Here is a 50735-nt window from a genome sequence, read left to right on the forward strand (position 1 = left end):
CACAGAGCAAACCAACAAAGACCCACTAGTAGAAACATCAGCAAGAAGAAGAAAAAGAAGAAAGAAAAGTAGAATCTAAGACATATCAGTCATTTCTGTAACCAAAATGGAGGAGACTCCCAAATCACCACTCCTCTTCCTCTGCCTTTTCTATACCAGTAATTTTTTTTCTCTTTTTTGCTTTTTTTTTGGGTGGGGCGGGGGGGGGGGGGGGGGGGGGGGGTGTGTGTTGGGGGAGGTGTTTCTTAAACTTTCATGAGAGAGAGAAAAAGGAGGGACATAATCAGAGCCAGAGAGCTCCAGCTTCTTTGAGAAGAGGAACAAGAGTGCCATTGATATGGGAAGCCATGACTCTATCCATAGCACCCACAAGTTCCCACCAATGAACACAACAGGAACAGCAGAAGAGCTTCTGAGAAGCCTCATCAAAGCCCTCTCCATGTCTTTCCCTCTGGGATCTTCATCGAGCTCGTACACAGTCGGGTTGACTCCCATGCCGCAGAACAGCCTCTTAATGGCATGGCACATGCAGCAAGTACTAATACTGAAGATAACCACCGCATTCCTTGAAGCCACCTCTCTATCCTCTCCAGCGGGTCCCCAACGCTCCTGTGGACGTTGGCATGTAAGATCCCCATGACCTGTCTGGCAATGCATATTCCAAGTAAAGCTAGAAACAAAGAAGAAACTGCGTTGGGATTTTGGGTTAGGTGAGTGTGGGAGAACTTTGAGCTTGCTGGTGAGAAATGATGGAGGTTTGGCTGGTATTTATAGAGAGAAGAGAATCCAAAACATGGGCTGTATTTTGGGTCATGTTTTTTCTTTTCTATTTTCAAACGCGAAAGGGATAGTTTTATAATAATATAATAAAGTTGGTCCCTTCGGTCTTCACCATTGCAATCGTCACTCGTCAGCGCAATAAGGTCTGACAGTTAGAGAATTAGTGTAAAAAGGTCGATTTTTTAGGATTATGAATCTTTCAAATCAAATTTCTTGGATTTATATTCCAAATATCAAATGCATAATCTCACTTCATAAATATGTCAAAATTAACAAATTTAGGAAGCTTTCAAAATAAATATTTATGTTTAAAGATTTCGAGACCAAATATATTGATTCATTCAAAGTGTATAAAATTATTTACTGACAATGCATTAAATGTAAAATATATAAATTTAAATTTTTTATATATTTTATATTAAATTTTTTAAAATAAAATAAAAAAGGGGAAGAGAATATAAAAAAAGGGATTCCATAAATTATGTTAATTAATTTTTAATCTCATTAATTACACTTTTAGATTATTATATAATCATATGAAAAGAATCTGCACTAACTAAGAAGGAAAGATATTTTGTCAAGTTATTTTTCCTCGTCAGCATGAAATTAATTAAGATTTTTGGACATTCTCACATGATACTTTCTATTTTTTTATTAATATCTTATGGATATATTTTATTTTAATTAATATTCGTGGATAACACAAAGAATTAAACTGTTAATTTTTATCTAATGAAATTAAAAAGAATACACTTAAATATGATTAAACAAATTAATTTTTGATTTTAAAATATTTTAATAATTTTACTAGATAAAATTACCACTCTAACCTCATGTGAAAACAAAAGTCATTCATAAGGTACTAATTAAAAAAAATCACATGATGTGAAAAAATATTAAAATCATAAAAAACGTAGATGGAATTTATCGGATAAAAAACCTCATACCGTGAATGGTAAAATCAAAATATATATTATTAGCAAGTAAGGGTATGTATTTACAACTTTCATTATCATTATTTAAAATTGTACTAGTAAAGTACTAAGCTTATATCTATAGAAAGATATATTTTTTAAATGGTTATACGGGGAAAGAATTAAATAAAGAAGTAGTACTATAGTGATTATGCAATGAGCAAGGTTGGCGGCCATCACCTTTCAATTTTTATTTTTTTAATTATTATATGTATAAAATAGTAAATGTATAACTTTGTCACTTTAAAACAAATTACATATATTAGTTTAAAATAATAGTAATTTTTTTAACTAAATTTTAAATGGCCTAAGTTCAATCCCTTATAAGCTCGAGTTTTAGAATTATTATTTTTTTATTATTAGAATTATTTTTTTTTTGGGATTTAAAACTTATTAAAGATTACTAACACCATTGACATGAATTTAATTTTTTTAATTTAAAATTTATATTTAAATTATTAATAAAATTTATATTATAATTTAATTTTTTATAAAAATAATTAATTTTTTTATTTCGAATCAAATTGCTAACTCGATCTATGACCTTAATTACTCTTCAATCACCCATACAAAACGCGTCAGGACGTGAAAGAGGAGGCTTGAGGAGGGGAAGGAGTTGTTGGCTAGTAGATGGCTGAGCCCATCCTTGCTGTTGGCGCTGCGCCATGATCGTGTACGAAGCAGAGGAACGTGGCCATCACAAACACTTGTTCCCTTTTTATTTGACGTGGACCTTCGTGGGCATTTTCAGCTTAATTCTTCTCTTGGAATCTTTTACCCTAACCTACTTACAATATACATACATATAATATATATATATATATAGATAGATGTAGCTCATTTAACACAAGCCCTAAATCCCTCATTAATTTCACTCTGTTTACTCTAGCTCTAGGATAGGAATTCCGATTTATTAGACCCTTGTCTCGAAATTTCATTATATATAATTTTTTTTGTTAAAATATAAGAATTCTCATCTATATTTCGAGCATAGTTTTAAAGTAACACTAGTTTCTTAATAAAACAGGTATTGTTAAAACATGGATCAATTGCATTAGGAACTAGTTTTTAATAATAAATTACGGTTGCTTTTCTTAAAAAATAAGCAAAAAACAATTAACTTAGGAAAAGCTAGAGGCATGATAAAAATTAGTGCAATAGATAGGCTTTTTCCCTTATTAATTAATATGATTAAGTGGTGGAGATATATATTGATGATCTCGAATGTGAATATTCTCGACGGCTCTGATTTTATAAATGCTGTAAGTTTATCTTGGATTTGGGCGGTTTCTTTTATTTTTCTTTTCTTTTCTAGAGAAAATCTTAAAGGAAAGAAAGAAGGAATATGGTCGACAAACATAGAATTATACATAGTAATTGGATTGCTACATCTGCTACATGTGAGACTCATATTCAAAGTTATCTGTTTAGCATCTTTTAAGATAGCTGAACTAAGGAAGAATTGATCTTTATTCATTTTAGACTAATTAATTGCCTATATATATTCACCTAGGAGATACCGATGCCCTAATATCTACAAATATTCATAAAGCTTGATATTGTGTATATCTACCCTTCTCATGAAAAGTCTACTTTCGAGTTATTTAATTTGAAATTCAAATACAAGAATGGCAACTTCGAATTTTTCAAATCATTTCTCTTTATCCTTAGAATTTCACGTATAAAAAATACTTTATACGATTTGGGTTTTGCTCAGATTTTATCCTCCCCACTTATTTGATGAATTTTCCACCAGTGAGCGCATGCAACGTTGCTCCCATGACTCACAGTCTATGCAGTCTTATCCGATGAATTAAGCAGTTAAAATAGGAATGGGCGAATGGGTAAAACCAGTGAAAAAGTTCAAAAAAAAGCAAAAATTTTGTAGGTTAAAGGATAGAGGAGGATGTCCGTACACATGATGTTGAGTAAAAAAACAAAGTTAATAAGGGTTTTGGTGTGTGTGTGGGGGGCCAATGGATTGGAGGATGAGAAGGGAAAAGGGCAGAGGGCCAAAGATAATATTGCATGTACTAGCTAGCTAGTAGCTACCACTCTTTCTTTTCGGCCTTTTCAAAAGATTGATGGTTGAAATGCCATGACATTCAAGTAGCTTCAAACCCAGGCAACCTTTTTTCTTATCAGAGTTCAAAAAGAGTCAAAAGTTATCAGAGTTTGGAAGGATCATAGCCGTTTGATAGGTCGACATAAGTTGATCAGGTGGTGAGGGTTCTGAGAAAATGTACTACGACTAACAAGGTTTGCTTGTTGTTTGAGTTCAAAAAAATAAGAACAAGAATGTACTTGACTTAGCCTGGCTGCTGCAGCATTGCAGAAGCTTTGCTGATAGAAAATACGAGGCGTGATCGCATTGCTCAGCTTTTTCTATCTATTTTTGTATTCAATTCAACGTTTATCACTTTGCCTCCCCCTTCTCTTATCTTTTACAGTGAAACAATGCTGACAGGGATTTCAAGAGTGGAAAAGGAATAAAAGAAATTTAGGAACAACCATTCCCAAAGCTTCACCTCATCACTTATTCTCCTAAAAAGTATTTGGCCAATTTTTTTTTTGGATTTCAAACATTGATTATGACATGATTAATACAAAGTTGATTCAAATGATAAGTTTATTCTTCTCAATTTATATGATTATGGGTTTCAATTTTATGAATGATCCTTTTATTGATGTTAATTTTGAATGTGAAATCTTTGTAACGTAGGACGAATCTCATCTAAATTTAAATAATTGATCGATTTTTTTATTTTGATGTTAATTTTGAATGTAAAATTTTTATAAAAGTGAATTTTGAGTTATAATTTTATTTCTTACAACGTTAATTTTGAATATAAAACTTGTGTGGGATACAACATATCTTACCAAACTCAAAAGATCGAGTAACTCTTTATCTTGAGAATAATTTTATAAGAAGAATACATTAATATATTACATGGATGAACGTGAGTGTTGTGAATGAAATGGTAAAATAAAGGCATGAAAGGGAAGGGAAGTTGAAGGGAGGGATAATGGTGTTAGAGAAAGGTAAAAAAAAAAGAAAAAGGAAAAACATGTCGCGGTGAAAAGCCGGTGACGCTGTTGTGATATGCTCACAACAACCGTTAAAAAATAAATTTATTTTAAAAAAAGAATTCCCCCAATGCATTGGATTGTCGGCCGTTAATTTGTTTATTGCTTACTTTGGGCTTTGAATTTGCTCAAACATTGCCATGAGAATTGTGTTAAAAGGAAAAATGAGTGCAAATGTTTTGTTTCTCTTTCTTTTTTAACTGTGACCTGATTTAGTTGTTCTCGTTCGGTAATTAATGGCAGACATTTTGTTCTTTGAGGGGGAGACCAATGGTTTTTCGACATTCACATTGGTTTTCACCAATTATAATAATTGGTTTCTCATGTTTTTTTAATAAGGTCGGTGTTTTATGATGTTAGCCAGTTTAATTTAAAAAATAAAATTCCATTGTACATGGTGGTAACAATTAATACACATGAAATGAGCTACATATCAAGATTGGCTATGTAATGCATTAGTAGCTCTTCGGTCCACTTATTTGGCAGAATTATTTAGTTTAGTTCGATTAAAATTGAAATCAAATTATCTGAATTATAATTTTTAGTTAATTGATTTTTATGATTAGAGAGATTAGGAAAGTAAGGGTAGAGTAGCCATTTTTTGATCTTAGGGATGATGATGGATATTTAATCTTTTCGTATATTCAAAATTATTTGACTTGATTATATAGGGTTTGAGTATCTTACATTCAAATTTGAGACAGAGTTTCAGTAAAAGATTTATTACCTTTTTCAAGTTCAAATAGGATACGAAGATCATCCTTTGGATACTTAATAATCAAATCCAATTATCTTTATATTTAGGTACTATCAAGTACTCGTATACTTAGCTAGATATTTAAGTTGAGATTTATATTTGATACAGTAATATTGAATAATTTATATCCACGGTTAGCGAATTAAATGATGCCACCACATTAATAAATAAAGTTAAATCTTTAAGTGATTTAAAAATAAATATTATTATTTTTAAAAAAGAAAATAAAAACAATTTTCTTTCTCCCTCTCTTGCTCCCTTTCCTATTCTTCTTCTCTTATTCTTCTCTTATCGCAAAGTTTGCTTGGGCAATGAATATGCAGCTCGATTTCAGGTTCTGATCAATCCAAAATGAACCTTGATAACAATAGAAAAAATCAACCCCTCTTCTTCAATTATCATCTATTTTTCTGCCAAAGTAATTTAGAATTTTTTCTTTTATTTTTGGATTTATTGTTGTTAAGGAAAAGAGAGGAAGAGATTGACTAAGTGAGAGTTGGAGAGAAAAAAAATTATATTTTTTTAAAAAATTAATAATATTTATTTTTAAATCAAGTGTATTTTTTTAATAAAGTAACATTATCTGATACTCTGATAATATATAGAAACTATATACTATCAATGTATCAAGTATAAACCCTTTTAAGTCATTGTTTGTTATATTTTGAAATTTATTTATCATTAATTACGAGTGAACTTGAAATTCAATTTTAATATTTGTTTGATTTTATATCTTTAATTATTATTAAACTACATATATTAGATGTGAAATAATTTCCCTCATTTTCAGATTCAAGTTCGGATCAATTAATAACTACCCATGAATTAAAGAAATTTGAAAAATTAGATAATAATATTTAAATATTAATTAAGTATTTATAAAATAAATAATAAGATTTGCAAATAAGAATCTAAAAAAATAAAGAAGACCCACCCATTCTTCCCCTTGGACCCCTTGCTTAACTTTTGTCCGGGCATGCTGCCCTCAAATTTGGTTACCAATTACTAACGTACCAAGTTACGACGTGGCAGTAGTAGGATACTATTTTAGCAAACATGATAGATTTATTTAATTCATATACTTTATTTGTTTTTTATTTATCACAAAAGCAAAGCCTGACGCAAACACGCCATTTCGAAATCGGAGCAATGCCTACTTTCCTTTGAGCCGTTAAAGCAACACGACATGACGGCTTTTTCGCAGCTTTTGTCCCTCACTTCGCTGTCTCAACTTCGACCGGCTGACGTTTGCCCAACGTTGACTGCTTTCCTTGTTCTATTTTATTTTATTTTTATTGTTTTAGAGTTTCGCAAAGCTCTGATTGATGTATTGGTGTTGGGATCTGACGGTGCCTCTGTCCTCAGTCTTCAGTCTTGTCTTTGTGTTTCCACGGGCTTTGTCTTTAGGGGAATGTCTGTTTTCTTGTTGGGCTTGAGTGATTTTCTTTTTCTCATAGCTTTTTTGGTTTGATTTTATTTTAGTTTATTCATTTTTTTAAAATAAAAATCAAGTCAAATAAAATTTTCAAAATCTTTTAAAAAATAATTTAAAAAAAACTTAAAGAGAAGTTTTAAAAAAAGCTTTTTTCCTTCTTTTTAAAAACTATCAATTTTTAAAAAAATACTCTTTCTTTTGCAAATCAATATTTTTCAACGTAAAATTCTGATAAACCATCTCCTCTATCTCTCTCAAAATCTAAATGTTTTTTATTTTTACAAAAATTAAAAAAAAAATCTAAAATTTAAAGTTGCATTAAGTACTATTTAAAAATTTTCTCTTTTCTGCACAAAAAATCTAATACTATTACTACTATATAAATTTTAAAATTATTTTATTTTTTTATGATTTTTTTAATTTAATATTTAAAATTGTATATAAATTCAAAATAAACTTATTCTATTTTAATTTATTAAAGATTAAAGATAGATGAATACCCTTTATAGTAATTTTAACTAAAATTAAAACTTATATAATTTATTTTATCAAATAACTTACTAAATAGTTTTATCTTAACTTTAAAAATTATTATTTTCTATAAAAACTTTATAATAGCTTTACCTAAAGTACTCCATAGTTACTGCATGTACCTCTTTTATGCCAAATATCTACACCCCTTCCTCGATACTCCTGCATATAGTTCTTTTGTGCTCTAGCTTTCGTTTTATACTAAAACTAGAAATGTATCCGTGCCTTGAACATGGATATAATAATACATGTTATAATAATTGTATTTATCATTTTTTTATTTTATTAAATTTTTGTAAGTGAGGACAAAAGCAAATCTATGTATTAAAAATTACATATAAAAAATATTATAGTCAGTAGTAGAAAGTTTTAGAATATTATAACATAGGATCATAATATAATGTATAGATATATAGATATCAGTACACAACGTAAAGTAATATTACAACAATTTATAATTTTACACTATCATTATTAGATTTGGTACAAAAGATAATGCCTGTAAATAGAAATTAGGATAAAAGTTTTACGAAGTTTCACAAAAAATATCATTGTTGTTATTACAAAATATATGTCATTGGGTAAACTAGTATTTTGATATTCAGCTAGCATTCAAAGCATATACAAAAAAGATATAATTATTGTGTATAATATTACATGTCACCTCGAACAAAAGAATAAAATATCTTCATTATGTAGTTGACAATTAAATGTTGAGATTTCATATTAGCTATAGATAAATAAAAAGTTTCATCAATGTTGCTGCGTTTCCCTTGTTGAGATGAAAAGTTTATTATGTATTCCTTCGGTAGACATTTTTTGTCAATATTTTTATAGCAATACACGCCCAGCTCTAAAAAAAAAAGAAAGAAAGAAAGTCATTGTTGTTGGGTTGATGTAAACTTTTAACCATGGGAAAATGAAGACTTCGAAAATCTGGGCTTTGAAATGTTGTTCTAGTTGTAATACTGAGTTTGTATTGTCCACTGTTGAGGTAAAGGGTTTATTATATTTTTTTCTTCTGGTATACATTTTTGGTCAATATTTTTATAGCAATACACACCTAGCTTAAAAAAAAAAAATGAAAGAAAGACATTGTTGTTGGGTTGATGTAAAGTTTTAATCGTGGAAAAATGAAGACTTTGAAAATCTGGGTTTCGGTTTTTGAAAAGTGGGATTAAAAGTTTGGGTTAGGGAATTTGTTTCTTTCATTCAATTGTTTTATTGTTTTAATTCTTTTTGGTTCTTTTAGGTTTGATTTGTATGTTGATTGAGGTTGCATCAAATTGTTTATGTGATTTTGATTTAATAATAATTCTGGTAGAAGGATGAATACCCAGCTGTGTCTTCAAAGTCTTCATTTTCAAAGTCACTGAACCCAGATTTTCAAAGTCTTCATTTTCCTATGGTTAAAACTTTACATCAACCCAACAACAATGTCTTTCTTTCATTTTTTTTTTTTAAAGTTGGGTGTGTATTGCTATAAAAATATTGGCCGAAAATTTCTACTGGAAGAAAGAAATATAATAAACTCTTCACCTCAGCAGTGGACAATACAAACTCAGTATTACAACTAGAGCAACATTTCAAAACCCAGATTTTCGAAGTCTTCATTATTCCATGGTTAAAACTTTACACCAACTCAACAACAATGACTTTCTTTTTTTAAAAAAAAAGCTGGGCGTGTATTGCTATAAAATAGTGACAAAAAATGTCTACCGAAAGAAAGATACATAATAAACTCTTCATCTCAACAAGGGAAACACAACATTGATGAAACTTTTTGTTTATCTATAGCTAATATGAAATCTTAACATTTAATTGTCAACTACGTATGAAGATGCTTTATTCTTTTGATCGAGGTGACATGTAGTATTACACACTATAATTATATCTTTTTTGTATATATTTCGAATGCTAGCTTAATATCAAAACACTAGTTTACTCAATTATATATATTTTGTAATAACAATAATGACATTTTTTGTGAAGCTTCGTAAAACCTTTATCTTAATTTCTACTTATTGGCACTATCTTTTGTACCTAATCTAATAATGATGGTATGAAATTATAAACTGTTGTAATATTACTTTACGTTTTGTAATGATATTTATATATTTATGCATTATATTATGACCCTAAGTTATAATATTTTAAAATTTACTATTACTAATTATAATATTTTTTATATGTAATTTTTAATACATGAATTTACTTTTGTCTTCATCTACAAAAATTTAATAAAATAAAAAATATAATAAACATAATTATTACAATATTTATTATTATATTCATGTGCAAGCTACAAGTACATTTCTTGTTTTAGTATAAAACGAAAAGCTAGAGCACAAAAGAACTATATGCAGGAGTATCGAGGAATGGGGTGTTGATATTGATATAAAAGAGGTAAGTGTTAATGATGGGGGTTCGTGCTGCCTGCTGCAGCCCATGTTTGAGTGACGAGGTGGTAAGACGTTAGACAAATGCTGTGAGCTCTGTCGTCTCTTCTTTTTCCTCATTCTTTTATCTCACGTCACCTGTCTGTCCCGAAAGCCAGACATGTTACATGGTTCTTGTTTATAACCCTACGTAACACGTCATCCTCACGTGATGTTTTCATCACCACCATCCTCTCTTCTTCTCCTTCTTCCATTTTCCAATAGGACAATGACGTACCAACATGGCTACTTTACCATGTGTCTGTGTTTCTATGTGTTTGCAAATTGCAATACTTGTTGGGTTATAGGTTATGGATAAGCCTTACTCTCATTAGATTCGAAAGAATAATACTATAAAAAACCATGCACGTTACATTAATTAAGAGTGAGCAAAGGACCACTCACGAATTGATGAGTTTGAATCTATTCTAGAGTGATCTTGTGATTTAACCAATATTTTTTTATGAATGATTAATAATTTAAAATTTTTAAAATTAATATTTTTAATATTTGAGCAATTTTTAAATTTTTTTAATGACTTTTCTCTGATTTTTCATTGTCCAAACAAGTCAATTGAGTATTTTATACACAATATTATTAAGCACCCAGATTTCATAAAAAATCTGGAAGAACTAAACATATTATATATATATATATATATTTGTACAAGTATCACGAATTTCTTATTAATAAAAAGAATTAATATATAAATATAAAATTTTTTTACTTAATAAATATATATTTTGAATTAAAAAAATGAACCTATGATACAATACCGTGTTAATACTAGTGGTTTGTAATAGCTCAAGTACTACTTCAACTGCTAAGGGGTCAAGAAGTGTGAACTTCCCACAACCTGAAGGACCCAATATTACCAGGAGCTCTCCAGGACGGGCATAGCCAGTCAGGCCGCAGAGGATTGATCTGCCACCATTTTTTCCACATAGGATGGAACTGTAACCCAGAAATCCTCCCAAGTCAAGGAAACACCATCGTCAATAAACATTACATTCATCATTCATTAATGTTTTCATGTCAAGAAAATATCATGGTTCAAAATTTTAAAATTTTGTAATTTCTTTTGTTTTTTTAAAATATTATAATTTTATTTTTATTTTTAAATTTTTTTTATAATTTTATCTTTACAAATATTGAATGTTTAGCATGATTATTTTATAGACATTGATTTCGTCTTGACTCCACCGCTGTCATCATCAGTAAATATTGCATTCATTAACGTTGTCATTGTCGCAGTGTATCCTTACAATGCGAAAAATGTGGCATTTAAAGTTTCCACGACGACAATACCGAAAGAAGCACGATGTCATTCATGGCATGTCTTTGCTAGCAGATAAAGTTATCCCCTCTCTCTCTCTGTCCTATAAAAACATTAATCCAATGTTTACTAGCAGACAGAATTATTCTGTTTAGTTCAATTAAAATTGAAATCGAATTACTAAATTATAAATTTTAGTAAATTGGTTGTTATGATTTGATACCTTAGGCAAGTAAGTGTGGAAAATTAATTTGTGAGACGAAGTATGAGAGTCTAATTAATATTAAAATTGATCAATTAATGGTTGGCTTTGGGTCAATGTGATTTGGCAGCTGTGTGAGCCTTAACTCAGGACACTTTTAATGGGAGGCTTGTATTAGGGTTTTTTTTAGAAAATATTAGGGTTTATTATATATATATATATATATATATATATGGTTATGTTCCCTCTTCCCTTTTGAGCCAATGATAGAGCCATCACAAACAATAAAGAAGTGTGAAGAGAAAGATTTAATCTTTAGTAAGAATTTTTTATCTTTTCGCTACGAGCAATAACTACCTCAATGAGCTAAACAGATACACAATAAATATTAATGCTTTTAATGTTTTAATATTCACACATAAACCAAGAGATTTAACTTACGAATGGTATAAGAGCAACTTGTATGAAATTAGGACCCAACAAAAAATTAAATTAAGAATTTAATGAATTTACTTAGTAAAATTACATGTTGGGGCATACTTATTTTTGATCATTGGAATCCTATTTTCCAACCATAATTTCTAGACATAAGGTAAGGGCTTTTGTTCCTCACAATGCATAGATTTATTTTGTATAACTTCTTCTCTTAACTCGTATCGCAAAGATAGGAATTAGATAATAAGTTTTGGATTTGAACATAAGACCAAAATCTAGCTTTTGATGAATGACTTATATTTTATGTGTTTTGATTTAAATTGGACTCTTAAAATCAACTTAAATATGTTATAGAGTTGATATTTAGGTTTAATTCTATAAAATATAATTATATTGCAACCAATTCTAAAGAAAACTTAAAACAGGAGAAGAATGGCTTTCAAAATTAATTTTCTTGATTAATTAATTTTGATTTTGTAGTTTTTGATGAGTTTTAATGCATGGGCATTGTAAAACAAAGTCTTAATCAAGATTTAGAAGGTCAATTTCATTAAAAACACTTGAAAAGGCAAGAATTAGAGTGAAATTGACATAAAAGACCCAAATAGGTCGAATTTGATCTAATTAGGTCGGATTTGCCCAAAATGGAAGTTGAAGAAATAGAAAAATCAATTAGACAACGAAGCTCACTCTCCAGCGGGGAGTGTGGGACACATGGGGCACATTAGGCCCATGATTTTTTAAATATTTTTTGGTAATTCATCTCCACTCAACCAACTCTACATGTTGTACTATTTTTTTGAATTTTTAATGCATGTTTAATATTTATTTATTTTAATGTACATTTAATTAATTATTTTGAATATTTCTAATGAAATATTTTTGGAAAGCACGTGATAGAAAAATGATATGCATATGTCTGAGTTGAATGGCTCTATGTATTGAAAATATGTACATAATTTAGAAAATGTATTACATTTATTTTTTAAGTTCAAAACCTTATGTTTTATTGCAACAAATACTATTTGGGACCAAATGAGATACACCCAAGTTTAATATCTCAGCAAGAATGGTCCATTGCATATATTGGGTTGAGTATGCAAATTAAGGAATTTGGACAAATAATTAATTCCCGATTTAAGAAAATTTTTATTAATTGATGTAAGTACTTAGTTGCCAAAATGGCTCATTTGCTAAAATTAATAGATTATTTTCTTATGCAAAAGGTTACGGGATGGCCTTTAACTTGCTTTGTACAATTACCTACACAAAAAGGTTATTGCTTGGGTAATTTAGAATGAGACATGAAGCATCATGATTGAGAGTATATTAATCTAAAAGGTTTATTTGCACAACGAGAATAGACTTTTCGAAAGCTAGAATATTCTCATATTCGCTTTATATGGAGAGAACCTATTAATATGTTATATTCTCTGCCCAAAAAGGAGTCCATGATCATGCACTTGTACTCTTCTGTTATTTTCTTTTAACACATTATAGACTGTTACGAATTATTTTGTTATTGTCTAATTAACTAATAGTTGCATTTCTTGTCTTGATGAATGACCTTTGTTGTGAATAATAATCAAGCTACTATTGAGACTCTTGATGGGTCTAACTTTAAGATTTGGAATGAAGATTTGTCTTTTATATTGGTTATAAGTGAAATAGACATAGCCTTATGTGTTTATAAGCCCACTACCCTTACTGGAAGAGCACTATTGAGGAAAACGTGTTCTTTGCTAGATGGGATAGAGTAAATAGCATGTGTTTGCAAGCCATTAAGAGATCTATTTCTGAGCATCTACTGAGTGGGTTGTAAAAGACTAATATTGCAAAAGAAATATGATAATGTTAGAGGGGTTAAGTATTTTATCATGAAATGGTTCAAATTTAAACTAAATGGGCTTCTTATGATATCACATTTTTTAACGAATTCATTATCCATGATGCCCTTAATTCTGTACCTACTGAGTTTACCCAAATCAAAACTGCCTACAATGCCGTGAATGAGATTTGGAGCTATAATGATTTTATTTCTAAGAGTGTCTCTAAGAAAGAAAAACTCAAGAAAAAAAAAGAGTGAAAATGTCTTTCTTACCACAAATTCCAAACCTTACTACCAAAAGAATTTAGGAAACCTAGAAATGCTCCTAAGTAGGATAATAAAGAGTAAGGTAATGGTTAGACTAAAGGGGTAGAAGGTCCTAAAGTTGTCATAAGGAAAAAGGTTAGGTGGTTTTCCTATAAGAAGAAAGGGCACATGAAAAATGAGTGCCTCAAGTATAAGTCTTAGTTAGAGAAAAAGAATAAATAAGAGGGTAAGTCACTAACTCTAGTTTGTCTTGAATTCTATTTTGTTAGTGTACCACCAAATTCGTGGTGGTTTGATAGTGGTGTAACTGTTCATGTTACTGTTACACTGTAGGCGTTCAATAGCAAATGGAAACCAAGTGAGGGAGGGGCCAAGCTTAAAGTTGGAAACAATACTAAAGTATATGTCAATCATATAAGAATCATATGTTTAAATTTAAAGTCTGATTTTGAACTTGTTTTTTAACAAAGCAAAATACCCCCGTCCTTTAAGTTTTAATCGAAATTCACTTCACCTCAAAAGTGTAGACACCATTAACAGAGAATATGAAAAGAATAAATTGCTATTTTGCATATGCTTTATGAAATCTTGAGATTGGTGTCTATCTCAAGAGTGATTTTACTAGTATATATCATAAATGATACCAGCAAAGAACCTCGAGGATAAGTGAGAGACATACAAGCATGTAGTTAATGCTGAATAGATTTCTCATCAGGTTTAAGGAAATCAGTAAAAGGATTGAAAATGAAAATAACACTTTGGATCACATTTGGGTGCTATTTTCATGTTACACAACCACACTGAGATCCATTGTCCATAGAATCACTAATACTAGTAATTATGAATTAGCTTTTGTTATTAAGTGGCACAATGGCTACCATAATCCAGTATTAGATGCTTCAGCTGGACAAAATTATTAAGATGTTGTCTTTAAAGGCTAAATATTTTTAAATAATAGTCACATCAAAATTAAGTCAATCAATTTGGAGTCTTGTTTTCTACAGTGGTTTCTTAAAGTCAAAATAAACTCCAATTAATATTGCTTAAATGGAAGGATGTTAGAATTTTCTATTATGTGGGCTTCTATTAATTGTTAATTTTGATTTAATAAAATAAATTGATAATTTTAGGTACAAGCAAATGGGTGGATTGGATGGTTTAATCCACCATACCTAAGGACTAAATGGACTAATCATTTTTAAAAAACCAACCAAATATAAAGAAAGATCAAATCGATCAACTATAAAATTAATTTGGTTGGTTTGGTTTTAGACCAATAAACCAAAATTTTATCACTTCTTTATTGCAAGTTATAATATTAAAACTTATAAACTTTATCTATAATTATATATATATGAAATTAATGATATAGCTTATATGTTATAATGTTTTATATCAAAATTTGTATAAATAATAACTAATTATAAACGATATGTTATAAAATCTAAGGTGATAGCTAACAAACTTATTAAATGTAATCATTTAAATAAAGTTTATTATAAGTTATAGCAGTGCTTATATATAAATTATATATGTGTGTGTATAATATATTACTTTATTGTATATATTTATATATATAATTAATTATACAAATTATATATTAAAATGTTTTATATCGAAGTTTGTATAAATAATAAATAATTATAAATAATATGTTAGAAAATCTAAGATGATAATTAATAAAGTTATTAAGTGTAATCATATATATATCAAAATTTGTATAAATAATAACTAATTATAAATAATATGTTATAAAATCTAAAGTGATAACTAATAAAGTTATTAAGTGTAATCATATAAATAAAATTTATTATAAATTAAAGTAATATTTATGTATAAATTAAATATATGTATATATAACATATTTAAATAATTATATATATTCATAATGTTTTATATTACATAACATTACTAAAGTTTAATAATTATAACATATTAATATGTAGGATATTTACAATCATATACTATAATATTAGCATATAAGTTATATAATTTAAGATATATAACTTGTTATTTCATATTAATACAGATTTTTTAAATAAATATATATAACTAATATTAAATTACTATGATTATGATTTGTATACGTACATATCTAAATATATTTTAAGTATATTATTAATTAAGTTTATTAATAATTTTTCTTAATATATATACAAAATATTATATATATATATATATATATATATATACAAACTAGTTTGATATTTTGGATAAATTGGTTCAAAAATTTTAAAACCGAGAACTAACCAAAAAACCAATTGGATCAATTGATCCAACAGATTAATTAGACCGAATCATTTCACTTAAATCGCATTTGGTTTGGATGGATAATTGGTTTGGATTGGTTTTGCTCACCCCTAGATAATTTAGTCTTATTGTGAGATGAAGCATTACAGCATAATTAATATTAAAGTGATTAGTTAATGATGAACTTTGTATGTCTAATTGAGTCAATGTGGTTTGACAATTGTGTAAGCCTTGACCTAGTAGAAGCTTGCATTAGGGTTTATTTTATTATATACGTTAGATTCCCCTTTCCCTTATGAACCAATGATATTTGCTCATTGAGAACTGCCACAAACAATAGAGAAAGTGCTAATAGGAAGATTTAAACTTGATCAAGAATTTTTTGTTTCTCCGCTATGAGCAATAGTTACTTCAATGACCCAAATAGATACGTAATAAATATTAATCCTTTTAATATTCACACATGAATCTAGAGATTTAACATATATATATATATATATGTCATATTTTGTATTTACGATAAAATACTCAATGGATTTGTTTGGACAATGAAAAAATGATAAAATAATCATTAAAAAATTAAAAAAAAAATCAAATCCCTTTTAATTAAACAAACAAAAAAATTTATGAAAAATTATTCTTATTGTCGTTTTACAAAAAAACTAATTGAAAATTTGCTACTCTTATCCCTTTTGAAAATAAAAGTAAGAATGTTATACCATACAATAAAATACATACCACAAAGTTCAAGTAGAATTTACCCTTTAAATTTTTAAAACTAATATTTTAAAGATTTGGTAAATGAATAATAATTCAAAAAATTTTAAATCAATAATTCGTAATTCTAGACAATTACTTGATTGCTCATAATCTTAGACGCTGGACTGCAAGGCCTTGACCAACCCCCAACCAAATATCTTAGGATACAAACATATACCATGCATAGAGTGCGAAAGCTCAAAGATCTTTACCAAAGCAACCATGTGATGATTCATGCAACCAATCAAGCTACTAAATTCTATTTATCCAATATTCAACAATGCAATATATAGTTTTTACCAAAGACTCAAACACAGTGGAAAAATATAATAAGTTACAAAACATTTACAAAATGTGCACACGAGGTATACTAGGTGGCACCCAAACAAGAAAGTTCTGGTGCTCAAGGATTAGATTCTGAATGAACGCCTTATGTTATCTGACAAAACTATTTCACTTGAAAGCATCCTAATTCCTAACTCAAAAGTTCTATTGCCGAGATATCGGAACTGCCGGCATGGATGATGGCTGGTTATAAAAACCTTCGGAACCTTGGAAGCTCTGGTAAGAATTAGTTGACGATGAGGCAAATGGGGAGATGCCGGTCATTGCAGTCCCAACCACTGAATAACCCGGTAAGGAAGGCTGCTGTGACTGGGTCATGCCATAGCTATAAGGCGCACCATTTATTGATCCAGCAGTTGGCAGGTACTGGGGCACTGCATATGGTGGCATTGGCGGCAGCGGTGGCAGTGGTGGAGGGGACGATGATGGAGGAGGTGGCACTTCATTTGGAGTCAACTGCTGGGTGGTGGTCACAACATTGTGCTGATGAGATTCAGGGTGCGGAAATGGTGAAACTGGTTCTTGTTGGGGATTCTGAGATGGTATGTAAGGCTGGTCATTCTCAAGCTTTGGCCTCTTCTCTGAAGGGTAATCACCAGAAGATTCTTTCGTAGGATTGCCAATGACACCTTCAGAAGCAAGGGAAGAGAGGACATAGGAAAGCATCTGGGCTGAGGATGTTGATGCAGTTAGCTTCGCTGCCACTGCAGCAGCTGCAGATTTCCGAGGATCTTCCTCAGTGTGGCCAGAATTATCAGGAAAAGACACTTGCCGGGAATACATCACAGGAGCTGATTGCTCTGTAGCCGCCGGAATAAAACTCTGAGGTGCAATGGATGTGAGAGATTCCTTTGAACTTTGCTCTGCCACCAACTGGGGATTCTCACAACTTAATAACTGTCTGCAGATATTATCTGCCTGTTCCGATTGGGACTGTGCAGCCTGTAAACATCATGCACATGGTCAGAATTAATGCATGCATGTACAAAAATAATGCTACACTCAAAGAAAGTCAACATAACACAAAGTCAGAAAGCAGAAGATCAAAATATAGGGGTGAAAATATTGTTAACTGTATTTGACCAGAAACATAGAAGCAAATAGTTCACAACGTCAACAAGTATACTTAAAAAGTCAGGTAGGTATAGTGCCAAACCTGAAGTTGTGTACGAACTTGCTTCAGCTTGAATTCCTGATAACAAAAGTAAATCAGCTTTGTTTTAACACAATCACAAACAATATTTGTAAATGGATTAGTCAAAGTAACCTGCTCCTGAAGGGCCTCTCTCAAATGTGAGATGAGACTAGCTCTCGATGATGCAGCAGCTGTTAGCTGCTCAATACAGTCTCTCAATACAGCATGCTGACCCTGCACCTCCTCCACAAGTGCAGATCCATGGAACTGCCCTGTTCAAAGAAATTCAACATTTGAGAAAAGTAGTGTTGTAAGTCGTGAGAAATGTAAGTCTGCATGGTAACAATTGTGCAAATGAGAAATATTTAGTCTCAAGATGTCAACAATGTTGATCGAACAACAATCCTTTTCTTAAAGAAAGAAAAATGTTGCAACAAGGATTGTAAACGGTAGTTGAAGGTAGTGACTTCTCTTGAAGCAACTAAAAGTACAGCTTCAATATTATGATGACTAATGCAGGTCATACCTGAATTGATATCAGTACCAATTTCCTTATCTACTTTCTCAATACAGCTAATAGCATTCCTACATTTGCTCAATATAACATCTTCATCCATCTGGCTACCATAAACAACTTGATAGGCTGAAACTATTTTGTCCACTGTACTTCCAACAGGCTGCTTCTGCTAGAATAAATATAAAGGAGAAATAACATTAGTCCATGTCACAAATATGCAAATGCCACAAAAAAACAGAAAAATGCACTCAGCATGGAATTTATCTTACCAGCTTGAGGCCTACATGCCTGCCATTTCTACTACTATTATTTTCTGATTGTCTGCCAACAAGCTCTTCCTTAAGAATTTGTCCCCGAGAACCAAATACTTTTCTCTCTTCCCATATACTGATCTGCATTTCAAACAGTAAAAAGAAATGAGATGTGTCATGCCAACTAGAAAATGACCATTTGAAACAGAATAGCAGTAAAAAATTAAAGCAAACATATTTATGGAAAGAAAATTTTACAAAAACCAAGAGAATAACCTGACAACCAATATAGCAATAAAGTGAAAATAAAACACCAAGCATTGTCCAATGACTCTGCCATAGACAGAATTTTGATTGTCACAAGCTGGACACCAAAAAAATGCCAAGCCAGTGATCTAGACTTTAGGAAAATAGATAAACTAAAACAACAGTTCAACAAATGGACCTTGACAATTTAACTACAACCATTTTAAAAAAAGAGTGCAAGTACTTTAAACCCATCCAAACCCAATGATAAGTATTACAGGTGATGTTTAAAATTTAGCCAATCTCTAGTTATAGACAAAACAACTAGAATAACATGCATAAGACAAGTAAGGAGCTACATGATATAAAATTGGCAATAGAAGTATAATATCACCATGTCACCACTATCAACTTAGAATCATCAAATTAAGCCTAACAGCTACCACTCAGGTCTTCCATTTGACAAGAAAGTTAAGCAACGTTGTTTTTTCTTCTTTTTTTTTTGTGCCACAGAAAGTTAAGTACTTTGTTTCTGTCACTTTAGGTCACTGTTCATTCAAATATACAACATTGCAAGCCCCTTAGTATTCCCTAAATAACACACATTGAAAGGGGCAGTGAGACACATTCAACCATTCACACAGATTCCAATTGAGAGCATAAGCAACAAGACCTGTAGGAAAGTTAAGAGGACTATACCAGACGAAATGCAGCATTCCTTCCAAATTCATCCCCAATTTCAATCACATCACGGAGAGCATCAGGAAGAACCTTCCAAAATTCACCAACAAATTCTGAACCCTTACGCCTGCTATTCTGCAAAATGTCATTGGCTAGATACAGAAAGGCCAATCTCTGCTCACGTGGGGAGCAATGAAATTGTCTGTCCCAAGTTTCAACAACTTGTTTTGCCTTATTCATATGGAAAATACACCAATGTGATAAAGCTTGACAAGTTAAGGATTGCACAAAAGAAAAAAAGGATTGCAATTGAAAAGTGAAAAGACAAAGATAAGAGGTGTTAATGGCAAGTCTTAGTGAAGCAGGCATACACACACTCATGCAAAAATAAACTTCAAAAGTTAATTTTAAACAACAATGAAGAAATTTTCTGTAACTTACGTAGCAACTAGATAGTAATATCAAACTAACAAAAGCTGATAAATAATAAATTATGTTTGAGAAGTACTAAAATTAGCACATGCTGAATTATTATGCATGACACCATGAGAAAAGCCCAGACCCAACAATGAAAGAGAAACCAGCCAAAAAAAGGAACTGTCATAAATAGGCAAAGCACATCATTTGCAATTAATTTTCGAAAGGATACTCTCTATGCTCGCTTGTGAGTTATTGAGCTTGGCTAGCTTCTCCACCAAAATTTGTGGGTTGAATGAACTGCCCATAGTTGCTACTGAACACTGAGCAACTAATGATAAACAGGGCAGACCTTCAAAATTCAACCTTCAGATAAGGCGCTGTAAGATAAAGAGAAACAATTATTTGCATTTAGCACTACTATATTAAACTGCAAGTTCCATATCATCAACATTTTAAAGGAAGACACTCATCGAAATTATCCCCCTATAAAAGTGCAGTAATCTTAGACAGTGTTCCACAACTGAACAGGTCCTGATTCCTGAAATTATTCAAAATTTCCTCCCTTTTTCCCCACTTTCATAGGAAATTATTCAGTTTTATCTTTTTACAGTTAAAATAATACACTATTCTTATATCTCCTGCTTTTATCAGATCACACCCAACTAGTCAAGGAATATCATGGAATAATGATACTTAACAAAAAGAAAAGAAAAGAACAATTCTCCATCACTGCAATTGACTGCAATCAAAAAAAGGAAAACCCATCTTTCTAGCAGCCAAATAACCCCCTTTTTAAAAAAACAAAAAAGAAAAATTTGTATGCGAGTCCCCTAGAACTCCCTGAGCTACAAATAACTACAAATTTAATTAAGCATTTAATTGTATTTAATTAAAGCTCTTGGAAAAATAATGCAAACAAACTTACAAGCACGAATTAATTATCAAATAGTTGAAAAATAATTAACAAGCGTTAACTTGGAGGGCAAAACCTCGTGGCGCCAGCATAAAAATTTCAAAAAAAAAAAAAGAAAAACCCTAAAGAAGCAGAGAATGGAGGAGAAGAAAAGGAGAGAGAACCTGCAAAAGACTAATGCGGGTGACGCAGGCGGGAATCAACGGCGGGTGAGCACAAGAAGTTGGTCGATTTCTGTCGTCATGGAGAGAGGAATTAGGGGAACCACAAAACAAAATCAGTTTCTGTTTTGATGATTAGGGTTTTGTTGTGAAAGTAGGGTTCTTTGTTTTGTTGCAGAGAGTTGGTGCGGTTAACTGTACGAATTGGATGTTCGGTCGAACTGGACGCGTGAGAAAACTGCACAAAGTCTTCTCTGCTTGGAGGGGACGAGAAGTGGGAGAGAGTGCAGGGCAGTGCACTTCCTCTTTTTGGGCTTTTGAGGTGCGCTTTGGATTATGGTACGGTGTTTTAAGTTTTGGATTTTTTGGAATTACTCCGATATTTTGAACTTTCTTTTTATTTTTTTAATTATTAAAATCAAATTACGTAATTAATCCTTATACTTTAATAAAGTAGTAGATTTAATTTTTATAAAATAATTAATTAAAATTAAGCTTATGTACTTTTCAAATTGGATAATGCCAATTCAATATGTTAAAATTTTATTTGTTATCTACTCTAATATAATGTTTTATTGTATTAATGTGATATTTTTTATTGGTATGACATTCAATATAATGACATAATAATAATAATATCATATTTTACAAATGATACAATAGTGGTATTGATATGACCTGATCAAGCACTGGCATGGATTTTATAAGTACAAACATGAAATTATTCAATGTCATTAATATTTTTAAACAGAATTGAAAAAGAAATAGATAAAAAATACAAATGAGCTTCTAAAATTAAAAAAAAAAAGAGTATTGTGAAATAGAGAAAAATTGAATTTTTGTGATCAATAGTTTACAACAGTTCAAAAAAATTATGCAATAGATCAAAAATATCACGTCAATATTAATAAGTCATCATATTCAACGACATATAAGCAAAAAAAAAAAACACTATATTAGCATAGATAACAAAAAAATTTTAACATATTAGATTGACATTGTCAATCTTGAAAAGTATAAAAATTTAATTTTTTATAAATTATTGTATAAATATTAAATCTACCAATTCACTAAAATACATAGATTAATTGTATAATTTAACCAATTATTATTTATTTATAATGGCATTCTCTTATTCAAATAATTATTGTTAATTTAGTACTTTTCCTCTCTTTTCTATTTTTTATATTAAAAACATTGAATGTCTGTATCATAAGAAACATTTTGAATTTTAATATAAAAGATATCAAAATCAATGTTTTTATCTAAATTTCAGTTAAAGTTAAAAATGAACAAATATTTAAAGACAGAAGAAATACTAATTTTTTTATTAATCTTCGATAATTACATAATATCAATTATTTAATTATAATATATATAATTTTCCTAATCCTATTATTTTTTTACATTGGTTGATGGGATTTTTCTTTAATATAATTTATTAAAAGTAACAAAGAGAATTATAGAAGTGTAACATTACATGGAAAAACACTATAAATTTACAAATTTATCAATTTATATTACACTTCTTAGCTAGAATGTGATTGGGAAACTTTAAATTTTTGTCTACTTCCACAAACCCACAGCTCAAATTTTCGATTCAATGATTTTTTTAATAATTTTTATTTTTATATTTTTTAATAAAAATATATAATAATAAATAGATTGATCAATCTGACAATTAAGATATGAAGTGTCCAGCGATAATTCAAAATTTCTTACTTTCGATCTACCAACTTAGAAATTTTAAGTTGGGCTTAAATGAAAGGAAAGAATGGTTTAGGTCCATTTGGTCACTTTGTCTTCATCAGCCCATTTTGTAATTTCTATGGAAATAAGTTGATAAAAGAGTAAATAACAAAAGAAAATGCATACTTTCTTCATACGTTACAATAACAGACTTATCATATAAGCATGAATCACCAATAAATAAAAATAGCATTTGATTTGATTTTATATTAAATTTTTAAAACAAATATTCAACTTAAAATCAATTGATAATAGGAGATCTTTGTAATATTTAAGCTTCCTACCATGTCTCCATATGCAATCATGGACATGTATACTAAATATTATTATAATGATGATGATCTTATGTAGGGATCAGAAGACCAAAGATTTTATATGTTTTTTTCAACTGTTAGTGCGAATTGCGAAACTTCCAATCCAGGGGCAATATTCCTTTCTTTCAATTAGCAGTGGAAAATAGCTGCAAAAGGAGGCAAAGTAGAAATTTGAAGCAAGGCAAATGGTTTTTTTCTGTGTTAGCCAATCACTGACCAAAATCACGAAGGTTACAATTAGAATCATGTCGTTCGTACAATACTTAGGAGGAAAAGAAAATGCAAGAACAAACCAAAAATAAATTACACGAATTAAATTCAAAAGGTGCATGCCTTGGAATTGAATCCAGCAGCTCCACAGGTTTGGAAAGAAGAGAGAAATGCGTTTTGTGTACCTGCTAATCAAAGTGCATGTATTCTTTACTGTAATGGCACATCTAATTTGAAACGATCAAAGCAGCTTTGCCCTCTAAAAGAGAAAACTGCCCAAAATCTCCACCACCATTTTCTTCATACAGAAAGGGTTGAATTTTTCTTTCTCCTTGCCATGCCTGCTTATGTTTTCCTCTTTGCCATGGAAACAGGGTTTCCATCAAACAGTTCATCAATGTAAGTCTCTATATCTTCAGGCTGGAACTTTATGTACTTCTCTGTTTGTCTTCCAGGATCCAATACTCCAGAGAACCTTCCCAAGAATGATCTGTATGCTGGTATGACCACTGCTGATATGGAAACCCTCAGCTCGGATTGTAGCTGCTCATCGCTCACCACCCACGAGCTTTGAGTCTTGTGAATTTCGTCGAACATGGCGTTGAAGCTCTTGAACCTCTCTTTCAGCACCGGTTTCACCACCTTCCCGTTCACATTCAATCCCTCAAGGCTTAAACAACCCAAAAGCTTCATCCAAGTCTCTCTCTGATAACTCTTATGGTAGTTCCTAAGATCAGATGATCTCTTGCGGCACCACGTATCCCCCTCACCTCATGGATCTCGCTGATCTTTTGATCTTCTGCAGCATGTAACGTCCGTTATTCATCATGAAAATGCTGCCCAAGGAAACGTCCTTGTAAAGCTTGGACTTTGCCTCCAGATTCGCATCCAGCAAATCCATGATTCTCATCAACTGCCCAGCAAATGGGGAGTGATTATTTTCATCATTCTTGTAATTTTGTGAGTCGCCTTCATAATTCCGGGGCCTGCTTGTTGAATCAGCTCTTTCGATCTTGGAATGCTCCTTGAAAACTTGCTCTAACGTAGCCTTATACTCACATGCATATTTGAGATAATCATTGTGTAGCGAGTCAAAGGATGAACAGCCCCACCAGGAACTGGGGTTTTCCCTGTATCAGACTTGATTGAATTCTCAAGATCACAAAATATGCAAATCGCAATCTCGCCAATCCTACAACGAGCCGTGGTTGTTTCTGCCCTGAGCTCTTTGGCGCATTCTTCAGGATATAAACTATCAATAGAGGGAAGATTATCACGCAAGGTCTCGTACATGTCAAGAAATTTGAACAGTTTCTCCGTGGAACGCTTGCTAATGGCAACAGCTTCAGCGAAATTGAGAAGTTGAATGACCACTCCGCGTGTAAGGTTGCTGAAGAGGCTGTCCGACAAGGAAGGATGATCGGAGAAGATCGTTTCAGCGAGCTTGCGTTCGCCAGAAAAGTAAACATTGGCACATTGTTTGAAGGCCTTGATCCATGTAGGGATCTCCCTTTCCAATGCTTCCCATTGCATCTTTTGAACCTCATCCATACTAAGCTTCTCGAATCCTAGCTTGTTCAAGGTCTCCTCAATTATATTCCTCCTAGTCATCAGGTAAACCTCACAGATTCGGATTCATATCCTCCTGAGATCATCTCCTTGGCGATTTTAGTCAAGTAGGCCAAAACTTCCTGAAAATACCCTGGAAAGTTAGATTCCTCATTTGATTCGGCAGATTGATCGTTACCAGGTAAAGGGCAATGATCTGCACCCTCCTGCTTGCCGTCAGGTTCCCGGAGTTTTGGATCTTCCAGGAGAGACCTGAACTCATCCTCCAAATGAGACATAGCTCGTTGCTGAATCTTACCAATGCGATTGATCAAAGGACCCTGGATGGAATCCAATTTGAAGCCTGCAGATAGATTCTTTATACAGCTTTGATATCTGGTTCACAGCTTTAAGAAACGACGCATCATCCTCGGGAAGCAGACAACCTTTCACTTTTGTTTCAACAGACTCATGCTTGGATATTTTCTCTTCAACAAGATCCAAATACTTGTCAAGAAACTCTGGAATCTCTAAACCCGCCTCGCCCTCCTCTTTAGGGGTGCAGAGATTTGACAAGAAACGTTCAACATCTTCCGAAGCTGTCTCCAGGTTATATTCAATTTCAGGTGGAAGAGTAGCTTCTCCTTCGTCCCCTCCTTCTTCATTTTCTTTCTCGTCAGGCTTTTCAATCAATTCAATTTCAGTTTCCCCGGTCTTCATTTCCTCCGGTTTCTCTATCTCTACCTCGGTTACCTCAGCTGCAACTGGCTTTTCCTCGTTAGAACACTCAGGTGACTCCGTCGCCGGCAAAACAATGTCGGCGCCGGAGCTCTTTTCTTCCTCGTCTCCTTTCTTAAAACTTGAAGAAACTTCAGGTTGATGATTCTTTTCCATGGCTAAAGCTTCTAAAAGAAGAATTAAAAAAAAAAATTGTTTTAGGAAAAAGAAACAAAGATGAAAGGTTCGAAGAAAAGATGGAGAAAGATGCGAAGATGGAGGAGAATTATTCGTTTTCTTTTTCTTTTTTTTTTGCAAATTTTTTTTCTCTTGTTCGAGTTCTTCCTCGAATCGAAATTGAAACGGTCGTGGTGGAGGAGTGGAGGGAATGTACGGACAGGAAATTCTTATGGAATTCGATTGGGAGAGAGTTGTTTTGGTGTGTTTCTGTCCATTTTTAGCAGGGTTGACGGTTGACTCTTTTCATGCTTCCCACGTTCACGTTTTGGGTTTTTAAACCCCAAAAGACTAAACTTACTATTCTTTTGTCTGGAAATTAGATACTTGCCAACAAATTTTAATGAAAAATGTTTTCAAATATTTGAAATATTTAAGTATTAAAGGAAAATACTGAATTAAAAATAATATTAATCAAAGTATTACCATTCTTACTTCTTTCTCACCCTAACAATAAAATGGACGAGTTTGCCATAAGTTAGCATAATGCACAAGATGGGAGTTGGATTGGTAATTTAAGTCGAAGATGGCATTCGTATTTAAAAAGGTTTTTTTAAAATAAAAATTAAAGATTTAAAAGAAAATACATACACCGACCGTTGAAGATAACATTGGAAATCGAAACAAAGATGCTTTGTGGTGGATACAGAACTCTAAGAAAAGAGTTCAAATAGGTCTCGGTATGCCCTATCTACAACTTGATGAGATTAAGCTTTAGTTTCCTTGCTTTGCAGCCCTTAATTACTGTCTTATTCATTAGTAAATCAAGCTTAGTTAGGGTAGAGAGATTCCATCACGTTTGGGTTTAGCCCACATGTTGCCCAGATTTGCTTGGAAAGAATTGGGATTAGAGAAGATTATCCATCAACAATATTCTCTCCAAAATAATAGTAAATAACAAAAAAAAGAAAATAGATAATGCACTTAAGGTTTTTTTTATTAATTCAATGAACAAATATGTAGAAATTTCTATAAGATAATTATCCTTTTTATCTTGTAAATATCTCTATATCACTCTACATTTATTTATAAAAAATAATGTCAAAATAACAGATAATTATTCGTTTATCTCTTCATCATGTCTGTAGATTTAATTATAAGGATAGATGCCAAAAAAAATTCAAAGTATCAAATTTTAATCTCTTGTAATCAATGAGTATATCATAAAGAATTTCTATTAAACTCTATCTCTACTCGTATAATTTTAATTTTTTTTCATATAATATTTTGTTTTTTGTAATTATTTTCATGTAAATAAGTTCTGCTTCTAGTACAGATTATACCGTTAATTTCACCCAACAAAATTATTAAATTATTATTAATTCAAAACTTAAATTATTTATTCACATTTAAGTATATTTTGATGATTTTATTAAAAAAATTAACATCTAACATTTTTATGAGAATATAATTTAAATTTATAGAAGATTAATTAAAAAAAAAAGAAAGAATGTTATATCAAAATTTACTCAAAATTTTTTATTTTTAAGTAATTTAATAGTTAAATGTTTATTTTCCATATCTAGCCAATATTTAATTAAAATGACAAATAATGCTTACGTGGCACGCCAAATAATTTTTTTTTTTGTTTAGAAATAAATTGGGTGGTGGCCACCGACGCAATCTCGTAACCAGACTGAAAGGCAGGAAGAAATCCAAAGAAAGCTTCACTCCAGACTTGACACTAGAAATTCCCAAAAAAAAAAAATCGGAAAAAAATGAGGTATGGCGGTTCAAGGAAGAAGCGAGCTTTGGTGCGGTGGTTTTTGATTCTCGGCGCAGCTTTTACATTTATAAGCTGGCTGATGCTGCTGACTCTAAGATCCATTGATGCACCTCCGACGACGACGACGACGAATGTGGCGTTGGTGGATTTGCCAGGCAAGCTGGAGCACCAGTTGTTTCAAGGAGACGGCGTTTTGCCATCGGCGGAGGCGCCGAAGAAAGCTCCGGCGAAGAGTTGTGCCACGGTGGAGGAAATGGGGAAGGATTTTAAAGGGAGGATCTTGAAGGAGAGTCTTGGAGTTCGAAGGATTATTCAACGTCACTTTTCTGTAAATGGTAATTCATTTTCGATATTTTCGCTGCTTCTGATTTATATGTAGCTGGATTTTCACTGTTAAATTATCAAAAGTTTAATTTTTCATTTCTTTTTGAAGATATAAGTTGAAATTTTATTTGTTTTGGCATTTGAAATTAGAATAATTTAAGATAGAAATTAATAAAAAAATCGAAGTTCATTTCTTGAGGTTAAAGTAATCACCCTATGGAAACTATGGATTAGACTTTGCAGAATTTTAGTTCCCATTTTCCTGAAATTCTGTCTTGGAAAATCCTACTATAATTATATATAAGATTAATTTCTCTAGAAAAAAGGTGACTTTTGGAAATTTTGGTTCTGTTTTGTCAGAGCTATGAGGAAAATTACATGTAAATTTTCTAATTGCAGGTGCTTCAAGAATTCGAGAGCTTCCTCCAGAGCAGTTTTGTAGACATGGGTTTGTGATAGGGAAAGCATTTGAAGCCGGTTTTGGAAATGAAATGTATAAGATATTAACTGCTGCAGCTTTAAGTGTAATGCTGAACCGGTCGCTGATCATTGGGCAAACCAGGCATATTGGTTCTTTCTCAATCCTTTCTGTTTTGTGTTTAAATGTACTTATATGTACAACATTTGTCTTTGTTAGCAGGAACTAGTTTTTTAGATTTATCCTCATATAAAATTCGTACTGTATAAATGGTTTAGAAATTAGAAAGGTAAATATCAGAAAAGTGACTCCATTTTATATGCATTTTCCCCAGGGTGTACTACCTTTAGGAAAGCATGATAATTGTCTTGGCAAATGTTTTAATGATTTCCTATGTCATTGCAGTTATGCTCATGCTTTTAATGTGTTCTTTTATATTTTCACATTTCTTTATTCAGGGGTAAATATCCTTTTGGGGATTACATTTTGTATTCCAATCTCACCTTTACCTTGAGAGAAGTGAAGCATCTATGGAGACAAAATGGCTGTGCAAAAATCTATGGAAGGCATCTGGTAATGAGGACTGATGATTTTAAGAAGCCAACAAAAACAAATGCTCTTTGTAGCAATTGGAGGAAGTGGCGTCAACCTATCATATGGTAAACTGGGAACTCTGTTGATATAAATTGTCCTAATATTTTTATGGCTACCATTTCATCATTACCAGCTATAATACTTCAGGTATCAAGGTACCATGGATGCTGTAGCTGCTCAATTTTTCTTGAAGAACATACATCCTGATATGAGAAATGCTGCTTCTGAGTTATTTGGAAAGCCAGAATCTCTTCAATCTCGCCCTAATGTATTTGGGGAACTAATGAGAGTTCTAATTTCTCCTTCAAGAGATATTGAGGAAGCAGTTAATTGGGTTCTTCGTGGTGGTAGGGACCCTGATATTACATTGCACATGCGGATGCTTATGAATAGGTATTAGAGAAAAAATTACAGTACTTATCATATCCAATTTGCTGACAATCTTTTTCAAAGTAACTGAAAATTATTACAAATTTAAAACCGCCTAATTTTAGAATTGAAAATCCTTGCACAACTTATAAAATCTCGTTCTCATGTGCTTTGAAAACACACTTGAATCTGGTGGGTATCTAAACTGATTAGCGATGCTGGTTCTCATGTTCCGTGTTTCAGGCCTGTGAGAGCTGCACAGGCTGCATTGAACTGCCTCAGAAGAGCAACACGCAACTTACAGCAGGGATCAGAACCCAGGGTGGTTGTAGTATCTGATACCCCCTCTTTTGTAAAAAGCATTACACCAAATATAAGTGAATTTGCTAAGGTAATAAACTTGGTAGCCCCAAGCAAAATTAAAACAATTCTATATTAGTGATAAATAACCTTCGTGATTGAATTATTAGTGTGTAGGTAGAGGTACTGATCTGGTTGCACTTTTTCCTCATGCAGGTTCTTCATTTTGATTATAAACTTTTCAGAGGTAATGTCTCTCATGATATTAAAGCATCACCAAATTTGGATTTTAGAGTGAAAGATTGGGGCCCAGCACCCAGATGGGTTGCTTTTGTGGATTTCTTTCTTGCATCTCGTGCAAAACATGCAGTTGTTTCTGGGGCTCACAGGCGTGTTGGGACTACCTATGCGCAGTTAATTGCTGCACTAGCTGCAGCAAACAGTATGGGTAAGATTGCTCCCTGCATTCCTGAACTATCGTCATCAACTGTTTATTTAGCAACAATATTTGGACCATCCCTTCTACACATCGATGGTGCCGTGTCTTATAGTTGCTTGGTCCTTTCAGGGGAAAATTCTACGGGTTCAAGTTTTTCTTTCCTAAGCAGCTTCCAGAGTAATTTGTTGGCAGACGGTTTGAAGCTTCAGGCGGGTTGGGGGCATGTATGGAACCGATTTGCAGGGCCATTGAGTTGTCGGGGACAGCCCAATCAGTGTGCTTACACACCACTTCTTCCTCCAGCTTGGTGGGAGGGTATCTGGCAATCTCCCATTCCGCGCGACATTCGCAGGTTGGAACAATATGGTGTCCACCTCTCAGGCTTCGGAACGACTGATGGAAATCAGATTCGTTCATTTTGTAGGTCTAGGAAGAATATTGTGAAAACTGTTTCATTCATATAGATGTAGTTGCTGAAGCTACAATTCATTCAGTGCAAGTTTTCTGTAGTGTAGTTGCTGAAGCTACAATTCATTCAGTGCAAGTTTTCTGTAGTGTTATTCACAGCATTCCTCTTCATCATGTGTCTCCCAACTATGCATCTCTTTATTTTCTTTTCCTTTTAGCAAGGTAAACAGATGGAAAATGAAGGAGAGAAAAAGGATATTTCCTGAATATTCAAAAGAAAAGAAAAGAGAAGGGAAGGGAAGAAAGACAAGGAAATCTTACCTTAAACGCTTCTATGGTTCAAATCTCAGCTTGTCCTAAAAGGAAAAGAAATCTTATATTTCACAGTTTTAAAGCACAATCTGGCTCCTTCATGAGGCTGAGGGATTCAAAGGCCACATCTCTCTCTTTTCCAGTGTTCCTAAGAGTCATTAAGCCACCGCTTCTAATGGAGGTACTTTTCTTCTCTTCTTCTTCTTCATCTTTCTTTCGACTTTATTGTTTTTATTTTCATATTTAAATCCTTATTTTCTTGTGAATTTTCTTATTCTTTTTCACAATTTGGTTGTGATTGATTAAAAGGGCAGAAACTTTTTTTTTTAATTGAATTTGTAAACTATTAATTAGATCTAATGAACAATTCATGTTCTCTTTCTTAAGAAACATTAGGTTAAAGGTTTAACCCTCCATTTTTCTTAAACTTCCTCTTATATAAATCTAACTTGAATTTTCTATTTTTGAACAGTAAAAATCTGTCCTTAGGTCTAAACTTCATAGCAAATCTTTATATTAGGGTGTGAACATTCGATCAATTCAATCGATTCGGTTTTAAAATTTAAAAATTGAACTAATTGAATTTTTATAAATAAATAATTGAATCAATCAAATTATATTTTAAAATTCACTTATATACAATTGATTGGTCAATTTTATTATTTTTTACAAATATTTTATATTATATATTAATGATCGATTTTTCGATAAATTCCTAAAACTAAACATTATTAATCAAATAATTTGAAACTGATTAATATTGACCCTTACTTGAAGCTCAAGGCATGCTACTTTCCATTAGTCGTTGATCCTATACAGGGCTCTCAATGCCCAACTTTAGCTACTTGGAATCTTTGGATAAGAGTGAGTTGGGTTCATATGCATCCTTTGCTCTGTCCCATTCCCCTTTACGTTTCAATTTCAACGAGAGACCTTATATAATATATAATGATAAATAATATATTGATTATATTAATTATTAATTATAAAAATTTATTTATTTTAAAATAAAAATATAAGAATATAATTAAATATGAAAAGTATAATGATTAATTTGAATTTTTCAAAATAATTTAGAAGTTTTTTTAGATATTATGCTTTTTCTTTTTCTCTCGACTCGTTGGCCTCTCTATCCAAATATACTCTTATACGCATTCTGGTATAATATTTAAAAAAAAAACTTTTAAACTATTCAAAAAAATTTAAATGAGCCCTTACATTTTTATTTTAACTAATGATTGACTTAGTCAAAATGCTATTTGTTATTTTATACTATATGATGTTAATATAACATGTTAACATATTATAATTGATGATAATGTGTCATGTTAATATATCATAATTAATAATGATATTACATTTAATTTGGTATAATAATATAATTATGTGATATTTTTCACTCTTCATATCAAGGTTGTATTAATGTCATCTGGACATAAAATGACAAGTGATATTTTGATTAATAGCAATTAGTCAATCATTAATTATAAAGATTTACTTGATTCAAAATAAAAATATAAAAATTTAATTAAACGCAATAAAAGAATAAAATTTATTTGAATTTTCTTGAATAATTAAAGAGTTTATTTGAGCATTATGTGACACATTTTTTTATAAGATTTTGTTAAAAAATGTCTATGATGATTATAATATTAAATAATATTTTATGTCAATGTACTGAAATTCATTTCATTAATTACCAATTATTATATTTAGATAAATAAATATTTAATAAATAACATTTTAATCTATTTTAAAAATATTTTAAGATAACATTTAAATATTTAATTTATTAATTGATACATCATTTCGTTGTTTAAAAAGTAAAGTTTAAATCTCTTCAAGTTCAAAAAAAATATATTTTAAGGGTATTATTAGCAAAACCCTTATTTATCAGAAAAAAAAGAAACTGTTACTAGTTGTTTAGCTCAAACTTGGCAAGGATGCCGAAGAAAGCCATTGCCAAAAGAGGCAAATGGGACGTATTTAACGTACAACGAAACAAACACCTAGAATGCCAAAAGTGACAATGGATAAATGAAAGGGACCCAGTTTGACTGTTCTTGATCAAGCAAGGAAAGATGTAAACAAGAATAGAAATAAAATTTCTTAGCAGCTTTACTTGATTACATGGAAATCCTTGATGGGTTTATTGTTATGGAAGAAAATCTGACGAAATCCTGATTCCCAGCTAAAAATTTTTAATTTTTATGACTTAAAATTCATCCCCAAAGCTGCAATTCAATAAATAAAAAACAAATAATCTGGGAGTTTTTTTATTATTATTATTATTTTCATTATAATATACATGATTTTATCATCATTCTGAACTGACGTCAGGAAGAATTAGAGACAAACTTTAGGATTCTATTTTTTCATTCTTGTTTTCGTGAAATAAACGTGGAAGGCCAAAACCCAGATCAGTGTTTTTTTATTGTCAAGTGAAGTTCTTGTTGTTAAGTTTCGAAGCTTTTCCACTAGAGAGAATAAAAAAAGTGAAAGCTTTCTCTTCTTTTTCTTTTTTGGATTTTGATTGATCAGGAGCAAATGGGTTTTTGCCCTTGTTGTTGTTGGAGGAGAGGGAAGAAGCAGAAGAGTGGTGAGAAACAAGAACTTAACCGGAGCAAGTTTCTTTCATGCCATTGCTTCTTTCCTGTGTTTTTTGATTGCATTCTTTGTTTAATATGCCTCAGTCTTGTTGTTCTTTTCAGTTTACTTATCTTTGATTTTATCTTGATTTAATATGGTTTTTTAAATCAGTCGAGGTTACATAGTCCATTGGTTTGTTCATAGAAGAGTTTGTTTAGGCTACTGTTTTCAATATTTTGGGAGTAAAGTTAATTTAGTAGACAGAATTTTGTTAATGTTAAGCATATTGTGATGGAGTCTGAGAAAATACAACTTAAAAAGAAATGCAAGCCTCAATTTTCTTCTGTTCAGTTTCTTCCATTACCTTTCTTTCATGCAATTGTTTCTCTCCTGTGGTTCTGGTTGCATTCTTTGTTTGATATGCCTCGGTCTTGTTGTTTTTTAGTTTACTTTTCTTTGTTTTGATCTTGGTTTATTATGATTTTTAATCACTTAAGGTCACTTAATCCATTTGTTTGTTTGAAGAAGAGTTTGTTTAGGCTACTGTTATCAATATCTTGGGAGTAATATGATTTTGGTAGATAGAATTTTGGCAATGTTAAGCATATTGTGATGGAGTCACTATTGGTGTTTCTCATTTACTTGGATTTGAGCTTATTCAATTTAGAATCTTTTGGTTTCTTAATTTCTGTTAGGAAGGTTGACCTTTTTGAATGTGTTACATGAGTGGAATACCTTTTGTTCTATAAAAGCGTTAAGGAGCTAATAGCTTATTCAAGATATAAGTTTTTGAATTTATACATTGAAACCTTCCACCCAACCGGGTAGAAAGCAGAATGAAGTTTCATCCTAATTCTACTATTGCAGACGACATTGCTGCTATTTCTAGCAATAATGCAGGGTTTTATCAGCTATGGTATGGTGATACTGTTCGGCTATTGACAATTGAGTTTGTTATTTCAGTCAAGATTGCATTTCAGAGCTAATTCTTTGTGGAATTGTTATTGAACTTAACTTTCTAGGTTTTTCATGGGATAGAAGCACACTTGAGCAGTTGAGTTAGCTTGAACTACTATAAGAGTTTAAGATTTAAGGCTTAGCTGGGATAAATCTGTGGCTTCAGCGTGCAAGATAGATGTGATTTAATACTGAACTTGTGTGAGTTTAAGTTGATTCTGCCTTGTCTTTTTCTTTACTATATCTTATGAGTCAGTAACTTGTAGGATTTTTCACTGCTGCTTTTCTTTTTACTTTGTGTCTTTTCCTAGATGAACCAAACTAAATTGGAGAGTTTTGGGACCAGCTAATGAGATTCCAAAAGTTGGCCAACTATTACATCCCAGCCTAGTAGTTTGGATCCAAAATCTGTTTCTTTAGCACACTTTTATACTCCAAAAGGGAATTGAATTTTAAAGATCTCTGAAATTTACATGTTAATCAAAGTAGCATGATACAGTTTATGCTGATCATCCAACTATGCCTGAACTAAAACAGGAGATGATTCGGTAGGATCAAAAGGCATTACATGCTCAAGGCGGGAATCACCAGCTCCCACAGATGAGCTTAATGCTGGCAATAGAGCTCTGACTTTTACCTATCAAGAGCTGGAAACTGCAACAAATGGTTTTAGAAACACATCCTTGATTGGACGAGGTGGATTTGGTCCCGTTTATAAAGGGCAATTAGGAAGTACTGGTCAGGTACATTCTTCTGTGCCTGTCAAATATCCAGGGAACTTTTATTCATCCAAGTTGCTTGTTAATCACATGAATTATGGTTGTTAGCAGGTTGTAGCTGTTAAGCAACTTGATAGGAGTGGTCACCAAGGGGAAGAGGAGTTCCTTGTGGAGGTTCTCATGCTTTCTCTTTTCCATCACCCTAATCTTGTCAGTATGATTGGATACTGTGCTGAAGGGGATCAGCGGCTTCTTGTCTATGAGTACATGGAGCTGGGATCCTTGGAAGATCAACTCCATGGTAATATCTCCATTCCTTTTCTATTAATCTTGTAAAAGAATTCATTTGTTAGAAATCCTATCTGTGATTCTCTCTAGACCTCCATAATGGGTCTCAAAGATACTCACTCACTCCCTACAAACAGCTTTAAAAACCTTTTCAAGTTTCTTTTCCTGCTAGTCCAGTCCTAGATTTTTGAGTGTTAATTGCCTTAGTATTTTAGTAATAACTCTACGCAAATGATGCTATAGTTTCAACATCTTTTGAGTAACATTAATAGAAGAGCAATGAATTTTGCAGTTCGTACGCCAGGTCAGAAGCCTTTGGACTGGAATACAAGATTGGCAATAGCTGCTGGTGCAGCCAAAGGTCTGGAATATCTTCACAGTGGAGCCAATCCTCCCGTTTTATGTAGAGATTTAACATCATCTAACATACTATTAGGTGAGGGCTTCCACCCAAAGCTCTCTGATTTTGGGCTTGCAAAATTTGGTCCAAGCGGAGATAAATCACATGTTTCCACCAGGATCATGGGAACCACAGGCTACTGTGCCCCAGAGTACCTTAGTAGCGGAAAATTGAGTATGAAGTCTGACATATTTAGTTTCGGGGTAGTCTTATTGGAGCTAATAACTGGACGTAAAGCTTATGATATAACCCGCGCTCCTGACGAACGATACATTGTTAATTGGGTAATACTTCACATTACATCTAGAATCTTTGGCTGAAACTGTTTTGCTTCATGATTGCTTCTCATTTATACTTTTGGTCATTCAAACATTATTTAGTAAAGTTGGCCTGAAAGTCACTACACATGCTCATGATTCCTTGTTATAGACACTTTCCAGCAATGAGTTTTACGACCTAATTTTATATATATATATATATATATATATATATATATATTTGTAATTTTTTTCTAGGCCCTACCCATGTTGAGAGATGCAAAGAAGATTTTGAGCTTAGCGGATCCTGTGCTGAGAGGTCACTTTCCCAGACCCACCTTGAGGAGGGTTCTAGAGGTCACCTCCATGTGCATCCAAGAAAATGCTAATTCCAGACCCTCTATTGGTGATGTAGTGCTTGCTCTAGATTATTTGGCTTCCCGTCCGTATGACCCAAATGAAGGCAACAGGGTTGATGTCAGAGCCAGAGGGCATGAGATCAGGGAGTCTCCAACCATGGAGTTTGACAGAGAGCGAGCTGTTGCTAGGGCCATGGAGTGGGGACGGAGATGCAGAGAAAAAAGACGACAGAGTGGAGAAAATGTTTCTGGATCAACAGGTCAAAGTTGAAGACATTCTTGGAGTTAAACCAACATGAAGGAGGAACTCCATGTGCATGAAGGAGGAACTCTAGAAGCCTAAATCTTCAGTGCATGCCTTTGTATTCTTGAATTCTAAACCGTACGGGGCTGGGGTTTGCTTTTCAATTTCATTCTCTGGCCCCATTCAACCAAAAATTTTGAATTCAAGAGTAAAACCAAAAATATTATCAGGAAAAAATATACCCCAAGTTCTTGTAATATTATAACATTTCTCCTCACAATCCATGTTAAAAACATAACCCAGCTTGTTGCTAAATGTTAACGTTGTTTTACATTCGAGTTTTAATATAATTTAAGTTAAATATATAAATAAAGTTTTGAATTATATTAATAAAGTTAATTTAAGTTTTTTTATTTTTATTGTATTTAAATAAATTTTTAAATTTTTATTTTAAATCAAATAAGTTCTTTATAATAACTGTTGATTAACGAAAATTAATCAATATCACGTCATCTTTCACATGACATATTGATCTATATTTTGATGACATCAATGTTACTTGATAAATGACGTGATATTAAAAATTGTTGATAGAAATTGAGGTTTTTTTTTTTTTATCTATTCAAATGTCTAAAAATTATTGATTGAAGATTTGAAATAAAAAATTAAAAAATATATAAAATATTTAGATATTTTTTAAATTTTAATCAAAATTATACAGAGATCTATTAATTTGAGAAATAGACACTTATACCCAAAAGCCTTAACATCCTTAACAAAAAAAGTAAAAAGATTAAAATACTTTTTTCTATTTCTCTTAATTTTTCTCTTTTTTTCAAATAATTTAATTAACGGATGACGCTTCTTTACAACGATTGACCACCTTATGACTAAATTTGGCACTCCTCGCTCCAAATTGCTTCCAAATAGCTCCCTTGAAAAGGAGCTTCGACGCTCCCTCGAGGGAGCATGACAGCTCCCTCAAAGGGGAGTTCGTGCTCCCTTGGGGGGAGTGCGACATCAGCACCCCCTAAGGGCGTACAAGTCTAACTGTGCTCCTTTAAAGGAAAGTGATTCTCGAGCCAAATTTGGCTAGAGAAGGTAAGTAGGTTTTTTTTAAAGAAGGAAAAAATATTTAAATAAAAAATAAAAGTTTATATAATGTTGTAATTTTTGACATATTTGAAGGTAAAATTGTTAAACAAGCATTGGCACGTCAACAAATTATCTAAAATTTTAAACGGTTGGACTTATATGTCCAGCGACAAACATTCTTTTGAGGTGGATTGTTTATTTCTTAAACTAATGAACTTTCTTATAATTTTGATCAAAACTCAATGGTGTATAGGTATTTTACTAAAAAAAACTAATTGTTTCAAACTGATTACAATCACATTTTAATTAATTACCATCTTCTTAATTGAAGTCATCCTTCCTAATTGAAAAACTCTTTCGTCAATATTCTCTAAGCCCAACATACCATGTAGTCAGAATGTCCTCTCCCTCAAAATATCCTTTCTCTATCAGTAAATTCCTATTCCTCTTATAAAAATGTTCTTTGGTTAATCTTAAATTTTTAAAAACTGTAAAAGATGTGGAGAGAGAATCTATTATTGTTAGTAAATAAAATTCAACATCATCAGATTTCCTTTACAGATTTTTTTTTTAAAAAAAAAGAGCATCAGATTTCTCGTATAGATTATGGGGGAAAAGAATAGAAAGATTTGACTTCCTTTTATAGATTTTAGGCAAGAAAAGTGTATCATATTTCCTTACAAATTTTAGAAAATAGAAAAGAAGGATTTGACTTTGTTTTATCGCGGAATAACATTTTGCTAGTTTCAATATTATAAATGTTATGTGTCCCACGTCTACTCTAACTTTCAATCAAACTAACAATGGCTTCAATCAGTATAGAAAAGTTGAATTAAGTGCCATTTGGCCTGTTTTTTTCAACTTATCTAGCTCTTAAAAGTAGAAGCCAAACTAAATAAGGATTTTGAGAAGCTCTTAACAAAAATAGTTTTTTTAAAAAATAAAATTAAAAAGAAAGAGTTTCAAGAAAAGTTCCAAAGAGCTTTTTCTTTTTCTTTTTTTTTAAATACCTCCTTCTCAGAAGAATTTTTCATTTTTTTCAAAAATATCTTATCTATTAAAAATAATTCCAATATTATCCATTTTCATTTTTATATGATTTATTATTAATTATAAATTTTAAGTTACATAAAAATACTTTTTATATTTCTTAAAATTTGTTGTAAATAAATAAAAAAATGAAGCTAACTTTTCTATATGGTAAACAAAAGAATTTGTGATTAATAAAAAGTTATTTATTAAATACCTTTTATGGTAATTTAAATCATTAGAACTTATATAAATTATTTTGTCAAACAACTTATTTATAAAAAAAAACTTTATAAAAGTAAATTTACTAAATAGATTTAACTTAATTTTAAAAGTTATTATTTTTCATAAAAGCTTTATAATAAACTTTAAGCTAAAAAATAGCTTAACTAAATGGGCTCTAAGTTTTTTTTTTGTTTGGAAATGTCACTTTGATTAAAAAGATGGTAATCAGTTAATAAACGATGATAATCAGTTTGAAACAATTATTTTTTTTAATTTTTTATTTCAAATCCCTAATCAATAATTTTTGGACATTTAGAAAGGAAAAAACTCAATTATGAATTAGTAATTTTTGACACCACACAATCTTGCACATGACATTAACGTCATCAAGATGAATACCAACATACTACATGGCAGATAATGTAGTATTAAAAATTATTGATTGTATCATTTACTAACAGAAGTTAATCAATAGTTAGTAAGAAGAGTTTATTTGACCCAATTCAATGGCTTATTTGAATGCAACAAAAAAACATGGGCTAAATTGACTTTTTTAATATAACCCAAGGGCATATTTAAGTATTTAGCCTATAATTTAATTCATTATAGTTGTTTGTAAAAGTCTTTAAAATTTTTATAATGTCTTCTTTCCCTTTACCTTATAAAATGAATATTTTCTTGACAAATCAATTCTTCTTGCCATGCAAAAGTATTCTCATGACGACCAAAACAAAAGAAATTAGTATTCTTTAAGTGTAATGGCAAATTTTAACGTTTATATCGTTTCGGTATTTTGATGATTATGACAAACGGAGCGGTCATGGCTTGTGATGTTGATTCGATCAAAACAAAAAATTACAAAACTAAGATGGCATTGTATTATGTTATGGAGGTTTTCGCTAGTATATTCATACTAGAACTGTTGCTAATCATTGTTATTATGAACTTATAGGATTCGATCAATTTTGTCATAATGTATTAATAAAAAAATACTCTTTAAAATCCTCTATTTAAAAATAACGATATATCAATGATTTTATTAAGGACCATTCAAATATGGAATAAGTGTATTCTAGTTAGTAAAAATGTCTCGCCCATTCCTTCTAAAAAAAAAAGAGTAGGTTAATAATTTATTTTATTAACAAAAACTTTAAAGAAATAATAATTTCAATGTTTTTCTTTTTCAGATAAATACAAATCAATTTCATTATAATATTCAATTTATTAATTTATGTCTTGATACCCCGGAGTAAAATTTTATTGTAAATATAATTTTGGGTCAATGATGATTTTCGTAAATACAAAAAATATTTTAAAAATATACATACATATTTGGTTTTGGGTGAGTATTGATTTGAAATTTTTAAAAATTGAATTTATCTAATTATTATAAAATTATATCGGTTGGTTAATTTGGTAATAATCAATTTTAAATATTAAAACTTATATATTTATGTGTAATCTTATATATATAATGTTTTAAAAAATTGAGATCGATATGTATGATCTTTTTTTTTATAAATTTTCAAATTAAAAATCAATCAAACAAATTAAAAAAATCAATATACATAACTAATATAAGACCGAAACCGAATTAATCGAAATCAATCAAATTCTTCTATTTGATTATTTTTGCTCAACCTTAACGTCAATAAGGTATAATCAGTTCATGCTCAAGGTCTTCTTTAGAAGTATTTTTTCAATCCTTATATTGAATTGTACTAAAAATGGGATGTGGATAAAGAATTTTGCCATGAATTTCCAATTTAATCTAATGAGTAACGTTGTTTCATTCATGTTGTATTCATAAAATGCTGCTGATGAGCTTGTTCTTAGTTTTGGTTAGTAAAAACAATACAATTTCAAAGAAAGCTGGAAATAAATCTTCACTTTAGACATAGTCTAAATAAACTATTTTTTAAATTTATAAATTATTTAAAAAAATTTAAATAAGTTTTTATTTTTTATTGCATTTAATTAAATTTTTGAATTTTTATTGTGAGTTAAATAAACCGTTATAATTAAGGGTTGACTAATTATCACTAGTCAAAATGTCATTTATCATTTTATGTTCACAAACATGATGTTGATATGGAGGGTAAAAAACCTATAAGGTTATGTGATCATACTATATTATCATCCACAATGAATGTCAATATATCATATCATTACCATGTGACATAAAAATAATAAATGATCTTTGAATAATAACAATTAGTGAACTATTAATCTTAAGAGTTTATTTGGTTAAAAATAAAAATAAATAAATTTGATTTGAATGTAATTAAAAAGTAAAAACTTATTTAAATTTTATTGAATAGTTTAAATTGTTTAAAAAGATTAAACTAAAATTATAACTATTGAATGTTGAAAAACCAACATTCTTTATTTAGGTTTAAAACAATATATTAAGAACGCATTCTCAACAATCCGTTGTCGTCCAGCGGTTAGGATATCTGGCTTTCACCCAGGAGACCCGGGTTCGATTCCCGGCAACGGAAAATAGCTTTTACTTTCGATTTTGGAAAGTATAAAAATGGGTCCCACTGGGAGTCAGACCTAATTCGCTGGGTTTACAGTCCAGACTTGTCTGGCTTTCACCCTGTCCGATTCTTGACAACAGAAAAAAAATTTTGATTTTGGAAAGTAAAGAGTAAAGGGAAAAATGATTGTAGAGAACATAAGGTCCCACCGGGAGTCGAACCCAGGTCGCTGGATTCAAAGTCCAGAGTGCTAACCACTACACCATGGAACCATATCCTTCAAGAATTTTTTGTTTCATTTTCAGCTTCTTTTTCTTATTGTAGACGAAATTATCGGACAAACCAAGTTCAAGTCAAATTGAGTAGTTTTATTATACTTGAGACATAAGTTTTTGATAGTCAAATTATCAACTTTTGAATATTTACTTTTTTCAATATATTTTAATCAACTTGTTTTTTCTTTCTGATGTTGGCATAAACTATAATAAAAATTTTTGTATTATATTCATTTATTCAATATTTCAAATGAATTTTTTTAATTTTTATTTTAAATCAGACAAATTCAATAGTAATTATTTTTTTTATTTATATGACGTATGATTGGTTATATTGAGCTTTGATTCTACTATGTGGGTGTGTTTACTAGTCATATCATATGTAAAGTGAATCAAAAAGGTCAACTGAGATTAAGTATGATGATTAATTTTTCATTAAAATTAAGAGTTATTTTGATCTAAAATAAAAATTTTAAAAACTCAATTTTCAAAACAAAATTTAAACCTTTTTTAATTTGAATGAAATTACTAATTCGTATAATCCTATTCATAGAGATAAGTTAGCTCTCACCATCTCTTGTCCAATCTCATTTATTACTTCCTTTAAATTATAAATTCTAAAATCTCAAGTAAGTTTGATAATATTAAAATTTTCAAGAAATTGATTTGATTTGCAAATTGGAAATGCATTTGCTTGTACTCTAGACCCAAGAATTGTGCTCTTTAAATTAGGGAACAAGCAAGTGAATGGTCCACGTGATCCTGCATGAAGATCTTTATTCAACAAGAATGCCTTCTCTTTTCAATTTTTTTTTTCTTTCAATTATATCCAAATAATATTTTATTATTTACCAAATTCCCCCAAAATCTTTCATTTCCATCATGAATGGTTTTTTTTTTTGTTCTCATGCCTTTTTGATATCGTGGTCGGTTCGATTAAACCAATTGGTTCATTCATTTTACAAATTTAATTAGTTTTATAAAACATGATTAAGATATAATTTATCTTTAAATATTTAATTTATTAATTAATATATAATTTTTATTTAAAAAATTATAATTTATAAATTAATTATGAGAAATTTGCAGTTAAAAGGCCCACTTGACTTTTGCAAATTCCAACGTTGAGGCGCTTTGCATCATGGGTGTGAATTCCACGGGGAGGGCGCAATCATGGTTGTTGCATGAATTTATTAAATATTGAATTATTGATCCACTAATACTTGTACTTGGAAACCAATCTATTTTCACTTTCACGGTTGAGTTCTTCCATCTAAATAATTTATAGTAAAATATACAGTGCATGGGTATGTAAATCATCGATTCGGTTAATTTATTTATTTTTTTTTATAATTAAATTAATTAGATATTATCTAAAATTAAGAAATAAAATATTAATCCAATTAATTTGTTTGCTTCTATATAAATTTACGAGATTTACTTTTGATTTGAGTTAAATATTAAATGGCCTTATGTAAGTTTGAAATACTAGCTAGTTAGATCATCATAAAGATCCATCAACCATATTGAACAAAAATAAAATTGGGAAAACATGGGATGGAGAAATAAGAGTAATTTCCAAAATTACTTGTATAGTTGACTATGAAATTAATTTTTCCTTAAAAAACAACATTGATAAGTACAAATTGCAATTATAATCAAATAATTTTTACTATATATCATACAGTATATCCACTAACAAAATTGTTAAATAAATAGATTAAATAAAAATACTATAAAATTGATTTAAACCTCTAAAAATAGATTAAGACCTCTTCTTTAGAATAGAGATTAAAGCACGTCGATGAGATATGTGTTGAAAATTAAAATAAAACATGAATAATTTATTTATCAATCTCGTAAATGTGTTTAAAAATAATTTATTTATTTTTTTGGTTTTTATGATTAATTCCAAAGATTAATTTTGTAAGAAATAAAAATTTTCCCAATATCGCACTAACATATATATTCATAAATAAATTGGTAGAATTATTATTTTAAAAAATTGGTTAGGAAATGTTGCTCAAAATTTAATTACCATTAAGTGCTAATAAAGGTCAATAAAGTAAATTTGCATAGCGAACCGGGGCCGGCCGAGCCTCACAGCACCCAGACTGGTACTATTGGTTCACCCACCACTACCGGTCCAACTGGGTCATTGCCCAATGAAACTTGGCCACGTCATCACATTCCATACTGTAAAGCTCAGATACAGAGCAATCAATCAAGAATCTCTGTTAATCCAAAGCACTCGAAAAAGAAAAGAAAGAAAATCCACAAAAAAACCCAACGTCCCCTCCACTATCTTTTAAAAAAAACCAAAAGCTCATGCCTAGTCGCCGACTCGTCCCAGACTCGCGGGAACTCTATTAACTCGCCCGCCCCGACTCAGTCCACCCTTGGCTTTCCATTTCACTACTTGAAGCTCTTTCCTCTTTTGTCAAAAGCTCAAGTTTTTTTTACAGCAATTTTATTTTTTACTTTTTCTGAGAGTCAGAGAGTAAAAGGCAGAGATGTATGTGGTGCCGCCACCTCAACGATCGGATCCGGGTTCTACCGGCGGCGGTTCGGGTGATTTACGGGTTTACCAAACTTGGAAAGGCAGCAATGTAAGCATTTTTCCTTTTTATTTTTACTAGTTTTATCCTATCCTTTTAAATATTTTTGGGTTTTGGATCTTATTTCCCTTTGTAGACTTCAAAACCCTTCATTGCTTTTCTCTCTTTTTCTTTATATTTATATTAATAATTTTTGTTACTAGTAGTAATTAGAAAAAGACAACATTTTTATCCATGGGATTTTTCAAGACATAAAGTTTTTGTTTGTTTGTGTTCTGTTTTGCAGATATTTTTATTTCAAGGGAGGTTTATATTTGGACCGGATGTAAGATCATTAGGGCTGACTATTTTACTAATTGTAGCGCCAGTGTCCATTTTCTGTGTATTTGTTGCCAGGAAATTGATGGATGATTTTTCTCATCACTTGGGTATTTCAATCATGGTTGTTGCGGTTGCCTTCACTGTCTATGTAAGTTTCTTTGCAACTTCATGTTTGAATGTGTTGTTATGTTCCATGTCTTTGGAAATATTTTTTGTTACTGAGGTGGGGTGAACTGGAAATTATCTTTCCTTTAAAGGTTTTTAGTTTTAATTCATAACTTTTACCATTGTGCCAGATGATTGGTTAGGTCCCCTTTTGTCATTAGTTAGATATATTGACTTAAATTTGTAGTTTTTATGATCATACCATATATGGCCGTTCCTGTGCAAAGAATATGGCGGAATTCTACCTCATAAAGTAAATTAGAATTTGCAATCTCAGCTTGTGCTATTGGCTTGTCGATAAGGGGTCCTAAATGCTCATCTGGTTTCTTGGTTTATAAACCATGCACTTTCAACCCAAGCAACGAGTTCTGGATGATGTTTGACTGCCTCAATTATTGATGCAAACCACATCACAATTGCCTGGAGTGTCAGTTAGGCTGATTTTCGGGATGGCACCATGGACGTGGCTACCTTGTTTTGAAAGATCCAAATGGTGTCTTAAATGTCCAAAACAAAAAATTCCTCTAGGCTTTTGCAAACTTTCTCACGCATTTGTTAGAGTTTTGGAGAATTCTATGTGATTTCCCTGAAACAGATCTTGAAGCTTATAAATGTGTTTGTTTCTTCCTTTAGGATTTAGTTCTTCTACTGCTAACATCTGGAAGAGATCCTGGTATAATTCCACGCAATGCACACCCTCCAGAGCCAGAAGGTTTTGACGGGAATGCAGATGTTGGGGCTGGCCAAACTCCACAGTTACGATTGCCACGCATGAAAGAAGTGGAGGTCAATGGAGTTTCTGTGAAGATCAAGTATTGTGACACTTGCATGCTTTATAGACCTCCTCGTTGCTCACATTGTTCAATCTGCAATAACTGTGTCGAACGATTTGATCACCACTGCCCTTGGGTTGGGCAGTGTATTGGACTGGTATGTCATCATTTTTTAGAATTATGTCCTATTCTTGAACATCCAAAGAAGGATCCTTTCTCCTTCAAAAGGAAATAGAAAAGATCAAAACAAGAAGCGTCCATTTTGTGTCTCTGTTTCCATTTCCTTTATGCTTTATTATGTTAAGTAGTGTAATTGGATTTCAGAATAACTAGTTGTGGGTGGGATGCAACAACTGTTGTTGAACAGGATGATGACATGTTTTTTGCATATATTCCTATCCATTCTTATCCATCTAGTGGAGGTCATAATTGTATGGCCAAAGCTCAAAGTGACATGTTACACATGCTTGTATTTACCTTGGAGAAACTCCTTGAGGAGAGGAGTCCTCCTCCTACTGAAACTTACTTATTCTAGTTATTTTGAGTTCAGTCATTGGGTGACAGAAATCAGCATGCGACAAAGCCTAAACCATTTAAGAGCCTAAATTAGCACATACATCTTTATGTTTGTGAAAGTTTCAGATTAATATCGATTATACTTGTGGTGCATTTGACGTTTTTCTGATTTCCGCTTTCTCATACTGTGTACTAAACTCATGGTTATTTTATTGTTGCGTGCAGCGAAATTATCGGTTCTTCTTTGTGTTTGTCTTCTCAACAACCCTTCTCTGTATATATGTTTTTGCATTCTGTTGGGTCTACATTAGAAGGATCATGGCTTCAGAGGAGACAACAATTTGGAGAGCCATGATTAAAACACCGGCTTCCATTGTTTTAATAGTTTACACTTTCATCTCAATGTGGTTTGTTGGTGGTTTGACCGCCTTCCATTTGTATCTGATCAGCACAAATCAGGTAAGATACTCATCTTATCTAATCATGTTGCAAAACGTAGTCCATCCATGTGCTGTTGCATTAGTTTAATTGTTATATGGTGTAACTATCTGTGTGTCTTGTTTCTGCAGACAACATATGAGAATTTCAGATACCGATATGATCGCCGAGCAAACCCCTATAACAAAGGAGTGGTTGAGAACTTTAAGGAGATATTTTGCTCCAGCATTCCCTTATCCAAGAACAACTTTAGGGAAAAGGTTATGAGGGAACCTGCGTTACCAACACGACCTGGTGGTTTTATGAGTCCTAATATGGGGAAGGCCGTGGATGACATAGAAATGGGTAGGAAGACAGTATGGGGCGATATGGGGGCTGGCACTGATCATTGTGAAGGGCAACTCACAAGTGACCGTGTAAATGTTAAGGAGGGTGAATTAGGAGAACTGTCTCCAGATATTAGAACAACAGTAGATGACACGGGTGACCGTTCTGGTATACATCCAAGGCGATCTAGTTGGGGTAGAAAAAGTGGAAGTTGGGAAATGTCGCCTGAAGTTCTTGCTTTGGCGGCTAGAGTGGGAGAACCAAATCGTGCCGTTGGAAGTACCAGCAGCAGCGGCTTGACAACTGAGAACCGTCAGACATAACTTATGCTGTGGTATTGACTGTAGAAAATGGGAAAGGGTTTAATGTGGCGGGTATGATTGGGTTCTTGGGGTTTCATGCTAAGGTTCATCGACTTCCTCCTTGAGTCATGTGCATTATGGGAATATTTGTTTTTGGCAGGGTGTTTGAAAGTGTTGGCTTGGCCCTTGTGCTTTGATGAAAAAGAACTGGTTTCATGTATGAGAGTGAGCTTTTTCCAGTTTTGATTTTGTATTTGTGGAATTAGTTAGTTTCTAATTGTATTGACCTTTGTGGATTCATTTTAGTATCTTACAGTGCTGAGTTCAACTCTCTGAACTTTGCTGTGTTACCAATTGGGAGATGGGCTGTCACCATGTTAAGTAACTTGGGTCAGCAAGCGGACTGGTCTGTCAAGCTCTCAGTTGGGCTTCTTTAAATCCTCAACCAGAACCAGAACCATAATTAATGTAACGATTACATTCACGTATGATATAAGATATTATAATCATAAGTGAATAATGCTGAATGAATTCAAACTTGCCGTACTAACTCCGTTGGACTTGTCTTGTGTAACTAAATAGTGTATAGTTAGAAACATGTGAGTTGATGTTGGTAATGTGAGCTATCCCAAGTTTGAATTCTAAGATTGCAGGTCATGTATAACACCCGACATCAGAATTAAAGGCATTTAGTTTCACTCTCCTGTTGTCACAGGGCGTGAAGAATAGTCAAGTCCAGATGCGGTTCATAAACAGCTAGCTTCATATCTGTCCCTCATCTATGAAACCTTAATGTGTGTGTTTTTCCCTTTTTGTATACACATTGGAAAAGATTAATTTTAAAAGAGAAAAGAGAGAGAGAGAGAGACCCCCTTTTCTTCCGGTCTCTTTCTCTCCTACCAAACATGGTGTAAAGCTTGGATGACAGAACACAGTTCCGCTCCACTGCCAATCACAGAATCTCTTTCAAGTTTCCTATGGAAAATCACAAACACCACCCTCGTCAGTGACATTATGGTAACAAGAATCTGAATTAATGTGGACCTGGCTATACTGCTTTAGACTCAGTTTAGCTGCCAATTAATGCATCTGAGATCAGCTTTTAATTTTGGTTTATTGGTTTTATCCATTTGCCCTTTTGCATAAATAATTTCAGAATTCAATTTGTAAGGGCATTTGGTTTTCTACACAAGTAAAAAGAGAAAGGGAGCCAGTTCCACTGCAAATGGCTAAGGTGATGCACCAGACAAGGTAACAGTTAGTAAAATATCTAGGAGTGAAATTTAAAGAGGTAACTGTGCAGTCCACAAAAGGCTGGACCAGCATCAAGGTAGTGTTATCTTGTGATAAATCTCATCTCAAGACTTACAATGTTATGTTACAATCAGATGGAAACCAGGGAGAGTTCTGTAATTTGGTTTTACCTATACGAGGCTAAAATGTCAGGGCTGCATGCTAATACTATTATTATCGACTGGTTTTTGGATTCCTCATTGCTAGAAAACTGTGCTTGTTGGGAAAGTTCTGAGTTAAAAACTGTCATGCAATACTATTTTACTGTTGGGTAAATTTTATTTTTTTTTAAAAAAACGGCTAGGAAGTATAGTAGTAGACTAGTGGTAATTAAAACTCAAGACCAAGGCTTTCAAGCCCAAGTTGAGTCTTCCATTTTTACTTATCTCGGTCACCTTTGTATTTCTTCCTTGCAGATTATATTACTATCAGATACTTTTTCCCTGAGAGATAAAACTCCCATACCAATGTTGGAGGGATAAATCAGGTGAAGTAGGTGAGTTCCCTGACTCTCTATAGTTTCTTCCGTAGTTGGAGTTCATTTAGCTTCATTTTTTTTCTTTTCATCAGGTCGGTTTCTCTGTGGCCTTGAGCCTCCTTCTAGCTTTCTAGGTGGAAGTTTCATCTCTATTTAATTGTTTAATTTATATCGGATTTTCGTGGCAGATATGTTCAAGAACCAACTGCAGGAACTTGCACAAAGAAGCTGTTTTAACCTCCCTTCCTATGCCTGCATCAGAGAAGGACCCGATCATGCCCCAAGATTCAAAGCGTCTGTGAACTTCAATGGTGAGATCTTTGAAAGCCCAAGCTACTGCCCTACATTGAGACAGGCTGAGCATGCTGCTGCAGAGGTAGCTCTCAATATCCTGTCTGCAAGGGGTCCTTCAAGGTCTCTCACTGCAAGAGTTCTTGTAAGTTCCTTTAGATATTAACAACTCTTTCATATGAATTAGCTTTTGTTCGGTATATAGTTTTCTTGATGGTAGACGAGTTTAAAGCACACCCTGTTATCCTTTTGCTAGATTTGTCTCATCTTGTTTCCTTTGCTTTTGTAATGCATGAAGGATGAGACTGGAATTTACAAGAACCTCCTTCAGGAAACTGCTCATAGAGCTGGGCTTAACCTCCCTGTATACACCACGGTCAGATCAGGTCCTGGTCATGTCCCAATCTTCACTTGCACGGTGGAGCTCGCCGGTATGAATTTCATGGGTGAGCCAGCCAAAACAAAAAAGCAAGCCGAGAAGAATGCTGCAATTGCAGCCTGGTCTGCCTTGAAAAGAAGTAAACTCCCATTCCTCATTTTTTTAGATTATATTAGCATATATTAATATTTATATGTTAGTGCATGATTATTGTGCATATTTGAACAGTGCCAAGCTTAGATTCGTTGACAAATAAAGAAGCGGACAATCGTGAGGATCAGGATCAGGCGGTTGTGTCAAGAGTCCTCTCAAGCTTCAAGCCAAAAGATGAAAGCAAACAATTTAGGAGGAGGGATTATAACCAAGCAAAACGAAGAATGGTCAGGGGTAACAGGGATATTGGCTCTCCATCTACTTCCAGCTCGGTTAACTCTCTATTTCATCAACAGTGGAGGCTTATGGACCTCTTGATGGATTCTGCCGTGGATGTTTCAACACAGAAACAAAACAGCTTTGTATCTCTCCTTCCTCCACCCCCACCTAGAACAGCTTCAAAGATCTTACCACCAACTTCATCTAGAGACAGTCCATCTAGCTATTCCTCTAATAGACCCATTCCGA

General features: G+C 31.9%; 7 protein-coding genes and 2 non-coding genes across 11 annotated transcripts; 5 read left to right on the plus strand and 4 right to left on the minus strand.

Moving 5' to 3' along the window:
• Window positions 1-251: 251 nt before the first annotated feature.
• LOC110427904 (glutaredoxin-C1-like) lies at window positions 252-726 on the minus strand. Its single transcript, XM_021443544.2, is given in 3 exon segments — window positions 252-375; window positions 378-575; window positions 578-726. Coding segments are annotated over 3 exon segments (351 nt in total). The 5' UTR covers window positions 639-726; the 3' UTR covers window positions 252-283.
• Window positions 727-17250: 16524 nt separating this feature from the next.
• On the minus strand, window positions 17251-22017 carry LOC110427779 (ENTH/VHS family protein). 2 transcript variants are annotated; one of them, XM_021443378.2, is made up of 8 exons: window positions 21692-22017; window positions 20844-20991; window positions 20213-20460; window positions 19286-19408; window positions 19026-19182; window positions 18632-18771; window positions 18521-18556; window positions 17251-18306 (listed from the first exon to the last, which is right to left on the minus strand). In XM_021443378.2, exons 2-8 carry the CDS (start codon window positions 20917-20919, stop codon window positions 17509-17511), a joined length of 1578 nt encoding a protein of 525 aa, XP_021299053.1. In that variant the 5' UTR covers window positions 20920-20991; window positions 21692-22017; the 3' UTR covers window positions 17251-17508. The 2 variants fall into 2 exon arrangements, with proteins under 2 accessions (XP_021299053.1, XP_021299052.1); XM_021443377.2 differs by having other exon boundaries at window positions 19026-19185.
• A 1965-nt stretch (window positions 22018-23982) lies between these two features.
• LOC110427824 (exocyst complex component EXO70C2-like) lies at window positions 23983-26588 on the minus strand. The gene is given in 5 exon segments (XM_021443439.2): window positions 23983-24730; window positions 24732-25038; window positions 25041-25586; window positions 25589-25889; window positions 25891-26588. Coding segments are annotated over 5 exon segments (2091 nt in total). The 5' UTR covers window positions 26404-26588; the 3' UTR covers window positions 23983-24306.
• A 1519-nt stretch (window positions 26589-28107) lies between these two features.
• Window positions 28108-31219, plus strand: LOC110428015 (uncharacterized). Its single transcript, XM_021443685.2, has 7 exons — window positions 28108-28524; window positions 28913-29075; window positions 29390-29590; window positions 29673-29918; window positions 30138-30285; window positions 30411-30642; window positions 30763-31219. Exons 1-7 carry the CDS (start codon window positions 28182-28184, stop codon window positions 31095-31097), a joined length of 1668 nt encoding a protein of 555 aa, XP_021299360.1. The 5' UTR covers window positions 28108-28181; the 3' UTR covers window positions 31098-31219.
• Window position 31220: 1 nt separating this feature from the next.
• On the plus strand, window positions 31221-37499 carry CDG1 (Protein kinase superfamily protein). Of its 2 annotated transcripts, XM_089785578.1 has the most exons (7): window positions 31221-31534; window positions 33895-33952; window positions 35437-35642; window positions 35730-35919; window positions 36199-36267; window positions 36343-36590; window positions 36822-37499. In XM_089785578.1, exons 1-7 carry the CDS (start codon window positions 31376-31378, stop codon window positions 37191-37193), a joined length of 1302 nt encoding a protein of 433 aa, XP_089641704.1. In that variant the 5' UTR covers window positions 31221-31375; the 3' UTR covers window positions 37194-37499. The 2 variants fall into 2 exon arrangements, with proteins under 2 accessions (XP_089641704.1, XP_021299361.2); XM_021443686.2 differs by having other exon boundaries at window positions 36199-36590.
• A 4445-nt stretch (window positions 37500-41944) lies between these two features.
• Window positions 41945-42016, plus strand: TRNAE-UUC (transfer RNA glutamic acid (anticodon UUC)). The gene has a single exon. It is a non-coding gene; the product is annotated as a tRNA-Glu (tRNA).
• A 182-nt stretch (window positions 42017-42198) lies between these two features.
• TRNAQ-UUG (transfer RNA glutamine (anticodon UUG)) lies at window positions 42199-42270 on the minus strand. Its single transcript has one exon. It is a non-coding gene; the product is annotated as a tRNA-Gln (tRNA).
• Window positions 42271-44521: 2251 nt separating this feature from the next.
• LOC110428017 (DHHC-type zinc finger family protein) lies at window positions 44522-47981 on the plus strand. The gene is made up of 5 exons (XM_021443687.2): window positions 44522-44882; window positions 45118-45300; window positions 45951-46247; window positions 46832-47065; window positions 47176-47981. The coding sequence occupies exons 1-5, from the start codon at window positions 44787-44789 to the stop codon at window positions 47692-47694; spliced, it is 1329 nt and encodes a 442-aa protein (XP_021299362.1). The 5' UTR covers window positions 44522-44786; the 3' UTR covers window positions 47695-47981.
• A 1329-nt stretch (window positions 47982-49310) lies between these two features.
• Window positions 49311-50734, plus strand: DRB3 (dsRNA-binding protein 3; the record flags this gene model as incomplete). The annotated part of the gene is made up of 4 exons (XM_021443670.2): window positions 49311-49462; window positions 49633-49880; window positions 50034-50253; window positions 50343-50734. Coding segments are annotated over exons 2-4 (858 nt in total), but the record flags the coding sequence as incomplete, so codon positions are not given.
• Between the last annotated feature and the right edge of the window lies 1 nt (window position 50735).

The sequence above is a fragment of the Theobroma umbraticum genome, unplaced genomic scaffold, assembly GCF_002168275.2.
Source record: "Theobroma umbraticum cultivar Fairchild unplaced genomic scaffold, ASM216827v3 scaffold_239.0, whole genome shotgun sequence".
Taxonomy (NCBI): Eukaryota; Viridiplantae; Streptophyta; class Magnoliopsida; order Malvales; family Malvaceae; genus Theobroma; species Theobroma umbraticum.

Bases quoted from the DNA above. Each gene is read 5' to 3' on its own strand.
- LOC110427779 (XM_021443377.2), bottom strand. From the start codon at position 20,919: ATGGGCAGTTCATTCAACCCACAAATTTTGGTGGAGAAGCTAGCCAAG. The intron at 19,409-20,212 runs GTATAGTCCTCT...TTTGAAATGCAG, and splicing joins GGAATGCTGCATTTCGTCTG to ATCAGTATATGGGAAGAGAG. The intron at 18,772-19,025 runs GTATGACCTGCA...TTCTTTGAACAG, and splicing joins TGGTACTGATATCAATTCAG to GGCAGTTCCATGGATCTGCA.
- LOC110428015 (XM_021443685.2), top strand. From the start codon at position 28,182: ATGAGGTATGGCGGTTCAAGGAAGAAGCGAGCTTTGGTGCGGTGGTTT. The intron at 29,591-29,672 runs GTAAACTGGGAA...ATAATACTTCAG, and splicing joins TGGCGTCAACCTATCATATG to GTATCAAGGTACCATGGATG. The intron at 30,286-30,410 runs GTAATAAACTTG...TTCCTCATGCAG, and splicing joins ATATAAGTGAATTTGCTAAG to GTTCTTCATTTTGATTATAA.
- CDG1 (XM_021443686.2), top strand. From the start codon at position 31,376: ATGGTTCAAATCTCAGCTTGTCCTAAAAGGAAAAGAAATCTTATATTT. The intron at 35,920-36,198 runs GTAATATCTCCA...TGAATTTTGCAG, and splicing joins CTTGGAAGATCAACTCCATG to TTCGTACGCCAGGTCAGAAG. The intron at 36,591-36,821 runs GTAATACTTCAC...ATTTTTTTCTAG, and splicing joins AACGATACATTGTTAATTGG to GCCCTACCCATGTTGAGAGA.
- LOC110428017 (XM_021443687.2), top strand. From the start codon at position 44,787: ATGTATGTGGTGCCGCCACCTCAACGATCGGATCCGGGTTCTACCGGC. The intron at 44,883-45,117 runs GTAAGCATTTTT...TCTGTTTTGCAG, and splicing joins AAACTTGGAAAGGCAGCAAT to ATATTTTTATTTCAAGGGAG. The intron at 47,066-47,175 runs GTAAGATACTCA...TTGTTTCTGCAG, and splicing joins ATCTGATCAGCACAAATCAG to ACAACATATGAGAATTTCAG.